The 72,089-nt window shown below is 37.5% G+C and overlaps 2 protein-coding genes, 1 long non-coding RNA gene and 1 other non-coding gene across 5 annotated transcripts; 1 reads left to right on the forward strand and 3 right to left on the reverse strand.

Annotated features, from left to right (window-relative positions):
- Positions 1-1,184: 1,184 nt before the first annotated feature.
- LOC102667461 (uncharacterized) lies at positions 1,185-1,973 on the reverse strand. The gene has a single exon (XM_006606675.1). It carries the CDS (start codon positions 1,971-1,973, stop codon positions 1,185-1,187), a length of 789 nt encoding a protein of 262 aa, XP_006606738.1.
- Positions 1,974-24,226: 22,253 nt separating this feature from the next.
- Positions 24,227-24,333, reverse strand: LOC113000811 (small nucleolar RNA R71). The gene has a single exon (XR_003266132.1). It is a non-coding gene; the product is annotated as a small nucleolar RNA R71 (small nucleolar RNA).
- A 13,041-nt stretch (positions 24,334-37,374) lies between these two features.
- Positions 37,375-51,253, forward strand: LOC100793565 (cyclin-dependent kinase C-2). Of its 2 annotated transcripts, XM_006605558.4 has the most exons (13): positions 37,650-37,758; positions 38,638-38,699; positions 39,618-39,699; positions 40,011-40,101; positions 40,187-40,216; positions 40,377-40,486; positions 40,567-40,639; positions 40,738-40,858; positions 40,968-41,085; positions 41,550-41,689; positions 41,841-41,898; positions 50,035-50,105; positions 50,302-51,253. In XM_006605558.4, exons 3-13 carry the CDS (start codon positions 39,628-39,630, stop codon positions 50,858-50,860), a joined length of 1,443 nt encoding a protein of 480 aa, XP_006605621.1. In that variant the 5' UTR covers positions 37,650-37,758; positions 38,638-38,699; positions 39,618-39,627; the 3' UTR covers positions 50,861-51,253. The 2 variants fall into 2 exon arrangements, with proteins under 2 accessions (XP_003555471.1, XP_006605621.1); XM_003555423.5 differs by lacking the exon at positions 38,638-38,699 and having other exon boundaries at positions 37,375-37,758.
- Positions 51,254-51,402: 149 nt separating this feature from the next.
- On the reverse strand, positions 51,403-53,919 carry LOC102667829 (uncharacterized). Its single transcript, XR_420185.4, has 4 exons — positions 53,626-53,919; positions 53,213-53,517; positions 52,127-53,081; positions 51,403-51,963 (listed from the first exon to the last, which is right to left on the reverse strand). It is a non-coding gene; the product is annotated as an uncharacterized lncRNA (long non-coding RNA).
- Positions 53,920-72,089: the final 18,170 nt, after the last annotated feature.

Here is a 72,089-nt window from a genome sequence, read left to right on the forward strand (position 1 = left end):
CATCATGGAAGCCATTTGATCCTTCAAGGCCTCTATATCGGCCTTCATTCCTATTATGCCCCATGTGTGGTCCGCCAGTGCTACCCAACACCTCTCCTTCTTGTCCCACCGTGTCCGGGATGGGTTGGTTCGCTTGGTTTGTGGTAGAGAGATGGGTAGGATCTGCCTCAGCAGCGGCAACTGCAGCCGCATTGCTTTCCATCATTCTCTTCATGCTTAACATGGCTTCCATCATGGAAGCCATTTGATCCTTCTAGGCCTCCATATCAGCCTTCATTTGTTCCTGCACCTCTTCTATTTCACCCATGACTCTAGTTTTGGAACGAGTTCGATAGAGGTGCCTTAAAGCATGTTTAGTTATGGTGTTTAGTGCTAAAAGTATAGAATGTAATGAGTAATGCGACAAAGAACTAAACATGAATGCATGCTAAAGATAAGTTGTCGAAGTATTGGACTCGCACAAAATTTTGAGCAAAGACATAGGATTGAACCAAACTCATTTTATTAAGGAACAAAAATGTTCATCTCGTCAAAATTAAAACGACAATACAAACGCCTTAGTGGTTCCTAATTATGTGGGCCATCAAATCGATCATGTGCTGACAATAATCGAGGAGGCCATGAACTTCCTCGGGGGCCGAGTATACGTCTGCCATCGCCTTGGCTTTGGCTAGTAGTCTTGGAAGCTCTTGACTCCCATTCAAGGTGAAAGCAAACCTATCCATCCACATCATTGCTTCTCTGTGTAATGAATTGATCACTCTCTCTCTTGCTTCCCTTTCTGCTTACAAGATCGATACCTTCGCATACTTCTCCTCTAGCCTTTGTTCATGGGTTACAGCTAGACTTAGCTGCTCTTTGTATTGGTCAATGATGGCCCACATATTCTCTTTCGTCTTGCTCAATTGTTCGGACAAACTCCTCTTTGACCTTTGGTAAGCCTTCAACTTGTCTTCCAATATCATGCCTTCGACTCTTGACTGGTCTCTCTCGGCCCTTCGAAGCTTAAGCTCGCTGTTGCTGCCCCACAACGCCCCTCGGAACTTGGTTTGGCCCCATTCTTCCTTTCAGGCCCTCTTTGTTTCCCGTTCCAATGCTTCGGCGGTGGCCACATTGACATCTCTCAGTTCGCCACATTCTTTCCAGACCTTGATAGCTGTCATCTTGAACTTTTCCTTGACTGTTTACGCCTTTTCAAGTTTCGCTTTCAAGGCTTGCACCTCCTCACTCTCCTTAGGGGTTTCAGCCTCTTCCTCACTTGATGCCTTTAGCTTCGGGAGCCAAACTAACTCTTGCGTCTGAGCTTTCAGCCACTTGTGATAGCCACCGATGATCCCATTGCTGCTTCCCCTAAGCTCCTTATCTTTTCTTTGCACTGCGCTCCATGCTTTGCGGACTCCTTGAAATATCCTTGCATTAGGGTCACTGAAACCCCATGTGATGAAAGGCATGGTACTTTCTTCCGATGGTGCTCCTCTCATGGGGTAGCCAAGTTGTCTTATGGCAAGGACGGGGTTATAATTGATACAACCCTTCGTTCCCATCAAGGGTACATTTGAGAACCCTTCACATGAGGACAAAACCCCAACTCTTCCTTCTTTCCATCGGGGGAACCAATTAACAGATGCCCCTACCATACTAGCCAAGAGCTGCTCCCAATTTGCCTTCCCTTTCTCGGCGCATATGCGGTGACCTTGCAGGGGACAGACGGGTCTATTTTCAGGACGAAAGAGGTGCGAGACCGGCCATACATAAAGAATGGGTGTGCAACAGACAATCCTTGTGCCGCTCTTCTTGCATTTTCGGTCAAATGTGTCATAGGCATCGGCCAAAACAGCAACGACCGGACTTTCTTTGCTATGGTGATAAGCAAGGAAGGCGTCGATCGCTGCTAAATCAACTAGCCCATCCACATTTGGAAAAAGGACGACTCCAAATACCAATAGCTCCAAGACATCAATGAACGAACCCATTCACCTTGATCTGCCAAAGCCTTCACTTTCTCCTCCAAGTGCTTCCTCGGTATCCCGACCACCCCGTTTCTATTTTGTTTTACTTGGTCCAATTCTTGCATTGAAATTTTGACTACCTTGGCTAATCTCACCATGGAGGGGTAGAACATAGAAAAAAGATATGGCTTTCTTCCTCCTAGCGGGCTCCCCAAGATCTCTTCAAACTCTTCTACGGTCGGTATTAACTGAAAGTCCCCAAATGTGAAGCACCTTAGCGGCTGATCGTAATACTGAGTGAGGGATGCAATGGCTTCAACAGAGACTTCTATCATAGCTATATCCCATATCTTTCCATAGGTCTTGCAAAAAGCTTGACGTTGGAGTTGATCCATCAATTGCCCCAATTCTTGCAAACTGGCAACCTCTAGGCTCTTAATTTTGACATGATAGAACCTTTTCTTAAATAAGGGTGTTTGATTTGATCCCATGTTTTGCTATAATGAAAAATTCAGTTTGATCAATACTTCGACACCCTATCATGGAGGAAATATGATGAATGCTTATGTTATGCATGACACAAATGCATTTTACAGACACAAGAGCCCGAAAGATCACCTCTTCTTACCCATAAGGCATTGAGCATCATGGTTCATTTACAGTCATTACCATGGTGCCACATGCATGCATTTAAGAAGGTGATGCGGACCTTCCAACTTCCCGTGACAAAATGACGAGGCAAATGCAATACATGAGTGACGATGCAATACAAATATACATGCATGAGAGCACGTGGTTGGTAGCATAAAACAGAAACATACTAGACGAACAAGCATGAAAAGAAACATAATAGATGAACAAGCATGGTAACACCATCAAATAATGTTGAAATGACATAACAACACAAGAAAGACGCACACAAACAGGACTGTACAAAGATATGCATGGCAATATCAAGGAAACAACACATAGCATGTTTGCTCCGTGCCCCTATTTCAGGAACCTAATGGGGGGAACTAAAAAAGCTCGCTATTTAGTGATAATTCCCAAGGTGGTTGCATCTAGCTTTCAAAGGTTTCTAGAGATATCATCCCCTTTGATATCAAACATTGGGGTGGTAGGGACTAGCAGCAACAACATATCATCAAAGAGAAAAACTCTAGATGAGGTTTCACTGTCATCAAGCAAGTCGGAGACTTAGCATGACCACAGATTCACTTCCACTTCCTATGTTCCCATGGACCCAGGTATAGGGCCCTTAACAACTCACAGTGTGTGCAAAAAGTGTAGGTGTCGTGCGTGCATCAAATGAACAAATATTTATCAATGCATATATTAAATGAACAACTACACAAAATACAAAATCACCAAAGGAGATATATGCATACAAGAACATAAGAGAAAGAAAGGGAAACAAACAAAAGAATGAGTCATGATAAAGAAAGCACACAAATTAAAGGGCCTAACACTCTAAAAACAATCCCCAGTGGAGTCGCCAACTGTCGCAACCAACCCTTCGGCGGGAGGGTGATGTGAGACTCACGGGTGTGTCTTCCAAGGAAGAAAAAACGTGTGGAGTCGCCACCAACGTTTATTTGAGGAAAATGTTAGAAAAACCAAAAGTGGGTCTACAAATTTTAAGAACAAAGGTTCAGGAGTTGTTTACGTGCGGGGAAGGTATTAGTACCCCACACGTCTATCACAAGGGACGGCAGCCTTTAATCAAATATGCCAAATCATGACTTCAAATTTTATTTTATTTTCCCTTTTTACGTTTTTCATCTTTTTGGGGTCGACAAGAGTAGGGCTCTTGCTCCTACGTATCCTCAATTGCGATGAGGAACTTAGACCTACGTAGTTCTTTAAAAGCAAGAAGTTATGCGGAGTGTTGATTTTAGACTTTTAAATGGTTAGTTTTAACCGATAAAAGTAAAAAAAGACCGTTAACGCATTGGACCTTTGGACAGATTCAAGCGATTTTCTTGTGGACAAAAGCTTGATTATGAGTTGATTTTAGCTTTGGTTTCACTTGGTTATTTTCCAACTCATTAAAAGAGGACTTACGAAGCAAGTGACCGGTTGAAACTTATTTTTTCAATGACTAACCGATGTTACAACACAAATGATCGATTGGAATTCATTTTAATAGTGATTAAACGAGATTATGACACAATTAATTGGTCAAAACTCGCTTTAAACAAAGAAAAAGATCACCGATGGTAGAAGAATGAAGATGAAGACATGTAAAGAAAGGATGGACCCCTAAGGGTGCAAAGAATGAATTCAAAGCCTGAAAAATAGAAACTAACCGGTCGAAGAATGAAGAATGATGAAGAACAGACGAAGAACGATCACAAAATCGATCACGGAAACATTACAGAAACGTTACGAAAGCGCCTCGGCCTTGATTTTCCTTCTTCTTTATCCTTCTTCTCACTAATTTCTCTCAAATCCTCTTGATTTCAGATGCTGAACCCTTCCTTCAGGCCCCCTCACGCCTATTTATAGGAAATGAGGGATGGAGGTTGCACAGCAGTTCGCCCAGGCAAACTGGTTACTTCATCCTTAAGCTTTCTAATGGGCACGAGGGCTGAAAAATATCCCAAAAGTGACTATTTTGCCCTTCTTTTGAATATTTCTCACATTTTCTTCTGAAACGTCACAAAACCCTACGGATTGTGCGACAATTAGTGTTAAGCAGCTCAATTTAGCCGGCAAGAATCCAAATGTTGGCAAACGATCGTCCCCAAACGAAATTAGGGTATGACAAAACTCAAGGAAGATAGCTTAGTACACAAATTTAGAACATGACAAAAAGCACGAAAATTTCAAAATAACATGTTAAAGGAAGTTTAACAATAAGCATATGGTTCAAGAATTAGAGAGATCCCCCTTACCTCTTGATGAACTCACAAAATCTTGAAGGAAGAATGAAGAATGTTCAATTGTCAAGGTTTCCCTTCATAAGTAAAACAAAATGACAATTTCAAGTTATTAGAGAAACTAGAACAAGAGAATAAAGAGGAATCAAGTTTAGGATGAAGAATGGAACTCCTTTACCTAAGCTTGATGGATCAATGGCTTAAGAATACAAGGAACAAACTAGGAAGAATAAGAAACAAAACTGAACTCTCCTACCTCAAGGTAGAACTCGTGCAAAAATGGTGAATGAAGGGTTTAATCTTTTTCTTTCTCACAATGAAGAAGAAGATAAGGCATAGGCTTCAAGGTGACAAGGCTTTTTGACACTTCATGCCACTTTGAACGTGCCACAAATGGGTAGTTTTTCTTTTTGCAAAACTACCAAAAATGGAAGGGATAGAATTTGCCAAAAATGAGTATTTTCGTTTTTTACCAAAACTAATCAGTCTTATCTTAATCGCCTAGATTATTGCGCTAATCTTCCTAGGAATATATGTACTAAGAGTGGGCTTCACACAAAGAACACTCTCACACAGAATTAAATTACATTGGTCGCTCAGTGCACAGTGCAATTTCGCTACAAATGAAATTTTTGTTCAAACAGTTTCCAAATTTCTGCCAACTAAATAAAAAAATTATTTGTGCCAAAAAAAATAAATATAAATAACATTACACTTATACAATTAACATTATATGGAGGATAAATTAAATCAGACAAGCATATAATAAAATTACATAGTGCAAAATTTCCACTACCTAGTCCTTAACAATGTAATTTTACACGTGTAAAAAATAAGTTGAGAAGGAAATTTTAGGGTGTTACATTACCTGCACAAAATTCCATAAAAAATTACCGACAAACAATAAATTATGTTTGAAACTGTTACGTATGAAAACTTTTGCTGACGGGTTTTTGTCCGTTAGAAAAACTTCAAGATTGACACGTTTTGAGCATTACCATAATAATTAAAACCTAAAAAATTGATTTAATAACACTTTATTGATACCAAATTAAAACCTAAAATCATACCATAAAAATAATTTTACTCTAACATAAGATCATTTTCATTAACTTCATCATTTGGATTATCCTCACGTAGCAATTCATCATCTACAACATCCCTTAACAATGATAGTTCATCAATGTCCCTAAAAAATTGTTTGAAGTTTTGATCTGGAAATGATCTTCATAAACTTCAGTATCTCCTTGTTCTCCCATATCATACAAGTCTTTTGGCTTCAAATGGACAACAACATTCCAATCTTTATTCACCTCATCATTCACATAATAGACCATTTCAGTTGGCGAAACTTCAATGTATGGATCATGTTCTTCATGATCACCGACGTGAATCAATCGTGAAAAATTAATTTAAGACAAATGCCATGCATCCTTTGTTAAGCCCCCTAACTCTAGTGGTGTCAGCCCATTTACATTTGAATAGAGTAATCTTAAAAGGACCATAATAGTTAAGCTTAATGGTATCTTCTAAGTTTTCATAATATGACAAATTTGCTTCTTTAATATTTCCATTAACACTAATAGCAACACAAGATGCTACAAAAGTTAGAAAAACTCCACCATCTTGGGTTTTCAATCCATGCTCTTGAGTTACAGTTCAAAATTTGAACCCATTTACATTGAAGGTAGGAAATCTTCTAGCATGTGATGTTGGACCTTAAGCTAGATGCTTAAGATCACTCGACATTGTACTCAAAATGTGATGCAATCCTACCCCCCCCCCCCCCCCCCCCAATGGCATTGGATAGAAGACTCCAAGAAGATTGGGCCAGAGATGCAAGAGAAGGTGCTAGGGTTCTTATGAACCTTAGGGTAGATTTTAGGCCCATGGGCTAAGTATGAGCTCACTTATCTACGTACATATTAGATTAACGTTTCATTATTTTTGGGCCTTGTATTTAGGGCTCCATAATGTAGGTAGGGTACCCTAGAAATGTAGGATTTTTCAGCCCTTGTATTTTAGGGCACATAGACTAGTTTTTGTATTAGTGGTAGTTTTGTAATTTCACATGCGTTAAGTGAATATTTGATGTGGGTGTTGGGAAATAAATTTAATTGACTTGGGAGAAGCCCAATCCAATTAAATTTTAAAGAGAGAGGTGAGCATTTTCTTGCTACACCCCATTGTCACATCATATAGTTATACTTTGTGCATGTCCTTCATACTTTACATGCCTCATGACACCTAAGTACACTTAGTGGAGAATCTTGGACTTGATCTTGGATTAGTGGACTGAACCATAGCTAAAATTCACTAATCATAATTAGTGAAATTTTGGCTCCACAAATTCAATTTCAAATTCAAGTGAAATTTGAATAGAAATTCAAATTTCCCTTCAATTTTGTGTGACGCTTAGGCTATAAATAGAGGCCATGTGTGTGCATTTTTTTCAACTTTGATCATTTGAGAATTACACTTCAAATTTCATACCTCATTTGAGGCACAAAATTTTGTGCTCCTTCTCTACTTCTCCCTCCCCTCATCTTCTCCTCCTTCAAGCTCTTATCCATGACTTCCTACGATTGTGAGCTTGTGCTTGACTCATCTTCTCTTTGAAGTGGCATCTCCAATCATCTTTCTTCCTTCTCCATTCTGCTGCCATTGAACTTCAAGAATCAAAAGACTCCATTGATGAAGAAGATCCCAGGCCTACATCCTCCACATGGGAGCTACATCAAAATGTCTGGGTTCTTATAATCTAAAATAAAAATGAATGACTTAATATATGACCTAGAGTTGGGTGTGTCCCTATTATCAAAGGATGTTGTGTTTTCTGAGGGTGAATTTCCTTATTTGAACATTGAGTTAGGAGTCATATGTCTACACATGATAATTTTGGATTAAGTAATTTGATAGGTTGAAGTGCTATACATGAGGATGAGGTGGATAATGAAAGGCATAATCACCTCCAATCACCAATTGCTTGGGAGTAAGGTATCCTTGGGGGAGATTGAAGTTATTAGTATAAAAGACATTGCACCAAAGGTTATGAGATGTGATGATGCTAACATAAGAAGGTCCATAAAATGTTGTGAATGAGAAACTTTTGCGTTAGGGCATGTAACCAAAATGCCATCCACTCACTTGTGAGGTTTTGTGACAAACATTATCTTTGAGTCCTTCTACGAGTTCATCTACTCCATCCTTAGGTATGCCCTTTCCTATAGCACATTATGTGGATTGTAATAATTTTTCTATACAATATGGATATTTTTTGGCAGCGAATACTGCAATAGTTGAACCTCAAACCTTTGATGAAGGTATGAAGGATGAAAGGTAGAGACATGCATGAAACACTAAATACAGCACATTGGAAAAGAATGGTACTTGGACCATGGAATCACTTCCTCCAATAAAGAAGGCTATTGGGTGCAAGTGGGTCTACAAAATTAAATATCATTCTAATGGTTGTATTGAGCGGTTCAAACCCAGGCCTGTGATTTTTGGAAATAATCACTTTGAAGGAATTGGTTATCATGAAACATTTTCTCCAGTAGTAAAAATGGTGACTTTACGTACTCTGCTTGCTGTTACAACTACTAAAAAATGGGAACTCCATCAAATGAACTTTTATTATGCTTTCTTACACAATGATCTAAAGGAGGAATGCATATAAAGATGCATATGGGATTTCATTCTCCTATTCCTAGTAATGTTTGTCATATCCATAAGTTATCATATGGGTTAAAATAAGCACCATGATTTTGGTTTGCTAAGTTGGTCAATGCTTTGAAATGGTACGGTTTCAATCAAACTTACTTTGATTACTCTTTTTTTACTATCTAACAAGACACTATTCAACTTATTTATTGGTCTATGTAGGGATGGATCCAGAAAATTCGTTTAATGGGGCAAGAAAACAATATCTTTTTATGAGAAGAAAAATTTATAAATTCCTGATAAAAAATCCAAATTACTTACAATCTTTCAAAAATTACAATTAGGTCAAGGTGTGTGTTTCTCACTAACTTCATGTATGTGTTTAGTATTATATATAAGAGCAAACTGTAAAAATTATAAAGTTAAAACGGTAAAATTAGTACCAATTTATTATCTTTTTTATCTCTTAATTATAACTTTCTACATTCATTTTAAAAAAAGATTATTTATGGGGATAATACCTATTTTTGTATGGGGTAAAATCTTTTTTTTATCAAATACATATAAGAAATAAATATCTTGTGGGAGAAATTGCCCCCATAGATCATAACTAGCATCCATTCGTGGGTCTATGTTGATGATCTTATTATTTCGGGTGGTAATGGAGTTGTCATTAAGACCTTTAAAACATATTTGAGTGCATGCTTTCATATGAAAGATCAGGGAGCTCTAAAATATTTTTTGGGGATTGAGATAGCTTGAAGTCCTATTGGCATTTTCTTATGTCAAAGAAAATATGCATTGTACATCATTGATGAAGTGGGTTTGTTGGGAGCCAAACCCTTTGGTTTTCCATTAAATCAGAACCATCACCTTCCCTTAGCTAATGTGAAGCCTCTTCTAGACCCAGGCATTATCGTTGGTTGGTTGGATGACTAATTTATATCTTTGTCATTAGGCCTGGACTTTCCTATTGTGTGCATATGCTTGCACAATTCATCCAAGAACTCTAGCAATGGCATTGGGATGCCAGCCTTCTTGTTGTGTGCTATTTGAGAGGTAATCCAAGGCAAGGAATTTTGTTGTGTACTGACTGTGATTTGTTTTGTCCCTTGGCACAAACATCTCTTACCAATTGGTTTTTTTTTTTGCTAGGTAACTCCTATTTATTGGAAAACTAAGAAACAACATACAATTTCTTGCTTGTTCTTCTACAAAGGCAAAGTATCGATCCATGGCCACAGCTACCTATGGGCTAAAATGGTTAAATGAATTAATATTGTGTTTTGGTGTTCATCATCCTCGACCTGTGAAAATAAGTTGCTTTGCATATAGCTGCCATTCATTTCATGAGCGTACTAAACACATTGAACTTGACTGTAGATATATAAGATTGATTGGATGGTTAAGAAAGAAGAGAAGGGGGGAAGGTCACAGATTTGATCCCCCAACTAATAAAAATTAACAAACTGACTGTTACGAACAACAACCCTGAACCGCAAGCTTCAAGGCCCAATAAAGAAGGAAGCCCGAGAATGGCTTCAAGAAGGCCCAGGAGAGGGAGCAACATCTCTAGTTACTTGAGGGATTACGAGCTTCAAGTCTGAAAAAGCTCTCGCAGGGTTTGCAGAAGCAAGGATGGCGCCTGGGTTATTCTAGAAGCTTAGGGGTACTTGTGTAATAAAGTTGTTAGGCCGTTAGGGTTGTTACACAACTAACTGAATGTATAAAAAGCTAGGAATGAGCTTATGAAAGCAGAATGAATAATACGTATCTTCCTTTCCCTCAATCTCTTCCTCTCTCTCCCTTACTTCTTCTCCTTCGCGTAGCTAGGGCCATTCGTGGAAGTCACCGCTAACATTGGTGCTTTCATTGAATCCTCTCTGCCATGGCTGAAGCTACATGTTCGCAAAGCTCTCTGCGTCCATGACTTCGAAGTTCGATGAACTTCTCAGTCGCATGAACCAGTTAGAAACCTCTCACGCCAACTCCCACGCTCCTCCGTCATTTGTTGCTGCTTCAACGGCGGCCACCTCCAACGCAGCCTATAGATCGAAGCTGGAGGTTCCACGATTTGATGGAACAGATCCTGAAGGATGGATATTCAAGGTGACACAGTTCTTTGAGTTCACGCGACGCCGGAGCATGATCGCCTGACGATAGCATCCTTCTATATGGAGGGCCCGGCTTTGGCATGGTTCCAATGGATGTATCGAAGTGGTCAGCTCTCCTCGTGGTCAGCCTTTCTTCATGCCATCCACGCCAGGTTCTCATCTTCAGCTTATGAAGATCCTACAGGAGTCTTGTGCAAGCTAACACAGAGATCCACGGTATCGGCATACCTCTCGGAATTTGAAGCTCTCGCTAACAGAGTTATCGGACTTCCTGCGCCGTTTGTCTTGAGTTGCTTGATATCTGGACTTAGCCCTGCGATTCGGAGGGACGTACAAGTGATGCAACCGCACTTAGTGACCCAGGCAGTTTCGTTTGCACGTCTCCATGAAGAAAAGCTTCTCGACAGTCACCGTCAGGGGAGTAAACCTTCGCCCTCGACAACTCCAGGGACGAGTACCACGCGCCCTTCACCTTCCTTGAATGGACCTCTACAAGAATCACCACTACTGCCCTCTGCGAGCAGACCTCACGCCGCCACCATCCCTTTCAAAAGATTAACACCATCTGAGCTCGCCCTCCGTCGTGAACAAGGTTTATGTTTCAATTGCGACGAAAAATATTCGAGAGGACATGAATGTGCATCCTCTTTATTCTTGTTTGTCATAGAAGAAGATGATGATAACCGTGATATGGATCCCGGACCATCTCTGTTACCTCCTTCCCCGCAGGAAACATCTCCGGCACAGATTAGTTTACATGCTTTATCAGGTCAAGGAGAACCGGAAACTTTGCGCCTCACCGGTCTGATCCACGATTATCGCGTTCAAATTCTGATAGATGGAGGAAGTACACACCACTTCTTACAACAGGAGTTGGTGTCTTCTCTTCAATTACGGCCACATGAGACCTCCACGCTATGAGTCACAGTTGGTAATGGTGAAGAATTGCAGTGCAACCAGGTATGCACAAATATTTCTGTGAAAATACAGAAGCATGAGTTTCAGGTAGACTTCCATGTCCTGCCAATTCGAGGGGCCGATGTTGTACTGGGAGTCCAATGGCTCAAGGCGTTAGGACCAGTCCTCACGGACTACACTGCGCTTACAATGAAGTTCATCTACAATGGGCAGTTGATTGAACTCGTAGGAGATCGTGACACGTCCCTATATATGATCTCACCCTCTTAGTTACGATGATTGGTTGACATAGGTAACACCAGCACCTTCTTTCTTATTAAGATGGAACCTCTCGCGGAGACGCCACTACCTATTACCCACCCGATACCAGCAATACAAAGACTCCTCACCAAACATTCCTTTCTCTTCCAACCATTATCAACCTTACCCCCGTCGAGACCAACAAACCACGCTATTACCCTTCTTCCTCACTCAGCTCCGGTTAATGTGAAACCCTATCATTACCCACATTTTCAAAAGCAAGAAATAGAAACCCAAGTCGCAGCTATGCTCAGACAAGGCCATATACAACACAGTTCGAGCCCGTTTTCATCCCCAGTACTATTGGTTAAGAAACATGATGGAACTTGGTGTTTCTGTGTGGATTACAAGGCGCTTAATGCGATCACAGTCCGTGATCGTTTCCCCATCCCGACGGTGGATGAGCTTCTAGACGAGCTAGGCGGCGCTGTTTGGTTTTCGAAGCTCGACCTGATGCAAGGATATCATCAGATCCTTATGAGAGAGTCCGATATAAGCAAAACGGCGTTTTGCACACATCATGGGCATTACGAATTCCGCATAATGCTCTTCGGCCTTTGTAATGCACCATCATCATTCCAAGCAACAATGAACAGGATGTTTCAGCCTCATTTATGAAAGTATATCATCGTCTTCTTCGATGATATACTGATCTACAGCCGCAGCTTGGATGAGCATCTAAACCACTTGGAAATCGCGTTTCAGGTATTGAAGAAAGGCAAGTTTACTCTTAAATTCACCAAGTGTTCATTTGCGCAGAAACAAATAGACTACTTGGGTCACGTCGTGTCCGGCGATGGCGTTCAACCTGTGCCTGAGAAGATACAAGTTATTCAAACATGGCCTTAACCACGGACAACGCGAGCTTTGCGTGGCTTCCTGGGGTTAGTAGGATTCTATCGCAGGTTTATAAAGGGGTACGCGACGATAGCTAGCCCACTCTCTCAACTATTAACCAAGGCGGAGCTGGTATGGTCTCCGGAAGTAGAAAACGCGTTTCAGATGCTCAAGAATGCAGTCACGACGGCGCTGGTGCTTGCTCTCCCAGACTTCACTAAGCCCTTTACGATGGAAACAGATGCTTCAGGCTTAGGAATGAGCGATGTGCTCTCGCAGGAAGGGCACCCAATTTCCTTCTTCAGCAAACAATTCTGCCCAAAGTTGCTGAGATCTTCCACCTACGTCTGGGAACTAGCCGCCATCACCACTGCAGTTAAGAAATGGCGGCAGTATCTACTGGGCCATCATTTCGTAATACTAACCGACCATAGGAGCCTGAAGGAACTAATGAATCAAGTCGTTCAGACCCCGGAACAACACAAGTATCTAGCACGACTACTAGGCTTTGATTATGTTATTCAATATAGAGTAGGCAAGAGCAACGTGGTTGCAGACGCGCTATCTCGGTCAGGAGGATCAACATCTGCTTCACTCTTCATTATCTCGGTGCCCCACTTCGTTTTTCTTGAATACTTGCGAAGGGAGTTGCAGACAAACCAAGATTTTATTACATTAAGAGAGAAGATACTCACCGAGGCTCAAGCATATCCTGATCATTCACTAGCTCAGCACCTCATTCTCTATCGTGGTCGCATATGGCTACCACCAAGTTGTTCCTTTATTAAGATCCTACTCTCAGAATTCCATCAATCTCCAACAGGGGGACACATGGGTTTCCGCAAAACCCTAAACCGAGTAGCTGAGAACTTCACGTTGGATACGACGGCAAGTGACACGCGTAACTTCGTTGCCAACTGCTTGGAGTGTCAACTTGTGAAGTACGAGCCAGCGAAACCCAAGGGCCTGCTATGCCCTCTACCAGTGTCGTCGCAGCCATAAGAGGACCTTTCGATGGATTTCATCGTAGGACTCCCTGCGTATCAGGGTAACATATGCATCCTGATTATCGTGGATCGTTTTTCCAAGGGTGTGCATCTGGGCATGCTTCCCCCGCACCACACGTTGCAGACCGTAGCTCAGTTGTTCATGGAGATGGTGGGCAAGTTACATGGCATGCCTCGAAGCATAACGTCTGATCGCGATCCGCTTTTCATGAGCAAATTCTGGCAATCGTTGTTCTCCCTGAGTGGTACAAAACTCAGAATAAGTTCTGCGTATCATCCTCAAACGGATGGGCAGACTGAAGTCGCGAATCGAGTTGTGGAGCAATACTTGCGAGCGTTCGTGCATCGAAGACCTAGTACATGGGGGCACTTCCTGTTGTGGGCTGAGTGGTCGTATAATACGTCGACCCACTCGGCCACGAGACTGACACCCTTCAAGGTTACGTTTGGCCGCAAACCTCCAAACTTTCCACAGTACTTGATGGGCACCTCTACAGTGGCAACAGTGGACGAATTGCTCAGTCAGAGGGAGGACATGTTCACCTACTTCGACGAAAACTGCAGAAAGCTCGGACTCGCATGAAAGAAATCGCAGATGGGCATTGCAGAGACCATGAGTTTCAGGTGAACAAGTGGGTTCTGGTCAAGCTGAGACCATATCGGCAAACCACGGTGGCAGGTGCGGGTCAATCAAAGCTTTTGAGGTGTTTCTATGGACCCTTTAGAATCATCGAGAGGATGGGTCCCGTAGCTTACAAGCTTGAACTCGCGGAGCATTTGCGCATTCATCCCGTGTTTCATTGTTCCCTCCTAAAACCTTTCGTGGGCTCGCCCAATCCAATAGCAGTTGAGAACCTTCCTTCCGGGGCTATGGATAATCAGCCTATCACCACACCATTAGCTATTCTGGGTCAGAAGACAGTTCCGACGGACTAGGGGTCCAAAAAAATGGTTCTGGTGCAGTGGCAGGGCCTGCACCTGGATGAAACGTCGTGGGAAGACTGGGCATGTCTTAAGGAGCTGCATCACCTTGAGGACAAGGTGTTGTTTGAAGACCGCGGGAATGTTACGAACAACAACCCTGAACCGCAAGCTTCAAGGCCCAATGAAGAAGGAAGCCCGAGAATGGCTTCAGGAAGGCCCAGGAGAGGGAGCAACATCCCTAGTTACTTGAGGGATTACGAGCTTCAAGTCTGAAAAAGCTCTCGCAGGGTTTGCAGAAGCAAGGATGGCGCCTAGGTTATTCTAGAAGCTTAGGGGTACTTGTGTAATAAAGCTGTTAGGCCGTTAGGGTTGTTACGCAACCAACTGAATGTATAAAAAGCTAGGAACGAGCTTATGAAAGCAGAATGAATAATACGTATCTTCCTTTCCCTCAATCTCTTCCTCTCTCTCCCTTACTTCTTCTCCTTCGCATAGCTAGGGCCATTCGTGGAAGCCACCGCTAACACTGACAATTAGCATTTACTGATAAATAAAAGGCATTGAAGTTAATTGTCATTTTTTTCTGATGAAATTTTGAAGGGTAATATTAAAACAACTAATGTGCCATCTCATGCTCAACTAGCATATATCTTCACCAAAGCTTTGGGAAAGAGACAGTTTGATTATTTTCATCGCAAGTTGGACATCTGTATGCTCCAACTTGAGGGGATGGTAAGGGGGATAATAGGATATTTTAGGAAATTAAGAAACTATATTTCAGGATTAGGAGATTATTTTGTATTAGATATTACTGTAGATACATAATTAGTTGTATTTATGTAAATTAGGTACCTGTAATCCCGTATATATTTGCATATTTGATAATCAATAGACACATAAATATTTTTTGATTCTGCATTACTTTCTATTACACACTCGAAGTACCAATCTAACGCAAACTGATTTCGGGTATTCAACAGAATGAGCAAAATTAATATAGTTATGAAGCACAATTCATACGACTTTGACGCTGAAAATTAGCCTTGATAACCAAATGATACAAACACCTCCATGGATCACAAATTCAGTATCTCATACTTCAATTTCTATACATAGTTTTTTAAAAAAAAAGTTCAAATAAAAAAGGAAAAGTGGATTGCGGTAAGAAATGATGGAATAACCACACAATTAATGCCTACAGATTAATAAGTTGAGAAAAATTTATCACAATTGAAAAATTTAAATATAAGAACCTAGAGATAATTTTTCTCTCAAAACTTGAAAATTTTATTTCAAAATGAGCTAAAAACTTATTACAAGGTCAACATTTTCCTATTATACTATAGACCTAAAAAGTCAAGCAGACTTATAACTCCAATACAAAATGATAAGACCAACAAAAATCCAAATATAAAATATGTTTATTCTATTGTCTTTCAAGTGAAGTTCCATTGGTAGGTTTTCATTGGCCAGATAAAAATCATTTGACTTTTAAACTATAATTTTAAACATTAGACCAAATTAATGGGTTTATTTAAATTGAGAATCAATCAAATCACTCGTCTAAATAACCTAAGGATATGCTAAAGAAAAAAACTGGCCTAGAATGGCCTAGAATTGAACAAAATCGAATAGAATCCATATAGTGAAATTAATATAGTCTGATTTTTTTATATATCATACAAAAAATAACAATTTTAAAATATATAATATCTCATCTACTATCTACTATATTTACTACATATCTCCTATCTCATATTTTAAAAAATCTATAATTTTTTAGTAAAAAAAATAATTTTGTTCCTGTATTTTTTAAAATTCAAAATTTTATTTTAATCTTTAATTTTGTCTATATTTTTTTATTTCTTACTTAGTAATTAATTAAATCATTTCTTGATGATAACTTAAATGAATATATTAAGTTTAAGGTTAAATTGAATCAAAAGTAAAGAAATAAAAAGTAAACAAAATTGAGAATTTGACAAAAATGGTCAATTTTCTTAAGTAAGAGGAATAAATATCTTTATTTCAAGATGAGAGAATTATAATAATATTTTTTTTAAATAGGAAGATTAAATATGTTAATTTTAAAATAAAATGATCAAAATTTACTAATCAAACAAAATAGAGGACCCAAATTACATTTAAACCTAATTTTTTTAATTTGAGATAAAAACCAATTTACCTTGGAGACTAATCCAGGCTTTAGAGTGTAGATAAGTCTGTTAGTTTTTATTTTCTTTTCTTTTGATAAATAATATACCAAGCAGGTATCGAGTCGATTGTAATAAAAATAAGGAAATAATTAAACAAGCTAGAAATAAAAACAAACAACTAAATAATACAATATAGATCAACAAAGGTGGCAGAGCTTCCTAGTTAGATTATATTAAATTATATCTGAAATAAAAAGGCAATTAAAGAAATACACAATTATAAGAGTAAGCGATAAGCGGAAGGAAAGATCGATTTAGATGGATAGAGGACACTCCTCAAGTGGACACTGTAAGTTATTTCATTTAAGAAAAATCTAGAATATGATGATCCCAAACTCTTTTTTTTTAAAAAAAAAAAAACATAATAGAAAAACCTTTTAGGTTTTATGGATATTAAGCCGAGTACTAAAGATCACTAACAACCCACACTCTTTGGGTCTTATGAAGATCTTATTTTCCTTCAAGCACCAGCCTAACCATAAGGGACTTATATTGTTTTCGAAAACAGATATCAAGGGCACACCTTTGCGGGCTTACAAATCCCAAGTTTTCTTAAAAAAGAAGAAAATAAAGTAAAATGTCTGGGCTCTAAATCATATTCGCATTTTCTAAATGAAGATAACTAAGGCCCTTTGAGGGTGCCTTCAAAAAACTTTAGTCGGTCATAGTAGATAACATACTTACAAATAGAGGGAAAAACAAAGGGGGAGAGGGGCAGATTTGAAGAACACTGGATATTATTACTCGCAAAAAACTATTACAAACATTTTTCTTCTCTTTCTCTCACTATCTTTCTAGTGTATGTGTGTTTTACAACTGAGCTTTGAGGCTCCTTTTATAGAGAAAGATGAAGCACTCAAACAAAAGGCCCCTTCAGTCAAGAATAGTAAAATTACTATTCGTTTACTTTGTCACAGGGCCTATTTTTGCAACAACTGTTTATGGAAAGACTCAATGTCAAAGTCTCAGGAAAAGAAAATATTCCTGCTTCAGACCATAGCTGTATCTTGGCAGGATGTGCCTTTCTTCTGATTAACTCCTTGATGACTTTGTAACAGTAACATTTTTTCCTCTTCTTGGGCATTTTCGGAGCAGAAAATGTCTGATGAATCTTCCATAGATAGATCAGTGGATGGAAATAGGGGAGTTTGCAGTCCATGACAACCACTGGCCTCATAAATTTCTTTATCCTTCTTCTCCTTCTGGAAGAATTGAACCAATTTATTGTTGTGTTCAACCAGGAAGAGTATAAAAAACTTCCCATTGTATGTTGGCTCGAAGAGCTTTGTGTCATGGGTTCCCCTTATCAGGTCAAAATCTCGTTTGTCTGATTCTGAGAAAAACCATTGGTACCCTTGTATTTGTGCCCTCATGAGGCTATATTGGTACTGTATGTTGCCCTGTACATCCCAAGTCTCATACTCGTCATTGAACAAACAGGGAAAATCCCTGTGGTCTTCTGGAAGGAGTTTCATAACGTGACAGGGATCATTTTGAGCAGAAAAATTGCTCGGACAAGTTATAATTTTGATGGAAATATAATGTTACTATTGGTATTCGAGGACCAAGAAGCCTCCAGAATGCAGAGAGAGAGAGGGAGATGGAACTAGTGAACTTTTTCATTGCCTTCAACAAATTATTACAAAGCTTTTATATGAACTGAGAATCAAATCCAACATTCCTAACAGAATTAGTTCTCTTACATCGAATATCCTAACAACATCTAGAATATTCTACAGATCCTAATAGAATTGGTTCAAGCTTTACGCGCCATGCATGACTACTATCCATTTCGTACGTAGTCTTCCAGGTAAATGGGTATCTTCTTCTTCCTCTTGGGCCTAACTTCACTCTCCTCCTGTTGTTCCTTTGCTAATTGCAGACCCCTCGAGTTATTCGTAACACTCTCGTGCCCATCAAACAACACCTTGTCCTCAAGGTGGTGAAGCTCCTTAAAGTCTGACCACTCTTCCCACGATGTTTCTTCAGGTGGCAGGCCTTTCCACTGCACCAACACCATAAGTTTTGGTCTTGACTAAGAGGGAATTAGTTTGGACGCTACTATGGCTAAAGGAGTGACGACAGGGTGATTGTCCAAAGCCATAGGTGGAAGATCAACAGTGCCTCTCGGACATGCAATGGCCACATAGGGTTTAAGGAGAGAAGAATGAAAAACGGAATGAATGCGTGAATGGTCTGGTAATTGTAGCTGGTAAGCTACTTTACCCATGCGTGCTGTAATTTGGAAGGGCTCATAGTACCTCTTGGCCAGCTTAGAATAAACTGAACCTGTGGCTGAGGTTTGCCTATGTGGTCTAAGTTTCACCAAAACCCAGTCCCCTACTTCAAATTCTTGATCACAGCAATGTCTATCTGCCATTTTCTTCATTTGAGTTTGAGCTTTACTTAACTTGCGGCAAAGCAACACGAACATTGCCTCCCTTTGACTAAGGATATCATCAACGACGTCAACCTTGGAAGTGTCTGTGATATAGTGCGGGAAGTTAGGAGGTTTCCGGCCAAAGGTCACTTCAAGCGGGGTGATGCCAGTAGTAGAGTGGCACGAAGTGTTGTAGGACCATTCATCCCATAGCAAATAGTGACCCCATGCTGAAGGTTTTTGGTGAACGAAGGCCCTCAAATATTGTTCAATGATGCGGTTAGCGACTTCGGTTTGCCCAATCGATTATGGGTGGTATGCTGAAATCAGATGAAGCTTAGTACCACTTAAAGAGAAAAGTTCCCTCCAAAACTTACTGATGAATAGCAGATCGTGATCTGAAACAATGCTTCGCGTCATGCCGTGAAGGCGCCCTACCATGTCCATGAACAGGATAGCCACTGTGTGAGCAGTATGATGAGTGGGTAGCATGCCCAAACGTAACCCTTTAGAAAAGCGATCAACCACTACAAAAATGCAGGTGTTTCCCCGATAAGCAGGCAACCCTATGATGAAACCCATTGACAAAACTTCCCATGGTTGCGTCGGCACCAGAAGAGGACAAAGTAGGCCCGTCGGTTTCCGGTTGTCATATTTGGTGTGCTGGCAAGTCAAGCAACTTGCGATAAAAGCGCGGGTGTCCTCTCAAATTAAACTCCAAGTGAAGTTCTCCTGCAAATGATGTAACGTCTTCTGAACCCCCATATGGCCACCTGTAGGTGATTGGTGAAATTCTTCTAGTAGCAACTTGATGATGGACGAGTTAGAAATGAGCCATGTGCGCCCCTTGTGCAAGATGAGGTTCGAAGTCAGTGTACATTCTGGGTAGGCCGTGGGATCAATTTGAATTTGGTCGCACAACTCCACGAATGTCAGTAGAGACGCCAGTTCCTTGCGGAGGTCTTCTAAAAAATCAAACTGAGGCATTGATAACAAGTAAAGAGATGCAGGTGAATCTTCCATCACTCGCGATAATGTATCAGCCACCATGTTGGCTCGACCTGAACGATACTGAATGTAGAAGCAAAGCTTCATGGTGAATCAAAAGTGATTCAAATGTGTTTTGATGATAACAATGATGATAATAAAAGATGATGACAAAGGTAATGAACAAAAAGCTCAAAGATCAAAGAACAACTCAAGTAAATCAAAGAACATCTCAAGTGAATCAAGAACAAGTCAAGAGTTCAAGAATCAAGAAGAATTCAAGACTCAAGAAGAAAGCCTAGAATCAAGAATCAAGATTCAAGATTCAAGATCTCAAGAATATTCAAGACTCAAGATTCAAGAATGAAGAAAAGACTCAATCAAGATAAGTATTAAAAAGTTTTTTCAAAACTATGAATAACACATGAGTTTTTGACAAAACCTTTACCAAAGAGTTTTTACTTTCTGGTAATCGATTACCATATTGTTGTAATCGATTACCAGTAGCAAAATGAGTTTGAAAAAGTTTTCAAACTGAATTTACAACGTTCCAATTATTTTCAAAAGGCTGTAATCGATTGCAATGTTTTGGTAATCGATTACCAGTGCCCTTGAACGTTGAAATTCAAATTTAAATGTGAAGAGTCACATCCTTTCACTCAAAAGCTTTGTGTAATCGATTACACTTATTTGGTAATCGATTACCAGTGACTATTTCTGAAAAAATAAAAAGGTGTAACTCTTCAAAAAGGTTTTGACTTTTTCAAATGGGTTTTATGTTTTTCTAAAAGTTATAACTCTTCTGAATGGTCTTCTTGACCAGACATGGAGAGTCTATAAAAGCAAGGCTTTGTTTTGCATTTCAATAATCTTGAACACTTTACTTTTCCATACAATCCTTTACAAGCCTTGAATCTCTTTGAACTTCTTCTTCTTCTTTGTACCAAAAGCTTTCTGAAGTTTTCTGGTTTTCCAAACCTTGAAAACTTGTGCTATTCATCTTTTTCATTCCCTTCTCCCTTTGCCAAAAAGAATTCGCCAAGGACTAACCGCCTGAATTCTTTTTGTGTCTCTCTTCTCCCTTTTCCAAAAGAACAAAGGACTAACCGCCTGAATTCTTTTGTGTCTCCCTTCTCCCTTGTCAAAGAATTCAAAATGACACAGTCTGAGAATTCTTTTGATTCTTCCCTTTCCCTAATACAAAAGTGTTCAAAGGACTAACCGCCTAAGAATTCTTTTGTATCCCCATTCACAAAGTATCAAAAGTATAACAGCCTGAGATCTTTGTCTTAACACATTGGAGGGTACATCCTTTATGGTACAAGTAGAGGGTACATCTACTTGGGTTTGACTGAGAATAAGAGAGGGTACATCTCTTGTGGATCAGTTCTAGTGGAGGGTACATCCACTAGGTTCAAAGAGAACAAGGGAGGGTACATCCCTTGTGGATCTTTGCTTGTAAATGGATTTTTACAAGGTTGAAAGAAATCTCAAGGACCGCAGATCGTTTGGGGAGTGGATGTAGGCACGGGTTGTTGCCGAACCAGTATAAAAACTCTTGTGTGCTTGTTTCCTTCTTTCGTACTCTTTTACTTCCCGCTGTGCATTTAATTTCCGCTTTTACTTTCTGTTAAGTTTCTCTTCTACTCCTCATTCTCTTAACAATTTAGTAAAATCCTTAAAAAGAGTAATTTTTTAATTAGTAAAGGTTTAGGAATAATTAATTCAACCCCCCTTTTTTAATTATTCTGAGACCACTCGATCCAACAATGAATTGTATAATCAAAACCCAACAATCGAGCTAATTAACAGTGCTTGATGTGTCATTATTTTCTCCTATTTGTTAACCCTTTTTGTCACCATTTTAATCACTGATTAGCCTTAATTGTCAAATTAATTACGCAATTTTATCATTTGGGCCTACTTGACTAATTTTGTGTTTTTAATTTAATTTCAGGAGAATTATAAGCAATTGGGCTTGAATCTGGAATTGGATTTAGACTTGAAGAGAACAAACAATTTTATTTTATCAAATCTTATCTTATCCAGATTTTATTTCATCTAGATTTTATTTCATCCAGATTTTATTTCATCCAATCTTATCTTATCTTGTCCAGATTTTATTTTATTTCGTTTATGGGCTTTGACTTAAAATAGATTTGTAAGCTTTGGGGCTGAGGACCTATATAACAGCACTAGGGTTTTAGTTTAGGGAGTTTTTGAGAGGAGAATAATTCTAGGGTTTTAGAATTCCAGTTTTTACTGTTCATGCACACTGTTCACGTAGAATAAAATTCGTTTTCTGCAATTTCGTTCCTGCTTCAATCTACAATTTCGTTTTCTGCTGATTAATTGTCTCTGCGCTTAATTTAAGTTCATGCTTAATGATCAGTTTCGTTCATGATTAATTGGTGTATGTGTTTCTTAATCACATAATGACAGCCGTATGTTAATTTTCGCTTAGTAATTTAATTTAGGGATGGATTAAGTGGTTGAACTGGTTAGGGATAAATCCTCGTAACCTAGGATAAGAGACTTGCTTGTGAATCAAGGGGAAACAACATGTTTTAATTCTGTTATTTTCTAATTAAAATTTGCTCGCTGTTTAAATTACAAAAACAAACAACCCCCCTCCCCCAATTCGTTACTGTTTTATCACTATCTATTATGAACGTCGGTTGACCATTGCTCATTGGGAGATGACCTAGGATCACTTCCTTGATATTGCATTTTTAATGTTTATTTGATTCGGGTACGGCCTCGATCAAATTTGGCGCCGTTGCCGAGGAGCAGTGGGCCAAAGGTTCATAATAGTGTTTAGTTGTTTTGTTTTGTGTAGCGTTCTGTTTTGCATTTCGGTCGCGTCTCTTGTTTAGTGACTGTTTAGCAACTGATTCAGTTGGTGTTTTGCTGTGAACAGTGATTAGCGATTGGGAATTAGTGACTGATTTTGCAATTTAATTAGCGATTTTTGTTTTGATAGTTAGAATTGTTATTTTTGGCTGATTTTTTGTGTGGTAGTTTCTTTTGATCCATATTTTGTGTGAAAAATACCAGGAGCACTTGGTGTGGTTGAATTTGAGAGAGACAAAAAATTTTGGGAACTTGTTTTTAGCAAAACTTAAAACGACCATAACTTTTGCTCCGGGTATCAGAATGACTATTATTATGTATGCATTTGGAGTAGAAAAAAATTTCCCATATTGTGGCAACCGGTTGGGGTCTCCCAAACTCAAAAAATCAGCTGTTTACTAAGTTTTTTTATTTTTCAAGTATTATTGTCCTATTTTTCTAAACTTTGCTTAAGTAGTTTTCATAGTTAGACTTTGAATTTTTGTTTGAAATTTTTTGTGCTATCTTTTCATGATTTTAGGGTGTTGCTCACAAAATTTCAGCTCATTTGGATATCATTTGACTATAGTTGTAGTTTTAACCCTCCCCTGGTGCTTGTTTGAGAACTCATTATTAGCTGCATATAGTGCATGACTAGGGGCAATCCAGGTGATTTATAACCCTTTGATCCTGAAATAGATAGAACCTTTCATAGATTAGTTAGGCATAGTGTGCATCCTGATCATTCTGTGCATTTTGAGCATTCTGAGTATTCTGTTGCTGGTGATTCTGAATATTCTGATTTTGAGCATTCAACTACTAATTTTCATACTAAGAATATGGCTCAACCTCCACCTTGTGAGAGGACTCTTACGGAGATGGTTGCACCAGATTTCACTTATGAAAGCTTATGCATTCAATATCCTGATGAGGGTGTTCCATATGTTCTCAAGACTGGACTAATACATTTGCTGCCTAAGTTTCATGGTCTTGCAGGTGAAGATCCTCATAAGCATCTTAAGGAGTTCCATATTGTTTGTTCCACCATGAAGCCCCCTGATGTCCAAGAAGATCATATATTCTTAAAGGTTTTTCCTCATTCTCTGGAGGGAGTGGCAAAAGATTGGCTATACTACCTTGCTCCTAGGTCCATTTCCAGCTGGGATGACCTTAAGAGGGTGTTCTTGGAGAAATTATTCCCTACATCTAGGACCACTGCCATCAGAAAAGACATTTCAAGCATCAGACAACTTAGTGGAGAGAGCTTGTATGAGTACTGGGAAAGATTCAAGAAATTGTGTGCAAGTTGTCCTCACCACCAGATTTCTGAGCAACTCCTTCTTCAATATGGAGAGGAGTATGATTGATGCTGCCAGTGGTGGAGCTCTTGGTGATATGACCCCTGTTGAGGCTAGGAATTTGATTGAGAAGATGGCTTCCAACTCCCAACAATTCAGTGCAAGAAATGATGCTATTGTCCTTAGAGGAGTCCATGAGGTGGCCACAGATTCATCTTCATCTATTGAAAATAAAAAGCTTGAGGGAAAACTTGATGCCTTGGTCAACCAAGTAACTCAGCTTGCCATGAATCAGAAATCTGCACCTGTTGCAAGAGTCTGTGGTCTATGTTCTTCTACAGATCACCATACAGATCTTTGTCCTTCTTTGCAGCAATCTGGAGTCAATGAGCAACTTGAAGCTTATGCTGCAAACATTTATAATAGACCCCATCAGCAGCAAAACCAACAACAGCAGAATAATTATGATCTTTCAAGCAACAGATACAATCCATGTTGGACAAATCATCCAAATCTGAGATGAGCAAGTCCTCCATAACAACAACAGCCTGTCCCTCCTTTCCAGAATGCTGCTAGTCCAAGCAAGCCATATGTTCCTCCTCCAATACAGCAATAGTCACAACAAAGACACCAAGCAACTAAGGCTCCTCCTCAACCTTCCTTAGAAGAGTTAGTGAGGCAAATGACCATCCAGAATATGCAATTTCAACAAGAGACAAGAGCCTCCATTCAAAGTCTGACAAATCAGATGGGGCATATGGCTACTCAGTTGAACCAAGCTCAGTCCCAAAATTCTGACAAATTGCCTTCACAAACTATGCAAAATCCAAAAAATGTGAGTGTCATCACCTTGAGGTCTGGCAACCAAATTCAAGTGCCTCCACCAGTAGTAGCACCTGCACCTGAACCTTTCAAGCTTCATTCTACACCAAAAAAAGAGGATGAGATAGTTGCACAAAAAAGAATGCCTCCTAACAAAAATTTTCATGCAGGTGGACCTTCTTCTAGTAATTCTGGCTTACCACAGCCTCCTATCCCTCTTCCATTCCCACCTAGAGCAATTCCAAACAAAAAAATGGAAGAATCAGAAAAGGAGATCTTGGAGACCTTCAAGAAAGTAGAGGTGAACATACCTATGCTAGATGTCATCAAGCAGATTCCAAGATATGCCAAGTTTCTAAAGGAGTTGTGCACCCACAAAAGGAAGCTCAAAGGCAATGAAAGGATTAGCATGGGTAGAAATGTGCCAACATTGATAGGTAAATTTGTTCCTCACATTCCTGAGAAATGTAAGGACCCAAGTACTTTCTATATACCTTGCATTATTAGGAACAATAAATTTGAGAATGTCATGCTAGATCTAGGAGCATCAGTTAGTGTCATGCCTCTGTCCATTTTCAATTCTTTATCTCTTGGACCCTTGCAATCTACAGATGTGGTGATTCATTTGGCAAATAGAAGTGTTGCTTACCCTTGCAATCCTTATTTTTCCTGTTGATTTTTATGTTCTTAATATGGAAGAGGGATTTTCCTATGGTTCAGTTCCAATTATTTTAGGCAGACCATTTATGAAACAGCCCAAACCAAGATAGATGTTTATGCTGGCACATTGTCTATGGAATTTGGTGATATTGTTGTTCATTTTAACATTCTTGATGCCATGAAACATCCATCTGAGGATCATTTTGTTTTTCGTGCTGAGATAATTGATCATATTGTTGATGATTATATGTTTGATTTTGATTTTGTTCTTCATGGTAGGAAACATCCATTTTTATATGATCTGCATACTTGTCATTCCTTATGCATTGAATCTGAATCTGAGTTTGAATTTGATCCTATATCTGATTTTTATGCTGAGAATGAATTTGAATTTGAGTTTGGTTCTGATTTTCTGGGTGTTGTACCTCTTGATGTTGATTTTTTAGAGTCAGAATGCACTAACCATGTGGCAGGAAGTACATATACTTCTGATTTGCTTTATCAGGTACAGGCTGAGGAACCTTCTTCTTCTCCTACCCTGGTTCCTCCCATTGTTCAGCCACCACCCACACCAGAGTTGAAGCCCTTACCAGCAACCCTCAAATATGCTTACTTGGAGGACAAGGAAAAATTTCCAATGATCATCTATGCCTCCCTTGCTGCTGAGCAAGAGGGGAAGTTGTTGCTAGTTCTCAAGAAGCACAAGAAAGCCATTGGGTGGACTTTAGCAGACATTCCTAGTATTAGCCCATCTACCTGCATGCATAGGATACTTTTAGAGGATGGAGCTAAGCCAGTGAGGTAGCCACAACGATGACTCAACCCCGTCATTCTAGATGTGGTGAAAAAGGAAGTGACCAAGCTCTTACAAGCTGCAATCATCTACCCCATTTTTGACAGCCAGTGGGTGAGTCCAGTCCAAGTGGTTCCTAAAAAGACATGCCTAAGAGTTCAAGAATGAGAGGGATGAGCTTATCCCCACAAGAATGCAGAACAACTGGCGAGTCTGCATTGATTATAGGAGGTTGAACCAGGTAACCAGAAAAGATCATTTTCCCCTGTCATTCATTGACTAAATGCTTGAGCGCTTGGCAGGTAAATCTCATTACTGTTTTCTTGATGGTTTTTCTGGTTATTTACAAATTCATATTGCTCCTGAGGATCAAGAAAAGACCACATTCACCTGTCCCTTTGGCACTTTTGCCTATAGGAGGATGCCCTTTGGCCTATGCAACGCCCCTGGTACCTTCCAGCGGTGTATGCTTAGCATTTTCAGTGAATTTTTAGAGAGTTGCATAGAGGTGTTTATGGATGATTTTACTGTTTATGGATCCTCTTTTGATACATGTTTGGATAGTCTGGATAGAGTTCTTAGTAGATGCATTGAAACTAACCTTGTGCTGAATTTTGAAAAATGCCACTTCATGGTAGAACAAGGTATAGTTTTAGGGCATATCATTTCCAGTAGGGGCATAGAGGTAGACCCTGCAAAAAAAGATGTTATTTCACAATTTCCTTACCCCTCTTGCATGCGATAGGTTCGTTCTTTTCTTGGTCATGCAGGGTTTTATAGGCGCTTTATCAAGGATTTTAGCAAAGTGGCCCTTCCACTATCCAATATGCTGCAAAAGCAGGTGGAGTTTGATTTTGATGACTGATGCAAAGAGGATTTTGATTGCCTCAAGCGTGCGGTGACTATCACCCCTATCATTCAGACACCTGATTGGATAGCCCCATTTGAGCTAATGTGTGATGCATCCAATTACGCATTGGGGGTTGTCCTTGCTCAAAAGATTGATAAGCTGCCTCGGGTGATCTACTACACTTCCAAAACTTTGGATGCTGCTCAAGCAAATTACACTACCACAGAGAATGAGCTATTAGCGATAGTTTTTACTCTTGAGAAATTTCATTCATATTTACTTGGTACTCGTGTTATTGTTTATATTGACCATGCAACTCTGAAGTACCTGTTGAAGAAGGCTGAATCAAAGCCTAGATTGATCAGGTGGATACTTTGGCTCCAAGAGTTTAATTTGGAGACCCGTGATCAGAGTGGTGCACAAAACCTCGTGGCTGACCATCTGAGTAGGATTGAGCGTGTGTCTAAGGACTCACCCATTCGGGATGATTTTCTGGATGACCATTTGTACATTCTGTATAGTATTTCTGATTCCTTCCCCACTCCCTGGTTTGCTAATATTGTGAATTATTTGGTTGCTTCTATTTTTCCTCCCTTAGCATCTAAAGCTCAAAATGATAAAATTAAGAGCGATGCTAACCATTATATTTGGGATGACCCCTATTTGTGGAAGTTATGCAGTGACCAAGTTATTAGGAGATGCATTCCAGACCATGAGATTGACTCAGTCCTACAATTCTGTCATTCTTCCACACCAGGTGGCCATCTTGGCATACAGAGGACAGCTCACAAGGTGCTTGATTGCGGTTTTTATTGGCCCACAATCTTCAAGGATGCATGGAGAATCTGTAGCACTTGTGAGCCTTGTCAGAGAGCAGGCGGCTCACTTTCATGGAGACAGCAAATGCCTCAACAACCCATGTTATTCTATGAGGTTTTTGATGTTTGGGGTATAGATTTTATGGGGCCTTTCCTTGTCTCTTTTGTTTTTTTTATATTCTCCTTGTTGTTGATTATGTTTCAAAATGGGTGGAAGCCAAACCCACCAGAACTAACAATGCTAAGGTTGTTGTGGATTTTGTTAGACCTAATCTGTTTTGCAGGTTTGGAGTCCCTAGAGCCATCGTTAGTGATCAAGGTACCCATTTTTGTAACAGATTCATGTATGCCTTGCTCAAAAAGTATGGGGTTGTGCACAGAATTTCCACACCTTACCACCCCCAAACTAATGGGCAGGCTGAGATTTCAAACAGGGAGATAAAAAGGATCTTAGAGAAGATTGTGCAGCCGAACAAAAAGGATTGGAGCACCAGGCTGGATGATACTCTTTGGGCGTATAGGACTGCCTACAAAGCACCCATAGGAATGTTGCCTTATCGGGTTGTCTTTGGCAAGGCATGCCATCTTCCTGTAGAGATAGAGCACAAAGCCTACTTGGCTGTAAAGACTTGCAACTTCTCTATTGATCAAGCTGGAGAGGAAAGGAAGTTGCAACTAAGTGAGCAAGATGAGATCCGTTTAGAAGCCTATGAGAATTCCAAATTCGACAAGGAGAAGACCAAGAAGTTCCATGACAGCTTGATAGCTAAGAAGGACTTCATGGTTGGACAGAAAGTTTTATTGTATAACTCTAGGCTCAGACTCATGAGTGGTAAGTTGAGGTCAAAGTGGATTGGTCCTTTTGTGGTGACTAATGTTTTTCCTTATGTTACAGTTGAGATCAAAAGTGAATCCACAGATAAAAGCTTCAAGGTCAATGGACACCAGCTGAAACCATTCCTCACAAATCCCTCCTTAGTGGATGTAGTGGTGGAGGAGACCTCCTTACTTCACCCTACTTCTCTTTCGCCATGACTTAGGGAGTTTTCTTCTTTTTTTTTGTCTCCTTCTTTACTTTTATTGCAGTTGTCCAATTTTATTGATTGTTTTGATTGCTCTTGATCTTGTGATTGTGCTACATTGAGGATAATGTGTGGTTTAAGTGTGGGGGGCGGGGGAGATTGTTCTTTAATTTTGTTAATTTTGTTGGGTATTCTAGATTAATTTTGTTGGGTTTTCTAGTTCAATTTTTTTAAGTTTCTAGGTTAATTTTGTTATTTTGGTTTTATGTTTTGTGTACAACATTGCATGTTTCTCTTTGAATTATTGGTTATGTACAGGTAATGGGTAATTGTTTTTGAAATAGGAGTTTCTTGGCATTTTGTGAATTGAAATCCTTGTTTTTCTCTGCATGTCAAGTTAGTTTTGAAAGTTCAAATTGTAAGTGATAGATTTACCCTTGGTGAGAATTTGAGCCATCATCATCTATTTTATTCGGTGTGTTTTGCCCCATTGATTGCTTGCGTAATAGCCTTGGCTTGACTCTTGTTGATACTTCTTGCTTCACATGCATGTTGGGAGATGATTTAGGCATTTTGTTCTTATAAGCCTCTAGCCAAATGAGCCTACCTTGAATTAATTCCTTTGATAGCCCCTTTGAGCATATGTTCCCCTTTCTTTGCTTTGAAGCTCATTACAAGTCTTAAGTGAAAAACCATGATCTCACCCTACCCTTAAGGAATTTTGGAGCTTTGAAATTGTTTTGGGAATAAGTGTGGGGGGGTATGTTTCATTGGATGATATGTTTTTGTTGACCATGCTTGATGATGTATTTTGGCTATGCTTGATGTATATACATATATTGCCTAATTGTTGCTTTATTTTTCAATTGCTTTCAATTGTTACTGTTCACGTTAAAAAAAATAGAAAAAGAATGAAGTTGAATACATGAGGTCTTGGTTTGAAGACTTGGACTGGTTTGAGAACTTGGTTGACTTTGTTTTGGGTTTACTTTTTATGCTTAATTTTTAATTTTGGTTTTGGGGTTTACTACTTTTTCTTAGTTCTCACTTATTCCCCATTACTCCTCTATTCCTTTGGGTTTTAGCTACTTATCCCATACTTTCCTCTACCTTGCCCTTGGCCCCATTACAACCTTAAAAGACCTTTTGATTCTCATATGCATGTGTTTGTGGTGTGGTTATCAATTTTAGAGTCTTGCCAAGTCTATGTGGTGTTTGTTTTCATGGGTGCTCTGAGAGTAAACAGTAGTCTAGACACTTGAGAGATAAAGTGCATATCTTATGAGGCTTTATCACTTTTCATTCTTGAGCTGATTGACTATCTTGCCATGTTTGAGATGCTTGGATGATTTTCATGATTGTCTTGATTCTTTAACTCTCTACATGTTGGATATTGCCCATTCCTTTCATTCCTTGAGATTCATTGAGAAATATGTAATTGTTTTTTGTGTTTTTTTTTTCTCTTTAATGTCTATGGATTTGTTCCTTGCTTTGCTTTTTGATTTTTCCCAAGAGTGAAAAAAGGCTAAGAGTGGGGGGATTTGATGTGTCATTATTTTCTCCTATTTCTTAACCTTTTTTGTCACCATTTTAATTACTGATTAGCCTAAATTGTCAAATTAATTATGCAGTTTTATCATTTGGGCCTACTTGACTAATTTTGTGTTTTTAATTTAATTTTAGGAGAATTATAAACAATTGAGCTTGAATCCGGAATTGGGCTTGGACTTGAAGAAAGTAGACAATTTTATTTTATCAAATCTTATCTTATCCAGATTTTATTTCATCTAGATTTTATTTCGTCCAGATTTTATTTCATCCAATCTTATCTTATCTTGTCAAGATTTTATTTTATTTCGTATATGGGCTTTGACTTAAAATAGATTTGTAAGCATTGGGGCTGAGGACCTATATAACAGCACCAGGGTTGTAGTTTAGGGAGTTTTTGAGAGCAGAATAATTCTAGGGTTTTAGAATTCCAGTTTTTACTGTTCATGCACACTGTTCACGTAGAATAAAATTCGTTTTCTGCAATTTCGTTTATGCTTCAATCTACAATTTCGTTTTCTGTTGATTAATGAAAGACTAAGTCTTCAGCGTTGTTTTCTCTTGAGGATCAAGCACAACTCTCTTTGAGGTTTTGTTATTACTATTGAATTCTGATCAGTTTTTCCTCTTCACCAATTACTCTATATTTGTTGCTATTAATCCATGCATGCTTAGTGCTTGATTAATTGTCTCTGCGCTTAATTTACGTTCATGCTTAACGATCAGTTTCGTTCATGATTAATTGGTGTATGTATTTCTTAATCACATAATGACAGCCTTATGTTAATTTTCGCTTAGTAATTTAATTTAGGGTTGGATTAAGTGGTTGAACTGGTTAGGGATAAATCCTCGTAACCTAGGATAAGAGACTTGCTTGTGAATCAAGGGGAAACAACATGTTTTAATTCTGTTATTTTCTAATTAAAATTTGCTCGTTGTTTAAATTACAAAAACAAACAACCCCCCTCAATTTGTTACTATTTTATCACTATCTATTATGAACGTTGGTTGACCATTGCTTGTTGGGAGACGACCTAGGATCACTTCCTAGATACTGCATTTTTAATGTTTATTTGATTCGGGTACGACCTCGATCAGTGTTGTTCCGGTGTCTGCACCGCCTGGTTAATGAGTTCTCTCAAGCTTCGATGATCAGTTAGGATGGTGAAGTGGTGCCCTAGTAGGTACTGCCACCACTTCTTGACGGCGGCGGTGATGGCTGCTAGCTCACAAACATATGTTGACGAATCCATTAACTTGGGGCAAAACTATTTGCTAAAGAAGGAGATGGGGTGGCCTCCCCGCGTCAACACTGCCCCCATGCCGGACCCCGACGCGTTCGTCTCCACAACAAAGGGAACTTTGAAATTAGGTAAGGCGAGAACAGGGGTTGCCGTGATAGCGTCCTTGAGGTTCTGAAAGGCCTCGTTAGCTTTGGGAGACCACTAAAACTGAGCATTGCATAAGAGCTTGGTAAGAGGTGGTGCTAGATCTGCATACCCTCTGATAAACTGCCGGTAAAACCCGGCGAGGCCGAGAAAACCTCTTAGAGCCCGAGGCGAACGCAGAGTTGGCCACGTCTGAATAGCCTGAACCTTTTCTGGTACTGGTCGTACTCCCTCACCCGCCATAACATGACCTAAATATTCCAACTATCGTTGCGCAAACATACATTAAGAAAGCTTTAACAAGAATTGACCTACTACCAGAATCTGGAAAGTGCTTTTTAAGTGAAAGAGATGATCAACTATCATTTTGCTATATATCAGAATATCATCAAAGAAAATGATGATATATTTGCGTAAATGTGGTTGAAATAGTTTATTCATCGTAGCTTGGAAGGAAGAGGGCGCATTGCACAGGCCGAAAGACATTACTCGAAACTCATAATGCCTGTGATGAGTTTGAAACGTAGTCTTACTAATATCAACCCCGCGCATCAATATTTGATGGTATCCCTGCATCAAATCTAGCTTAGAGAACCAACGTGCCCCTCCAAATTCATCTAGCAGCTCAACCATCGTGGGAATCGGAAAGCGGTCTCGCACTGTGATTGCATTAAAAGCCCGATAATCTACACAGAATCTCCATGCTCCATCCTTCTTTTTTACTAACAAAACCGGCGAAGAAAGCAGGTTTGAACTTGGTTGAATGAAACCTTTCACAAGCATGGCAGTCACCTGATCTTCGATCTCTTGTTTCTGATAGTAGGGATACCTATAAGGTTTTACATTCACTGGGGTTGTGTTTGGTAGAAGGGTAATGGAGTGGTCTGTCGGTCGTGATGGTGGTAGGGAAGTGGGTGGTTGGAATAATGAAGAATATTTGGTGATTAAGGAGGTGATTTCTGGTAATACTTGTGTCGTGGGAGACGATTGAGGGCAAGTTTCCATGTGAATATGAAAGAAAGTGCTGGAGGGATTCGTATGAAGCAGACAACGTAATTGGGATGGGGAAACAAGTTCCATGTCTTTCTCACGGTCACCATGCAACTCGACTAGCTTACCCCCTGCAATGAACTTCATGTTCAATGAAGTATAATCCGTGAGTACTGGTCCCAGCGTTTTCAGCCATTGCACCCCTAGCACGACATCAACACCACACAAGGGTAGGATGTGGAAGTCAACAGTGAAGGAGTGCCTTTGAATGTGTACTGCAATGGCCCTACAAAATTGATGACAATGAATCTCGTCTCCGTTACCCACCGTGACTCTAAGCGGAGCTATCTCCTACGGTGAGAGGCCTAACGTTGTTATGACACAGTGATGGAGGAAGTTATGTGTACTACCTCCATCAATCAAGATGCTGACGTGAAGCTCATCAATGAGTCCCTTTATACGTAAAGTTTCAGGTGCTGAGTGGCCAGACAAGGCATGCAAGCTGAGATGTGCCGGAGGAGGTTCAAGGAGTAAATCCAAAGTTGGAGGTGGAGATCATGGTGTGGCCGCCTCTGATGTGAGTTCTTCATCCTCTCCTACCAAAAGAAATAACAAGGGTGAACACTTGTGACCTCGAGAAAACTTCTCATCACAGTGAAAACATAACCTTTTCTCGCGGCGAATCGCAAGCTCTTCCGATGTGAGACACTTAAAAGGAATGGAAGGAGTTGAGGTTCTTTGAGGAGTAGGCAACAATGGTGGTGTGGGGTTGACTGAGGTTGATCACGTGGCCGTGGTTGTAACGGTGGCCGATTGAAAATGCTGCGTGGGTGACCTACGTGCATCGAGGAGTTTCTCCTCCTATAAGCGTGCATACGCCACTGCTTGAGCCAAGAAGACTGGTTGTAGAACTTGCACCTCCTGGCGAATGGCGGGACTCAACCCCAAGATAAAGCAACTCATCATAAACTGAGCTGGTATTCCTACTATGCAATTTGCCAGGGACTCAAATTTTGTTAGATAAGTGCTTATCGACGAACGTTGTTGAAGCTTGCACAACAAACTTGTAGGATCCTCATATGTGGATGAAGCAAAATGAGAGTGCAAAGCATGGAGAAACGGTGACCATGAAGAAAGCTACGCGTTACGGTGCATCCACTAGAACCATGCGAGCGCTAGCCCTTCCATGTAGAACAAAGCAATTGTCAAGCGTTCCTAATCCGGCGTGGAATGATACTCAAAAAATTGCGTGATCTTGAAGGTCCAACCAGTTGGATCGAAGCCGTCGAACCTTGGAACATCGAGTTTCATACGATGCATTGGATTGTACACCGGCGGCGTCTGTCCTACCGAAGAAGATGGTGGCGTTTGCAGTGGTTGTTGGTTTGCTTCAAGTTGCGACATACGCTGAAGAAGATCGTCAATTTTCATATTCATGGCGAGTTGAGACGCTGTAAGTTTCGCGATTGCGTCTTCGAGGCGATCTGCGGACACCTTGGAACGAGTCACGTCCGCCATTGTTGTGCAATGAAAGCACCAATGTTACTCTTGGTATTCGAGGACCAAGAAGCCTCCAGAACGTAGAGAGAGAGAGAGAGAGAGAGAGAGATGAAACTAGTGAACTTTTTCATTGCCTTCAACGAATTATTACAAAGCTTTTATAAGAACTGAGAATCAGATCCAACATTCCTAACAGAATTAGTTCTCTTACATCGAATATCCTAACAGCATCTAGAATATTCTACAGATCCTAACATAATTGGTTCAAGCTTTATGCGCCATGCATGACTACTATCCATTTCGTACGTAGTCTTCCAAGTAAATGGGTATCTTCTTCCTCCTCTTGGGCCTAACTTCACTCTCCTCCTGTTGTTCCTTTGCTAATTGCAGACCCCTCGAGTCATTCGTAACATATAATCCATCATTTATGTATGTATTAGATTTATAGCTTTATTTATAGAAAGGCTAAACCCTTCAAATTTGTCCGAGGGAGGGATCAGGATTGATTCTAGACATTCATAGTCCAGAAGACTTTTTGTGGAGATTGCCAAGTCTTCGTATCTGAGAAACTTGAATTGGTCTAGGTCTAGTCTGGCTTTCCTGAAAATAAATTTTATTTTACACATACAATTTATTTTATCTACACAGAACGGAGTTTTGTTGGTGCATACAATTTTTTTATTAAAATAGGCATGCACACCTATGTATAGGCCAGGAATCTAGGCTTGGTTGTTGTGTACCCTAAACAATAATTTTTGTATTTTCTTAAAATTGTCTAGTTCAAGCTGTTTGTTGGTCTGGGGAGATTTGGGCTGATTCTCTGTAGGTTTTGGGGGAGGTTTTGGATTGGTCAACATTTATGATTATAGTTGTGGTTTCTAGCTCAAGGGCCTTCTTGTGGTATTTAATTCAAAGGCTTTTTCTGCTTCTTCCCTTGAATAAAATCCTTTATAGATTGAGCTTTGAATACCCTCATTTGTCAAGCAAGGGTCTTTGAAATTGGTGTAAACACCTTTATGTGATCCTGATAATAGGACAAAAGCTTTTCCCAGAAGGAGAGACTTTTGTAAGGAAAGGGACTTCTTTGTTATCTATTATACAAAAATTGTATAAGACACAAATTATGTCCTTTTTTACCGAACAAATTATGCCCTTTTTTACCGAACTTGTATAAGACACAAATTATCTATTATACAAAATTTGTATAAGGAGAGGGACTTCTTTTTTTTACAACTACAAAGTCTTTTTTAATAAGAAAATATTGGCTTAATTATTTTTTAGCCCCTGAATTTAGGGAGGATATTTTTTAGTCTTTAAATTTTGATAAATTGTTTTTTTAGTGTTTCACATAATAAATTTTGACAATTTGGTTTCAACGACTCTTGAAATAAGTATGAAAATTGATTCTTGGTATCAAAATTAGTTTAAAATAAGATTTAATTATTGTTTTAGTATTTGAATTGGAGGTGTATGTTTCTTTTTAGTTCCTTTTTTTTTTAATTTTCACAAATTATTTTTGTAGTGTCTAACATGATAAATTGATATTTTATGATATTTTTTAAGTGTCATAAATTGATTTTTATTTTTTAATCATTTAAATTTATATTTTAAAACTATGATAGAACTAAAAAATCATCACAAAATACTAAAAATTGTATTAATTTGTTATCTCAAAAACTTAGGCCTTGAGTCCGGAGTAGTTTTTGTTTTTAGTTTCAAAATATTTGAAAATCAAACCCAGTTTTAGTTTTGAAAGCCTTTTAATTTTGAAATTTCAACTTTGATTTGAGACCTTGTTGCAAACTAGAAAAAGAACTCAAAAATCAAAGTGGTGGAAAGGTAGCCTTTTGTGTTAAAGTGATCGACGAAGGAGATCCATTCCGGCCAAGGGTGGTTGACGGAGGATAGGGTATCTGCAGCGACGGTGGCAAAGATGGAGGAAGAGGAATTGTGACAGAGGAAGCGCGACATCAGAAAAGGAATGGGTTTGAAGAAGAGAAAGGGAGAGTGGGAGTTTCGAGTGCAATTCAACAAGTGCATAATAATGTGGTTTCGATCCCGTACAGTGCTAGGCGTGTCGCATCTTCAATCTCACCCGCACCCGTGAGACCTTCCTCTACAATTCCATGATCGCCACCCACTTTCGCGCTATTTGGGTATGTGAAGGGGTGGCACAATGATGGTTTTCGTGAGTGCGGTGGTGGTTTTTGTGAGCGAATATGGAGAGATTGATGGTGGTGCGATGGTGGTATGGGTGTGAACGGAGGACAAAGCAGCAACACAAAAGAGGGAGAAAGAGCACCGACATGAACAGAGGAGACGGACAAACTAGAACGACACCAAAGAGAGAGAGCAATAACAATACCCGTTAGAGAAATGACCACGTTTGATAGATAGAAGACAATGATAAAAACTAACTCCAAAATTCTAAAACCTATTTTTTTTTGGTCTTTTTATGAAAAAAGAAACAGTTTTAAAATCTAGTAAAAATCAAAATTCACGACAGATCTTGCCAAACACGTTTCTGTTTTAAATTAACATTTCAAAATTATAAACCTCAAACTGATAACCACCTGAACGGCCTTTAAAAAAAACAAATTATCAAAATTTGGGAATTAAAAAAAATATTTTTAAATTTCAGGATTAAAAAATACATACCCAGCGATTTAAAGAGTAACTAAGCCGAAAATATTTGAACATCCATCCTCAAACAAACAAACTACATTTGCAGCCTTTGTCGGCACACTTAGATTTTTCACTCCAATTCCGATTTTCCCACCACCGTTCTCCGACATTTTCCGGGAAAATTCTGTCCCTTTCTCCTCACTCGCTCCAACAGACCCCCTCTTTCGATTCTCTTTCGGTTCTTTCTTTTCTTTTCTTTTCTTTTCTTTTTTTTTTTTTGGCGGGGGGCAGAAGAAGAGCCTCTAGGGTTTTGCGAGGAGTAGTAATGGCTATGGCAGCCCCCGGGCAACTCAACGTGAACGAGTCACCTTCGTGGGGTTCCAGAAGCGTCGATTGCTTTGAGAAGTTGGAGCAAATTGGCGAGGGCACATATGGGTCAGTTTTCTTTTCTCTCATTTCTCACCATACCCACTTCTTTCATTGTTTGTTTCTATTTTATTGTTGTTGTTGTTGTTGTTGTTGTTATTATTATTATTGTTATTATTATTATTTATTTTCTTGCTTTTTTTCTTTGTTTGTGTTGGTGTGATGTGGTTTATGGTTTTGGCATGAACTTATTTTGATCATGTTATCATAGTCTATATTTTTTGGGCGGGGGGTGTTATTGGATTGGCAAACAATTTGAGTATACCAATTAAGTTTTGAGTGAGAGAGAAGTTTATGGAAGGGAGGGAAATTATGTCCTGTTTGGATTAGTTTCTTCATAAGTACTTATAGGACAAGAAAATAAGAAGGGAAAATGAGCTGAGAGTCTCAGATAAGTTAAAATTATCTTATATGCACTTTAAATTTTATAAAAGCTCTTTCATCTAATTTCTTCCAAAGCAGAAGGGCATAACTTGATTTTAATTTACGGGAGAAGTGTATTTCATTTTAACCTTTTAATTTCCTCTCTTATAAGTGTTCATGGATAAGTTTATGAAAATAGGGCCTAAGCTTTTGCCTTTTGGCTTATGGAGAAGCGGCGATTAGATTGTTAGCCAGTGATTGGAACTTCTTGAAACGTGAAACAATGAATTTGATTGGTAGAGTAAAAGAAACTGGCCTTATTTGTAAGCAAAGTGATGTTCAAAAGTTTAACGTCTTATCAGGAACATAAATGACAATATGGTTCCCGTTATCCTTTAACAATCTTGGGGGTTATCTGTTTCTTTTTTTTTTTAATTGCCTGTGGTGTTTACAAGTAATTTACTTTTGAAATGTTTCATATGTTGTACCATCTACATTGTGTTTTGCTTGTAAAATTTCTGGCAGCTTCCATGTAATGAATGGGAGGGGGGATGAGGCCAAGAGAGACAGAATAGTACTTCTTTTGTGTAATATTCCTTCACTTTATAATATTTTCAGAACACATCTATTTATGTTAAAAAGTCTCTTTGTACTGTTCACAATAAAATTGGATGCTTGTTAAAATTGATTATTCTATTGTTCTTGTATTGTGATTTTGTGAGTTTACTTTTGACAAATTGCACAACACTCTTAACATATCTTTCTTTTTCAAGTTGTTTGGAACACATTGCTCGAATCACTTAATATTTTGAAAGGTGTCTTCCCCATCTCTTTTTTTTCAAACACTTCTAGTTAGATCCATTCAGTAACTGCCTAAAATTCAGTGTTTGGAATAGAAAGATGAAGATTGCAGAAGCCAATTTAGTTGTTAGAGATAGAAATCTTGTACTTTTGTGCTATGGAGCACCTGATCACAACAATTTGAGTTTTCTAATTTTATGATGTTGGTAAAATTACATTCAAAGTCCATTTTATTTAGGGCTTCTTTGGTTGCTTGTAAAATCTCCTTGGGCTTTTTTCGTTCGTTAAGCTTTCGAGCAGCTCTTTCAACTGTCACCTAATCTCCTCTCCCAACATAACATGCTCAAGAATCGAGATGTTGTGTTCTCTTCACTCATTTTCTTATTTTGATGCTGTATTTCTTTTCTTCTGCAAATTCTTTTATCTTGTAAACTCTTCCGTCTCATGTCACACACCTACTTTTCTTCTCTGGAGTGACGTTGTTTCCATTTCTATTTTATTCCTAAGTACCAACTTTTTTTTAGCTTATTTGCACCTTTTTGGTTTGGATATTTGTTTATAGGGCATCAGACTTCCATGAAATGATTTAAAATTTTACCTTTGGATTGGAATGCTTTGGCTGCTTTATGTTTCACTAATTGTTTCTACCTCATTGCTGATATTTCCTGAAGGGAAGTAATACTTTTAAATGTTTATGCTTGCAGTCAGGTTTATATGGCTAGAGAGATTAAAACTGGAGAAATTGTTGCTCTGAAGAAAATACGAATGGACAATGAGAGAGAAGGGGTATATCTTTGACCTTGTTGTTGAATGTTTCTTGATATATATATATATATATATATATATATATATATATATATATATATATATACTTATTTATTTATTGATAGATAGATATATTTGTAAGCATAACTCATAAGTTAATGCTCCTGGTTTTATACTTCATCTGTGATATCCTTTGTGTGTCTTCGCTTCATTTTCAAACATTTGATTGTGCATTTCAGTTTATTAAAATCTGAAGTTGCAGTAGCTATATGTTGCTGTGTCTGTGATATGAGTCTCCCTTCTGAATCGTACTGTAAATTTTGTCATTGCAGTTTCCTATAACTGCTATACGTGAAATCAAAATTCTGAAGAAATTGCACCATGAAAATGTAATCAACTTGAAAGAAATTGTGACTTCTCCAGGTATATTTTTCAATGATCTAAATGTGCTGTTACCAATATAATGTAGGCTTCAATTTATGCATTTCTAAAATTTGTTTTTTTACAGGCCCTGAGAAAGATGAACAAGGGAGGCCAGGCAAGTTATTCATTTTCATGATAATAGTCAATCACTTCATTTTCAATTAGACAGTACTGTTTTGACTATATGAACATATCCATAATCTCCCTTTTGATCCTGTTATTTTTTATATTTCCTATTATATCTTCTTTTGTTTTTGTTTTTTGGAACTGAGCAGATGGTAACAAATATAAAGGTGGCATCTATATGGTCTTTGAATACATGGACCATGATTTGACAGGTCTTGCTGACCGACCTGGGATGAGATTCACAGTTCCCCAAATTAAGGTATTTACTGTTAACATTCAGTGTTAATTGGTATATTAATAGTTTTTTAGTCATGCCTGAGTTGTTTTTTCCTTCTAAAGTGTTACATGAGACAGCTTCTGACTGGGCTACATTACTGTCACGTAAATCAAGTACTTCACCGTGATATCAAAGGTGTCCTTTTGCTAATGCCTTCCAAAGATACATGTACAAATTTTGGTTTTAGATCTTGTCAAATCTATTACTCCTATTTGATGTATTTTCTGTTGCAGGTTCGAATCTTCTCATAGACAATGAAGGTAATCTGAAGCTTGCTGATTTTGGACTGGCACGGTCATTTTCTAACGAGCACAATGCAAATCTTACAAATCGTGTCATCACATTATGGTACAGGTAATTTATGTCCATAATAGGTTTTAATTTTGACCTAAGTTCTTTTGGGAGGGTTGCATCATGAACTTATGCCCATACACATTATTGATTTATTTCATTATATTATTAGACCCCCTGAGCTGCTGCTTGGGACAACAAGGTATGGGCCAGCTGTAGATATGTGGTCTGTAGGGTGCATTTTTGCAGAGCTTCTTCATGGGAAGCCTATCTTTCCTGGAAAAGATGAGGTTAGTGATAATATGTATAATTCTTGTCTGAAATTAGGGGTAAAGTAAAAGTGGTTGTGAAATTGTATTGTGGCGAGGCATGCTTTTATCCAGTATGTTATCACTACTCAGTATACAAGATGTCTTAATAGCCAGATGAAGAGATTCTTCATACTTGCCTTTCTGTTCTTGTCATACAGACTTCAAATATTTTCTGCCAATCTAAATAATGATTTTTATCTGAAGATGTTTGCATTATAATGTGGTTTTTATATTACTCATCAGGGCTAAATCGAATGCTAATGGTGGTGTCTGGTTTATTTCTGGATCTAACCATAATATTTTTCAAGAATTTAGTTACCCAATGTTTTTACTTTCATTCCATTTCTTGCTTTTACCATGTGTGGCCTATAGTGTATATACTCATGGTAATTGTTTCTAGTACAGTTTGAAGGTAATGCATGTTTTCTTTGTAATTATTGTAGCCAGAACAATTAAATAAGATTTTTGAGCTGTGTGGAGCACCAGATGAGGTGAACTGGCCCGGTGTTTCTAAGACTCCTTGGTATAATCAATTTAAGCCTACAAGACCAATGAAAAGACGTCTCCGGGAAGTTTTCAGACAGTAAGTGTTGGAGTATGAGTATAAAATCTACATGCTTTTTACCCACCATCGTCAAAAATTGAAAATAAGACAATAATTATATGTTGCATACACATTTAATATTTGCGCCTGTTCCATCTGATTAGCTTTTCTCCCTGTGACTGAATTATAGTTTTGATCGTCATGCCCTGGAATTGTTGGAGAAGATGCTGACTCTTGATCTCGCTCAGGTATTATTTTAATTGCTAAATAAATTTCGAGTTAGTTCATTTTGTGTTTCAACTTTCAAATAACTTGTATTCCTCTTTTTCTTACCCTACCCTGTCTCTTTTAATTTAATATTGTTAATTATATTCTTTATATACTATTTTTATAGCTATCTAACTTATATTGACAAATTGCCTTTTGAGCTTATGACAGAAATGGTATCATCTGTTTTGGTTTTGAGTGGCTTGTGTTTTGTGATCAAAATGGTGAAAATAAAATATAGAAAAAACTACAATGGCATAGTGCTGGTTTGAGACAACTGAAGAAGTAATATACTTATGCATGTTGCTACCTCCGATCCTTTTTATAATAAACAAATGAATGCATTCTATTGGTCCTACAACAACAACAACAACAACAACAACAACAACAACGCCTTATCCCACTAGGTGGGGTCGGCTACATGGATCAACTTCCGCCATAATGTTCTATCAAGTACCATACTTCTATCCAAATCATTAAGTTTGAGATCCTTTTTGATAACCTCTCTTATAGTCTTTTTGGGTCTTCCTCTGCCTCGAATTGTTTGTCTTCTCTCCTCACTACAGAGTCTACTGGTCTTCTCTCTACATGCCCAAACCACCTAAGTCTATTTTCCACCATCTTCTCTACAATAGGCGCTACTCCAACCCTCTCTCTAATAGTTTCGTTTCTAATTTTATCCTGTCGAGTCTTACCACACATCCACCGCAACATCCTCATCTCCGCTACACCTACTTTATTCTCATGTTGGCTCTTGACCGCCCAACATTCTGTTCCGTACAAAATCGCCGGTCTTACCGCAGTCTGATAAAACTTTCCCTTTAGCTTGATCGGTATCTTTGCATCACATAACACCCCCGATGCTTTTCTCCATTTCATCCATCCTGCTTGAATGCGATGATTCACATCCCCTTCAATTTCCCCATCATCCTGTATTACAGACCCAAGATATTTAAACTGTGTGACTTGAGGGATAATATGGTCTCCTATTTTCACCTCTGAGTTAGAAACCCTCCATTTTTGGATTGATTAATTGCTAATTTCATTTATACCTTTAATTTAGTGTGAAGTCTATCAATGAGACACTCATTCTGCATGTAAGTGGATGCAATCATTCGGGTATTAACATTAATTACCACTTAAATTATGAGTAGTGTCATTAACTATAATTACCACTTAAAGCATTTAATTTTATGGGTATTTCAGGAATAAAATTAAAATTTATGACCTTATTAACAATTTTAAATTGATTATTTTGATTAGCCTTGATGAATTAGTTTTTTTTTTTCTCTTATAGAAGGACCAGAGGAAATCTTTTAAAAGATGAAATACGCTATGTTCCCTTTCAATGTAATCCAATGATAATGGGCTGGCTTGTTTAAACTTATTTGTTTTTAAAAAAAACACTTATTTTGATAAAATAAGCAATTTTATGTTTTTTTAAAATGTTTGTCTAAACTGCTTATGCTTAAAAAAAAAAAAACAGTTTTCTGCTTATTTTAAGAAGCAAGTTCTATCGGTTTCTTTTTTTTTTTATCAGCAAAACTAATATATATATAAAGGAGTACCAGAGGTACTGAATTACAGAAATAGGAAAGACCATACGAATGGTGCCTGAAAACAGACTGAACATAGTCTGAGAAGGAACCAAACTATGGCTACAATTTAGAATCTACCCCTACTGCTATTGTATTTGTTCTGTCCTCTGCTGATAAAGAAAACCATATCTAATGTTACTTGACCATTGATTAAAGTGTATTGTGAAATCTTTCTCAAAGCCCCTAAGCCACATCCAAAGTAGGAAAGTTGCATCTTCAAACAATTTGTTGCCATTAAAACTTTCATTTGAGAGCAATATTTTATTTCTAAGCTGCCATATAGCCCAAGTTAAGGCCAGCCACCATAACTGCCATCTTTTGATCGTTATGCCTTCGGACAATACACATGAGTGTTGAAGGAAATGTTGCTGTGGAGTTTGCGGGAAGGCACCTTGAATATTCAGCCATGACATGGATTCCCACCAAATAGGTTGGATTCTACTGCAATGGATGAATAAGTGTGCTGCATCTTCTTCATGACTGCTGCAGAAAGGGCAAGACAAATTATGGATCTGCACCTGTTGCCTCTGTAGGTTCTTTCTTGTAGGCAATATGTCCCGAAGTAACCTCCAAGCAAACACCGCAACTTTGGCTGGTATCTGTATTTTCCACAACTCCTTAAAGCACTCTATCTGGCTTCCCTCTGCTGATTCCTCCCATATCATTTTGTATGCGCTTTGAGTCGAATATTTGCCGGTTGGGTCTCCTTTTCACTCCCAAACATCAGTACCCAGTTGCTGAATCCTTTGTCCTTCCACTACTCTGAGGAAATTGACAGTCGAGTCAATCTCATTGTCAAACAGTGGCCTTCTCCAACTAAAATTCCACTCCCATCCAGTCTCCTTGTGAGTTCCCATTTGTTGTAGGAGCTGATTTTGCTGGCAGGATATCAAGTATAGCCTAGGGAACTTTCTTGTTAATGTTTCTTCTTCATTGATCCATGTGTCCTCCCAAAATTTGATTCTATCTCCGCAACCAACCTTCCATTTCAATCCACTTTGAAGTATCCATCCCTGATGTGAATGAATAACAACTGATTTTAAATCCCTCCACCATATTGATTCATGGGATGCTCTACCTTCTACATCCAAGTTCCGCCACCCTCCGTATTTTGACTCCAAAACTCTAGCCCATAATTCTCCTTGGTGTTGGAGTAAGTTCCACTTCCATTTGCCCAGCAGTGCAAGGTTGAAGGTCTTGATGTCCTTGAGACCCAAACCCTTTTTCTCTTTTGGTAAGCACACTGTCTCCCACCTTATCCATGCGATTTTGTTGTGGTTAGGACCGCCTCCCCATAGGAATCTATGTTGTAATTTCACCAACTTGTCCACCACACCATTAGACACCCTGAAAAATGAAAAGAGATAAATAGGAATTGATGTTAGCACTGACCGTATGAGTGTCACTCTCTCCCTAAAAGGTATATGTCTTTGCCTCCACTTTGTTAGTTTTCTCACACATTTGTGGATAATAGAATCCCACATCTAACTTCGCCTCGGGTTGGCCCCAACAGGTATGCCCAAGTAAACCAAAGGAAAGTCCAGCAATCTACAGTTCAGATAATTCGTTGCAAGTTGTTTCCAATGATCTGATGCTCCAATTGCTCCACAACTACTCTTTGCAAAGTTGATTTGTAGGCCTGATGCTAATTCGAACGTCCTTAGGACAGCTTTGATTACCCTGACGTTCTCCATGTTTGCCTCCCCAAAAAAGATTGTGTCATCCGCATATTGTAAAATACTTATTCTCACATTGTTGGAACCTACTGGAAAACCTGTATACATATTTTTCTTCGTAGCGCTCTTCAACAGCCCATTCAAAGCTTCAACAACTACATTAAATAGGAATGGTGCTAATGGATCCCTTTGCCTAAGTCCCCTTTGAGGAGAGAACTCAGCCGTAGGGCTACCATTTACAAGGACCGATATGGACGCTGATCTTAAACACCCCTCAATCCAATTGATCCATTTGAGGCTGAAACCTATTCTCCTCAGCATGTACAACAGAAAATCCCATGAGACTGAGTCATATGCCTTCTGATAATCTACTTTGAATACAAGACATGATTTCTGACTTCTTTTAGCTTTTTCAATGACCTCATTTGCTATTGATGCATTGTGAAGTAGATGACGACCCTCTATGAATGTTGATTGGGCTTCATCTATGATGAATGACATCATGTTCATTCTTTTAGCCAATAGTTTCGCCCCTATCTTGTACATACATCCTATTAATGAAATAGGTCTGTAATTGTTCAAGAAGGTCAGCTACCTTAGGAATTAGTTCTATGAAGGATGCATTACAACCTTTTGGAAAGGTACCATTTGCATGAAATTCATCTAGGAAGCGGAGAACGTCCGGTTTAAGAATCTGCCAAAATTTCTTGATGAATTTGAAGTTCAGTCCGTTCGGGCCTGGACTTTTGTCGCTCCCACAATCCCAAACAGCTTGTTTTACTTCGTTCGCCTGAAAGCGATCCAGAAGTCTATCATTTTGCAACTGAGAAATAGGCCGAAAGCTTATTCCATCATGCTGGGGTCTGTGATAGTCTGGCTCTTGGAATCTTTGTGAGAAGAATAGTCTGACTTCCTCCTTCACTTTGTGTGGCTCATCAGTCCATATTCCGTCAACCATGACTCCTTTTAGGAAGTTGTTCCTCTGGTTAGCGTTTATCATCAAGTGAAAGTAACGAGAGTTGCAGTCACCTTCCTTGATCCACCTTGATCTCGCCTTCTGCCTCAACAATGATTCATGGGATTGAGCCGTTACCCATAGATCTTCTTGTAATTGTTTCTTTGTTGCCACTTCTTGGGGCGAAAGCTGTCTATGGATTGTGTCCTCCTCCAATTTGTTTAAGTCAGCCTTGATCCTCTTAACCTTCTTAAAAGTGTCTCCAAATTGCTCCCTGATCCATATCTTCAACCTTTGTTTGAGTCTCTTTATTTTTTCTTTGAGTACAAATCCTCCCCACCCCGCTTGCTGATTGGAAGTCCAACAATGATGAACGATTTCTTTGAAGGAATTATCTGAGAACCAACTGTCAAGAATCCTAAAAGGTTTAGGACCCCAGTCTATGTTCTTAGATCGATGTAGGATTGGGCATTGATCTGAAAAATTCCTCTCTAATGTAATTTGAGTGCTTCCAGGCCACACACCGAGCCATTCATGGGATACTAAGACTCTGTCCAGTTTACTTCTAGATGCCCCATTGGGTCTAAACCAAGTGAATCTTCTTCCTAGCCAAGGTACCTCAACCACTTCTAGTTCATCTATCCAATCATTGAACTCTTTGATACTACTGTCCAATAATCCCCTATGGCATGTGCCAAACCTTTCTTTTGGATCTCTAATGCTGTTAAAATCACCTAGAATGCACCATAATCCTCCAAGGAGTGGATCTTTCAACTGCTTTACATTATCCCATAGTATTATTTTGTTTTGGATGTCGCATGGAGAGTAGATTGAAACTATGTTGACTTGTCGAGCCTCCTTGAGCCATTCCCCTGCTAAGAAAATAAATCCATTGCCAATGACTTTCCTCTGCAACTTGAAAGTTTTTTCGCTCCATAGGCATAGAATGCCACCTGCTGTATTGATAGCAGGTTGCATCTCCCAGCTGACCTCTAGATCCCCCCACAAAGCTTGACACATGGACTTATTTATATTTTCTTTCTTTGTCTCCTATAAGCAAATCATGTCTACATGCTCCTTCTTGATCAATCTTCTAACTGCTGCCCACTTAACCCCCCTTCCCAAACCTCTGATGTTGTAGGAGACTATATTCATGGAGTACTCCAAATTTCTGCTACCTTTTTGTCTCTTTCTTCCATGAATTTTATTTTTTCAATGAATTTGTCTTGATCAGACCCTCTTGTAACCTCAACTGCTTAGCCATACTCCAAATTTCAGCTGCCTCTTGAATCTGATGGTTTACATTGTCACCTTCAATCCGTGTTATTGGTTCTGTTGCCGAGCCACTATTTTCATTAAGACCATTCCCAGCTTGTTCCATGTCCCTTGGGTACTGAATATGTGGGCTGCTCGTGTTTGTTGTTGAGGCTGTATCAATCTGAGCAAAGCCTGTTTGTAACTTCTTTTTGCACCTCCAGTTTCTTGAATAGACCTGCCATTTACTATTAGAGCCACTTATATGTTTAGGACTGTGGCCCATGTGATCCATTTGCTTTACTGAGCTGTGGATAGAAAGGCAAGGCCCACCCCTTTATTCAAACATCCTTCCCCCATCCCGTTGACACATTCTGCATTCTCAAGTAAAGTAGTGACATTGCCTCGTCACTACCTACTACCCTTTCTTGGCCCATGTTTTCCATTTGCTTTATTGGGCTTTGGATAGAAAGGCCCACCCCTTTATTCGAGCAACCTTTCCCCATCCCGTTTACACGTTCTGCATTTTCAAATAAAAGTAGTGACATTGCCTCGTCACTACCTACTCCCCTTTCTTGGTTGCCTTTCTCATGAATAAGCTTCTCCTCTGTTGCATAGGTGATTTTCCTGAGGTTTTGAGCTTTGCCTTGTTTGGGCATAACGTCAACTGGGTTGGTAGCCGTTGTCTCATCCCTTTGACGCGCCGGCTGATCACCATTGGTACTGCTCTGTCTTCCATCGTACGGCCGCGGGATAAATCCTTTACCCAATGGGTCATCGCGTTTGGTCTGACCGCAGGGTAAAGCATGGGTCCCAAGGTCGTTGCTGTTGGCGATAGTAGATCCTGTAGTTCCGCGCAGTTTGGTTCGCCGGTCCGGTGCTATCCCTTTGGGTAGGTCCCCTTCGAGCTCCGGCATGTCCATCGACCTCAGGCTAAGGCTTTCGAGGTAGTTGTCCTCGGAATGGACCTCGTCGGACGATCCCATAAAGCTGCGTTGACCTATGTGGTGGTCGTGGATACCACAACCGCATTCCTCCACTACATCCACTTTGAACACTTCACCGCCTATGTGAACGTCCACGAAGTGTTGGATTTTGGGCCTGCATGGAGTCTTAACGAGCACTCTTGCTCTGTCTAGCCTCTGTTTTTCTTCGACATCCTCGTCCACTTCAATCACTTCTCCCATGCCGACCAGAATTTGCTTTATATGTTTTGCATCCCAGGCTTGGAGTGGGATACCCAGCACTGAACCCAGGTTAGTCTGCATCCAGGGCATATACCCGGACTCCATTTCTCCATTGAATAAAACATCGAAGTTCCTCCGTCTTCTTCACCACTCATCAGCTGTTCTGTTCTGGCATCATTGAGGCCAAGTAGCAAGACTAAATCATCTCCAATATATTTGGGTATGATGTCCAGACTTGTCTCCCACAGAAGGTCATCCTCCAATCTTTCGAACATAGCAGGATTTTTCAGACGCCCGACCCACGCCTCATTCAACCATTTCGTGTCTTCTAGTCCTACATCAAGGTAAATTGAGGAGAACAAGGTTTCACGTCCTCGAGGTTGGTTGTTGTGTGCTGGCGTTTGACCTGGATTCCTGGTATTCCTCGTCAAGACCTCCGCATATGAATCTTGAGTTTTTTGGTGATGTGGTGGTCTAGCCCAGCCAGCATTAGTTGCATACCTCTCCTCACGCCCCTGTGGTTTGGTTCCTAACGCTACCTTTCGTTGCGTCTCCCTCCCATACTTTGGAATGTTAACAAACATTTTCAGCCCACCAATGACAATGTTGTCCAGTTGTCTCGCTAGGTAGTGAACATCTTTCACCCCTTTGAATCTAGCGAATCCATACCTTTGTCCATTGTTGTTTCTTCGTTTGGGGATGAAGATCTCCCTCACGTCGCCCCATCTTTTGAAATGATGCCACAACTCTTTCTCGGTGATTTCATCTAAAAACCATGTGAAGTAAAATGATGAAATGTCCTTGTGATCCCTCCAATTCAAATGACCATAGTGTTGCTGGTGTCTTTCCTTGTTTCCGGCATGGTCCCATCGGAAATCCTCCCTGAAGTCACTCTAGCTCTCTCGGATGAATGACATCTAAACCTATCTCTCTCCCCCCTAGTGTTTCTCTCTCTACTCATTCTCTCTCTCTAACATTAAGTATGGGTCACCCACATTTGTGCACACTCCAGATATTCAGTCCTAGGCACGGTTTCTTAAAAAATAACTTATTTTAAAGTTTTTTTTTGAAGTTTAAACAAATTCGCCTAATATTATTCATTACTGGTCCTTTTATGATGAATCATTCTGTTCTTTTATTTCTTTTTTTGGTTATTTTTTTTTTATTTTAGTTGTGGACTTGTGTTGTGGTAATTCGTTGCATTTGGTAACGTTTGTTAATTAACAATTGCATCATTTTTACAGATGTTACCAGATAAATGTTGCGAAATGTGTTATATGTAGTAGTGGAACCAGAGGAAGTCTTTTAAAAGATGAATACAATGTGTTCCTTTTCAATGTAATCCAACAATAATATTACTCACTACTGGGAGATGTCCTTTTATGATGAATCATTCTGTTCTTGATCTGTATTCTAATATTTGTTTGCCAAATTGATTTCTCGACAGAGAATTACTGCCAAGGATGCACTTGATGCTGAGTATTTCTGGACGGATCCATTACCATGTGATCCTAAGAGGTATGACCTCCCAATCCCATGATATTGAATATTTACTAAATATTGATTTTCCTTCGAGGAAATATGTGATCTTCATAGGATTAATTGCTTATCTCATTTGTTCTTTCCCCATATGTTTGTTGTTTCAATCAACTATCATTTACTATTTTTTATTTTTGAACTCACCAAGTCACTATTACTCCTATGTTTGGCTTAGTTTACCCAAATACGAGTCATCGCATGAGTTTCAGACCAAGAAAAAACGTCAGCAGCAACGACAAAATGAAGAAAATGCCAAGCGTCTTAAAATGCAGCATCCTCAGCAGCATACACGTTTGCCCCCCATTCAGCAGGCTGGGCAACAACACCCCCAAATGCGGCAAGGTCCTAACCACCCTATTCATGGGTCTCAACCAGCAGTTGCTGCAGGACCTAGCCATCATTATGGAAAGCCTCGAGGTCCTTCTGGTGGGCCAGGAAGATATCCTTCTGGTGGGAACTCTGGTGGGGGATACAATCACCCGAATCGTGCAGGTCAAGGAGGAGGAAGTGGTTATGGAAGTGGGCCATATCCTCCTCAAGGGCGGGGTGCACCTTATGGGTCAAGTGGTATGCCCGGTGGGCCCAGTGGTGGTCCTCGTGGTGGGGGTGGAAGCGGCTATGGAGTTGGAGCTCCAAATTATCCTCAAGGTGCTCCTTATGGTGGATCGGCAGCTGGGCGTGGATCAAACATGATGGGTGGTAACCGCAACCAACAGTATGGTTGGCAGCAGTAAAACCCTTTTCTTATCATATGAATGGTTGACAGCAGTAAAACCTTTTCTTATCATATGATTTGGTGACGCGCTGATGATATGGGAGTTGATGAACAGTGGTTTAGAAAGATCATTATATATTGATGGATTGAGTTATTGAGAAAAAGATATAACCCCTCTTCATTGATTATTGATATTATATTATGATTAGTTGAACTGCATTGAAGTGTTTGTCAAGCACCTAACATAATGTTTTTGTCCTTGAGTCACTGCAGAGACCACGAAAGTGAAGAGAGAGCCTCTTAATGCCTTTGTAGTTGTTCACTTTTAATATTTTATACCTCTGATTCCTCTGTGGCATGTATTAAAGAAAACAGTATGCTTTAAGATGTATAACAGGTTACTTTTCTAGCTGATCTATTTGTTTTTATGGGAATCTTGTACTGTTTCTGGTAACGTGAAGGTATAAAATATTTACTTGCCTCTGTAAGAGTTAAAAGAGGATTTTTGTTATGAAAAATGATACACTTAGCTGTATATATATATCTAGTGAGAAATAAGAAGAGAAGAGAGAGAAATGATAAATATTATGTGATATGATAGGAAGAGTAAAAATGAGGTTGAAAGAAAGGTGGAAGTGCTGTGCACTGTAAGGACATAAATATCATTAGTGTTGCTATATGAAACCTTTACACATACAGAGACCAATCCAATAATTTACACGTATAGGGACCGATCTAATAATTTTTTACGTTCTACTTGAGGTGAGAAATTCTTTTAATTGTGTTAAAATATTGTTAAATAGAATGTTAATTAATACTAATCTGATTTATAATTAATATAAAAGAAATGAATGGCCAAAATTGAAACCTATTCCACTCTATCATGATGTATATGCTCCAGAGAATAAAACAAAAATTACCATTAATTTCAAGTTCCAACTGTTGGATAGCTACAACAAAGGTAAAAGTCATAAGCAACAAGAGTGCACTTTTACATCTAAATTTTAAATCACAAATCGATTACCATCACCGTTTCAGACGACCAAATGAAGAGATTGACTTGCTCAAAGCTAATGTTGATTTCCCATCAAATGTTCTCCACAATTTTTTTTAAAAGAAAACCTGCTCAACATGCAAGTACAACAAAATGTTATTGCAATATATAGTACTAGGCATATTCAACTAATAATTTCTGTATTTGAAAGACTAAATTCATTAAAGAAAAAAAATAGTAACAGATAAGGAGCCTACAATTATTAATCAAGGGATGGATCAAGTTTCATACCGATGATGTAATCACATTGAGAAGTTGTTCCCATTCATCATCAGAGATTTGAGAAATGGATTCCGATTAAAAAATTTCCTTGCTACTACTACCTAACAACTTCAACCCAGATTCTGAGGCATATACTGGGAAAACCCCACACCCTTCTATGCTCTCTTGAAATAGATAGTTTTTATCTTTGAAATAAAATTGAAGTTTAAATGGTAAGTTGTTCGACATTTTGACATACGAAACCAACACGAGATCTGCAACTGATATAATGTGATAAAAAACGTTGTTGTCATGACCAACCGTTTTACCATCTTGATACACAGAACATGAAACCGATGTTCCTTTAGAAAGAACAACACAACAATAAATGAAACCGCACAAGTCGGATGAAAGTTGGAGATAAGGAATAGTTATTGATGTTAGCAGGCAAGCTCTTGACATTATATAGCTCCAAAAGTTCTAATGATGAAAAGTGTCCAATGTTGTGAATATGTAAGTGCTTGTAAGGATGACAGTTCCGGTGCATTGCGCTGCATGCTCCCATAATGATCTGGTGCTGTTATGGATCCCATTCCCAAATCATTTGATAACTTGTCAACCTTGTTATAACTACTTAAAGAAAGAAAGCTAAGTTTCCTATTAGGCCAAATTGATGATGGAATTGCACTATGGAGGTGGTAGATAAGTTCAAGATTGTCATTTCCTTTGATGCCACTGAGAATTCCTTGACAGATATGAACAACCATTGTCATACAACCTTTGGAGAGATTTTGAATGAACATTAAGGCTTTCAATCCCTCTACATCTAGTTATAGACAAAGTTATAAGGTTGGGGAGAGATGACATGGATGGGTGGAGCTCACGCAAGCTTTCACAATCATCAAACCAAACAAATTCAAGTTTTTCTGCCTTGGATAAGCCTGGGATAGAGCCCCGAAAAACAAAGCTCTTTATTTACAAGATTCTGTAACAAGAAATATGCATAAATAGATCAGATATTGTTAAATTCATAATCATGAGGTTCACATGAGGCAACACAACAGGACTCTCTCTCTTATCTTTATAAATTGAACAAAAAGATGTAGTATGTAATACCTGAATCCCATCCCAAAGCTTTGTAAGCTTGTTGTGAGGCATGTGAAACTCTACAAGTTGTTCAACACAAAAGTTAGACGGCAAAGACTCAAGACATAAATCTTCCCAATGAAGGTACCTCATTTATACGACAGTGACTCAAGACCATTAAGAAAGTACACATTAAATTTGCACTTGCGCCGATACCCTCTATGGATTTTAAGAAATCTCACATGAGTCATCCTTGCTAGGGAATCAGAGCTCAAACTTAGATTCTTAGTTAATGTATCCAAATCTAAAATTATGTCTTCAACAACATGAATTCCCTGACAAACAAAATTTAGAATAATAGTTAGCAAGACTATCATATCATATTAGCTAAATTCTAAAAAGACTCACGTGTTAAAAAATAAACAATTGAACATACCACTTACCCTTTTATATTTCAATATTTCAAGCGCTTCCTTAGGTTTCCATATTCGACTTCGTTTTCCAGGGTCTTTTGTGGATTCTTGAAGAACAATTTCCTGTATCTTCTATCCGATTATAAAGTAAAACTGTTATGAGAGCTTTATCCGAAAGGACTTTTATCCCAGATGTTGCAAAGAAATTTGAAGCTTCCCATTAATTCGAAGCTTTAACCAGGGAGTGGGTGAAATTTCATACCGATGAAGCAATCCCTTGAAGAAGTTGTTCCCCTTAGTTAGAAAATAATGGATTTTTTTTTTTAAAATTATGGTAACTTTTTATTTATTATTATCATGATCGTTCATTAGTTAGAAAATAATTATTCAAATTATAGTTTCACCAGTTAGATAGTTTTTTTTTTGGTGTTTTAATTTTGAAATAACTAATATTATTGAGATAAAAATGTTAACAAAAATTAAATTTGAATTTTTCAATAAATTCATATTGTGTATAATTAAAAAATATTGATATAATACAATAATTTATAATAGTTTTCTATCTTATAAATTTTATTTTAGTTAAATTGTATAAATATGCTCAACTATTGTTCTTCTAAATATAGTGATATACTAAATTGTAAATATTGGACATGATAATAAATGAATAATAAAATTGAATCTTCTTATCGACAATCACAACAATTAAAATGAATATTGAGTGAGAAACATATTTAAAAACGTTACGAAATTGAAGTTATGGAAAAATGAAAATTTATTCTTTGTGCGCTAATTATTTCCTAGATGGTTAAATTTAAATTCTTTTGTAAGTCTAGATGCATTTTAAGTTCATTTATATTTCAGCAACTTTTAATTTATCTTAATCTTTCACAATTTATTTTATTGTATTATATAATATTTTAAGTTCATATATGACCCGATAATTATATCCTATTTAGAATTTGGCTGTTCTTTTCATCCAAACACCAAAAAATTTGGTTGAATCGAACACTTTGCTTGAGATAGAAAAGTCGTCTTTGGGCCATGTACACATGACGAGTTCATTATTTTAGCGTAGGATTTGGGATCTTGTAATTATGCTATAGTATATGATAATAATATATTCTTGTTTTAATAGGCTGTGTCTTTAATCACAACTAATTATATATGTAGAAGGGTCAGATATTTGACATTAAATCTCGCGTGGCAGTGAGATCGAATTGCATATATTAGTATTGAAAGAAAAAAAGTAATTTGCATATATTGATTTTCGAACACATTAGAAATATGTTTTAGTTAACACATAATGATTATTTTTTTATTTATTTATAAGACTTAAATCTATAACTTTTAACTTTACTTAAATAAATCAAGTCCGTCGAACTAAGATTCAAAAAAGTATGCTTTAAGATGTATATAACATATTACTTTTCTAGCTAGCTGATATATATTTTGTTTCTCTAGAATCTTGTACCAAGTTTTGTCCTTATTTTCAAACTACCATATGCTTTGTAATTTACTGTTTGTACTTTCTATGGTTATGTAAAGGCGGAAAGTATTAATTTGCCTTCGTACTACTTTTTGTGATTAAAAATGATACTCATACACTTTTAGATTTATACTCATGGTGAGAGATAAGAGGAAAAAAATAAAAGATGAAATATATTACGTGATGTGACAGGAAAAGCGGAAAAAAATGAGGTTGACGAAAGATGAAATATAATTCCAAGTTCCAACTGTTGAATAGCTAGAAAGCTAAAAGTCATAAGCAACAAGAAGTGCATGCAAGCACTTTTACATCTAAATTTTCAATCATTAATCCATTACCATCACCTTTTCATATCACGAAATGAAGAGATTGACTGACTTCCCACCAGGCTAGTGCTCATTAATTTGCCACCAAATGTTCTCCACAATTTTTTCAAGAGAAAGCCTGCTCAAGATGCACGTACAGCACAATGTTATTGTAATATACTAGTAGGGGTGGAAATAGGCGAGGCCGACCTACAGGTGTTAGGAATTTTATAATTCCTAATTAATTAATATGAGCTATATATTATATTATAACATTTATATTAGTTATTTACATTTAAATGGGTTCAATATAAAGTGATCTATTTGAGTGAGCCCATTAGACTGTCAACAGATAATTGATATGGACTTAATGAACGGAAACCAGATTGGCCCATTAGGGGATAATGGGAACCCTAATAGGTTTAAAACATAAGACATGGTTATGGTCCCCAATACACCAAATCAACAAACAGTTTCTCCTCTCCCCATCTGAAGAGAAAACGAAGGTCCCATAAAGAAGAAGGTGATTTGGTTGAGGAAGGTCATTAAACCAATTGTTCGTGACCACTGTCAGATTCCGCTGCGTGTTAATCAAGTTCTATGGATCCAGGTATTCCTTAAAACCTCTTGGTAATCTGACGTAATGTGTTTTGGTGCTCATTTGGTATTGTATATGGTTTATTGAAAATTCCCAACAAGTGGTATCAGAGCCACCATTACTATTAGATTATTGAGATTTAAAGCTCTATTTGATATGTATTATATCTGGATCATTTTAGTTATATGAACCCTAATTTTATTTTGGAGAGAAACTATTTTGATCAATAAAATTGTAAAACCCCTAAATTCATGTGTTATGGCCATAAAGTTTTTCTACTCTTTAGAATTAATAAAAGGCCTCTACATTTGATTTACGAGATTGTACAATTTTTTGTTTTGTTTGTGTTGCATATGCTGGCATATTATGCTATTTGGGATAAAGGTTCTACGTATCTGGTGTTGGCATTTAGTACGTGACAGAATTTCACACACACACACACACACACACACACACACACATATATATATATATATATATATATATATATATATATATATATATATATTTGGGCCAACTATTTTTTTATGAAACGGTGATAAGCTGATAATTTATGTTATTCACGTGGTTGGTATAAATTTGTGATAGTATCGTGATATGTTTGTTTCAGGTGCGTAATTAGTTTACCATGATGTAGTTTTTCAAACATTTATTGCTATCACAATTGGGTGCAAATTTGTGCAAATTTAATCATTACAGATCTTTTCCATTTGATTGTGTGTTCAGTAATTTTAATTAAATTGATTGAACCATTATGTTGCCAAAGTAACCTCTATTGTGTAAATTGATTTAATTAAATTGCATGGATGTTAGTATGAAATTATTTATGCGAATTGTGTTTGTCCCAAAGGAAGACGCTATTTGACCAAATAATAACATACCTGCGATGATAAATATGTGACAATTATTAAGTTTTTTTTCATGAGATTAATAGTCGATCCAAAGAAAGGCTATTATTTGTCAGAACTAATTGTCAATATTTGATTATTGCGTTGAGAGTACCAATTACAAATTAATTTCTCTGTCCAAAGACTAGAATTAATGTTGTGCTAGGTATCTTGTGATGAATCTGTTATGGGAAATATTTGCATGTCTTGTTATATATACTTTATATGACTTGTTTGATTATTTGTGAACATTTTATTATTTTGTTCTCTCTTTAGTTAATATTACCAGTGCTGCAAATGTTACTGCCCAAGTGCATTCTATCCCAATGCTGAATGGGACAAATTTTAAGGTCTGGAAGGAAGTCGTATAAATTATTCTTGGCTGTAAGGATTTGGACTTGGCAATGAGGACGGAATGACCCATTTCCACTCCATAAACCTCTAATGAGGTAAAAAATTGAGAAGTGGGATCGGTCCAACCGAATGTGCCTTATGATCATGAAGCGCTCTATTCCAGAGGCGTTTTGAGGCTCTATTTCTGAGGGTAAAGTGCAAAGAAATTCCTTGAGGAAATTGAGCAATACTTTGCAAAAAATGAAAAGGCGGAGACGAGTAACCTTTTGGCTAAACTCATCTCCATGAAGTATAAAGGAAAAGGGAACATAAGGGAGTACATTATGGAGATGTCCAATCTCGCATCAAAACTCAAGTCACTTAAGTTAGAGCTTGGTGAAGACCTGCTCGTGCACTTGGTTTTGATCTCGCTTCCTGCACACTTTGGGTAATTCAAAGTGATTTATAACACTCAGAAGGACAAATGGTCCCTCAATGAGTTTATATCTCACTGTGTGCAAGAGGAGGAGAGACTGTAAAGAGATAAGACTGAAAGTGCTCACTTGACTTCGACCTCTCAGAATAAGAGAAGGAAGAAGACTAAGGGTACTGCAGAAGGGACTTCTTAGCAAAAAAATAAAATAAAGATGAGGAATTTACCTATTACTTCTGCAAGAAGTCGGGACACATGAAGAAAGAGTGCCCCAAGTATGCCGCATGGCGTGTGAAGAAAGGTAAATTTCTTATTCTAGTTTGTTCAAAAGTTAATTTGGCTTTTGTACCTAAAGATACTTGGTGGGTAGATTCTGGTGCTACGACTCACATAAGTATGACTATGCAGGGTTGCCTGTGGAGTCGACTACCAAGTGATGATGAAAGATTTATCTTTGTGGGTGATGGCAAGAAGGTTGCAGTGGAACCTATTGGAACTTTTAGATTACATTTAAAAACTGGATTTTATTTGGATTTGTTTGAGACTTTTGTTGTACCGTCTTTTAGACGGAATATGATTTCTATTTCTAGTTTGGACAAATTTGGATTTTCTTGTTCATTTGGAAATAATAAAGTTAGTCTCTACCAAAATTCAAATATGGTTAGTTTTGGTTCTTTAATTGATAATCTTTACATGTTTGATGTTGTTAGTTCCTATAATGAAATACTGCAAATAAGTTCACATGGTACAAAATGAAAAATTGAATGAGAATTCAACCACCTTATGGCATAAGCGTTTGGGTCATATCTCTAAACAAAGAATTCAGAGACTTGTGTTGGATGAAATTCTTGACCCTTTGTATTTATCAGACTTTGAGGTCTGTATTGAATGCATAAAGGGAAAACGAACAAACATAAGAAAATTAGGTGCCGAAAAAGCTAAAGACGTCTTGGAACTAGTGCATATAGACATTTGTGGTCCTTTTCCTACAACTTCTTGGAAAGGCCAAACATTAAACATTTGCACATTTGGGGTTGTCCTACTGAGGCACGACCTTATAGGCCATATGAAAGAAAGTTGGACTCAAGAATAATTAGCTGCTATTTTGTTGGCTATGCTGAACGTTCTCAAGGCTATAAATTTTACAATCCCACCTTAAGATCTTTTTTCGAGATGGGAAATGCGAGATTTCTTGAGGAAGTTGAGTTTGGGAAGGAAGAGAACATAAAGAATGTTGCCTTTGAGGAAGAACCTGTTATTTACAGTGATCAAGTCCTTATACCTATTACTGTTCAAGACACAACTCCAGTAATAGAAGACAATGTTCAAACTATTGACATTGTTCCGGAACAAGACAACAATGAGGTTCCCCCTCAAATACCTTTAGAGCAACCTCAACAACCTCAAGAAGTGCCATTAAGGAGATCAATTAGAGAGAGGAGAAATGCAATCTCAAATGATTATATTATATTTCTCCAAGAACATAAGGATGGTGTTGGTTTAACAGAGTGATGTGCCATCATTTTCTTTTATTTTCTAAACCCTTTTTGCACCATTTTAATTATTGATTGGTCTTAATTGTCAATTAATTAGGCAGTTTTATTATTTGGGCTCATTTAGCTAATTTGATGTTTTTAATCTAATTTCAGGAATTAATGAAACATTGGGCTTAATCCGGATTTTGGTTGTGGACTTGAAGAGGGCAAATAAAGCAGCGCTTACCTTAGTTAATTTCTAATTAGGAAATTTCGCAATTTTATTTTATGTTGTTCAATGTTTATTTCGTTTTGGGCCAGAGTATTGTAATAGGGCCCAGTGACTTTGAGTGACTCTTTTTAAATAGCTGCCTTGGGATTCGTGCAGTGCATTCTATTCTGCTATGCTATTTTCATTATTCAGAGCTTTGGTTTTAGGTTTTCACGTTTTTCTGTTCCCTTGTTACAGTTTTCGTTCTTAATGCAAATTTCCGTTTTCTGCTTCTAATTACGAGTTCATTCTTGCTTCTTCTTCTACTTTCATTTATGTTTCTGTTCATTTACGTTCTTGTTCATTTACGTTTCTGCTTCATGCTTCATTTGCGTTTTCTGTTTGAATCCATGGAAGGCTAGATTTTCTGGTGTTGTTTCCTTTTGAGGACGAAGCCCAACTCTCTTTGAGGTTTCGTTTGTAATGTGGTTTCCTGGCAGTTTTCCCTTCACCAGTTATCCCAATTTCGTGAATATTAATCAGTGCACGCTTCATGTTCGATTAATTGCCTCTGAGCCTAACTTGCGTTCATGCTTAATGGACGAAGGGCTAACTGGTGTATGTGGTGCCTAATCACGTATTGAAAACCCTAAGTTGATTTTCGCTTAGTAAATTGAAATAGGGTTGGATTAAGTGGTTGACTGTTAGGGACGAATTCTCCATAACCCAGGATAAGAGAGTGGCTTCTGAATCAGAGGAAACAACCCATTTTTAATATTAGTAGTTTCGTATTCCATTTTATTTGTTCTGCTCTTTAATTACCAAACAACCAAACCCCCCCCCCCCCCATCGTTACTGTTACTGCAAGTATATTATAAACATTTGGCTTGTCACTGCTCGTTGGGAAACGACCTAGGATCACTTCCTAGTTACTGCATTTTCATGTTTATTTGATTCGGGTACGGCCTCGATCACAGAGGATGATCCAATTAACTTCTGTCAAGCTATGCATAGTTCTAACTCTCAAAATTGGATTGATGCCATGAAGGATGAGATGAAGTCTATGAATGACAATGAATTTTGGAATCCAGTCGAATTGCCTGAAGGTGTGAAACCTATTGGTTGTAAATGGATATTTAAAACCAAGAAGGATTCAAAGGGTAATATCGAGATATATAAGGCTTGTCTAGTTGCTAAAGGCTTTACTAAGAAGGAATGCATTGACTATAAAGAAACCTTTTCTCTAGTATCTTTAAAGGATTCTTTTGGTTAAATTGTGTAATTTTAAGAAAATTTGTGTAATTTTAAGACCTCCCATTTATTGTATTAAATTATCTTGTATTTTTGGTTAAATTGATTGAAACAACATGTTGTCAAAGTAACCTCTGTTGCGTAAATTTATTTGATTGAATTTACATAGATGTTGCATGAAATTATTCATGTGAATTGTGCTCGGCCCAAAGGAAGACACAATTTGACAGAATAATTACATGCTTGCAATGGTAAACATGTGGTGATTATAAATAGTGTGATTTTCCATGTGAATAATGAAATGTTCAAAGACAATCATTATTTGACCCGAATAATCATCATATAAGTTGTCCATGTGAGCAATGGAGTGTCCAAAGACAACCTTTGTTTGACGGGACTTATCACCAATGTTTGATCAATGCATTGAGAGCACCACTTGCAGTTAGTCTTTTTCAATCCAAAGATTGAGGATTAATGGTGCGCTAGATATCTTGTTTGGGTCTTGAAATTTATTATAAAGATTATTTGTGCATTGCATGTTTGTTGTTCTATTTTTTTTATTGTTGTTGTTATTACTACTATGGTTTAAATTACTCATATTATGTGAATCCCAAATCTGCATGTGTAAAATTTAGAGTTTGAAATTATTTTGTGGGAATCCTAAGGTGATATATGAGTAATCTTTGTATGTAACACTAGAAGTAGTAAAGCGCATTATGCGTTAATTGAAGAGAACAAGAAACTACGTGTTTCCATATCGAAAGTCTAGAAGTTTAGAGATCATTGAGTATTATGACTTCGATTATTTCATAATGTTTTAATAGCAATCACTTCACATAAGGATTCACATTTAACTGTTTGTGAAGTTAATATTTTGCTGAGACATTATACTAGAATTTATTATTGCTAAATTATTGTAACTGGCTTACTTGTTGTCGCCAACATTAAGTAGCCATCAGGTATTTATTGAGACAATATCTTAGCAGTCTTATTAAGGATCCAACCAAATAAAAGTTTGTTGACATAAAGTATTTGGTTTTTAAATAAAGAATCCAAAAAATATTAATTTGTATAGAACATATAGGAACTCATTTCATACTAGCTGATCCACTTACTAAAGGTATGATACTAATTTTTTTTTTTACGAGCACATTGCTCATATGGGTGTAATTCCTGATAGTACCTTAGTTTAGTGGGAGTCTTACTCATGTTCTATATATTACGGTTTGCAAACATTTTGTTATTTGGATTTTCTGCAGAAATAAAGTTGAAGTTTATCATTTCATTATAAGTTTGTTTATGTGCAATATTTGTATTGCATTTTGGATTGATCTCTATAAAGAATAAAGTTTGGACTAGTTGGAAATAGACATGATTAAGATCACATTGTATGTAATTTTCATGCCGCTTATCCATATTTGATCTATATCATCGAGTATGAGTAACAGTGGTGATCATTGTGGCTTAGTCAAGCTAAATTATGATGAAAACTGCAGTGGTTTCCTATTGCTATATGAGATGGACCAGATTGTATAAAAGAAGTCTAAAAGTAAATAACATACGGTTGCGCGCCTAAAGAATTTTGTGATATAAATGTCTAAGGTTAATATGAAGCCTAAGTGGAAGATTGTTAGAAATTTTATAATTCCTAATTAATTAATATGGGCTACATATTATATTATAACATTTATATTAGTTATTTACATTTGAATGGGTTCAATATAAAGTGATCTATTTGAGTGAGCCCATTAGACTGTCAACAGATAATTGATATGGGCTTAATGAGCGGAAACCAGTTTGACCCATTAGGGGATAATGAGAACCCTAATAGGTTTAAATCATAAGACATGGTTATGGTCCCCAATACACCAAATCAACAAACAGTTTCTCCTTTCCCCATCTGAAGAGAAAACGAAGGTCCCATAAGGAAGAAGGTGATTTGGTTGAGGAAGGTCATTAAACCAATTGTTCGTGACCACTGTCAGATTCCGCTGCGTGTTAATCAAGTTCTATGGATCCAGGTATTCCTTAAAATCTCTTGATAATCTGACGTAATGTGTTTTGGTGCTCATTTGGTATTGTATATGGTTTATGGAAAATTCCCAACAATAGGGGCCTACGACCTGGCCTACATAAAGCCTGACCTGAACTGACCTATTTAATTAAAAGGTTAGGCTCAGACTTTTTTAAAAGCCTATTAAATTAAATAGATCAGGCTTAGGCTTATTAAAAAGTCTTATAAGCCTGATAGGCCGGCCTATATATATATATATATATATATATATATATATTATTTTTTGGGTATCAATATATAATATTATTTTTTGGATACAATTAATTTTTTTTGAAACTATCAGACTTTGATTACACATTACTGTTCCATAACTTTTATTCCTATAATTAAGGACTTTAATTACAATTTAGGTGTGAATCATGTGTCCTTTTATATTCCTCATTATTTTGATTGACTTTTATTTTTCTTTATCTTTCCTATTACGTTTTTACTTCATAAAATATTAAATATTTATTGTGAAGAAGACTTTTAAAAAAGCTATCAGGCCAGATCAGACTTTTAAAAAGGTCAGGCCGAGCCAAAATAAAAGTCTTTGATAGGCTATAGACCAGGCTCAAGCCTCAAAGATTCATCATAGACTAGGCTTAGGCCTTTCAAAACCTGACCTAGGCTATTCCCACCCCTATATACTAGGCATAATTTTCTAGAACAAACTGATAATTTTTATATTTGAAAGACTTATTTTAAGAAAAAAGTAACAAAAAAATAAGGAGCCTACAATCAGGGAATGGTACGTGAAGTTTCATACCGATGATGCAATCACATGAAAGTTGTTCTATTTTTTTTTTCATTCTGATTATTAACACCAACTCTAGTTTCTGTGTGCTGTGACTCATTATCGGCAATTTGAGTAATGGACTCCAATTCATTTTCATTATTAGAGCGTCCAACTCCAATTTCTATTGGCTGCGACTCATTATTAGAAATTTGAGTAATGGATTCCCATTCAGTTTCATTATTAAAGCCTCAAACTCCAATTCCTCTTAGGTGTGACTCATTATAAGAGATTTAAGTAATGGATTGGGATTCAAAAACTTCCTTGCTACTACTACCAAACAGCTTGGCCCCTGATTCCGAAGCATATACTGGGAAGACACCACACTCTTTTATGCTCCCCTGGTAGCGTTTGTCTGTGACAGACAAACCTTTAAAATAAAATTCTAATCAAATGGTAAGTCATTCCTGAAAATATCCATTCTTCGAATATACGAAAATAACATGTGATTTGAAATGAATTTTTTTATAACCTTAGTGTAGTAGTCCTTGCCAACCATTTTGCTATCTTGATGGATAGAACCAATAAACTGACAGTGATGTTATGGTCCCTTAGAAAGAACGACGCAATAAATGAAACCAAGCGAGTGAGATGATGGTGGGACTGGGAGATAGGGAATAGTTATTGAACTCCCTGCTGGCAGAGATACGAGTTTCCTGCAGCCATCTAATGTAAACGATTTCAACAAAGAAAGGCTTTTGATGTTTGCAAGCAAGTTCTCAGCATTAGATTCACTTATGTCTAAATATCATAAAGCCAAAAAGTGGTCAATGTGGCGAAAAAGTTCTTGTAAGGATGACAATTTCAATGCATTGTGTTGCATATGCACCCATAATGGTATGGTGCTGTAATGGATCCCGCTGCCTAATCATCCGATAATTCGTCAATAAAGTCCCAACCTTGTAGGCAAAGTTCTGAAAGATTCGTACTTCCCCAAATTGATGCCGGCAATGCATATATAGAGGTGTTAGATAAGTTCAAGCTCTCCATTTCTTTTGTTGTCAGTGGCAATTGCTTGAGAGATGAACCACCCTTGAGGTACAGTAAATCGAAAAATTCTGAATGAACATTAAGGCTTTCAATCTCTTTCACAAGGAAATATGCAATTTTAAGAACTATTGTGCAAGACTATATAAAGTTACACAATTATATTTTATACCTAATTTGCCCGGGTCTTTTCACAAACAATTTCCTGACCTATTTGCTACATCAAGTCATGCATTTCGATCATATTGCAATCTGAAATTGTTATGAGAGCTTTATCATATCCAAAATGACTTCTATCCCAGATGCAGCAAAAAAATTCGAAGCTTCCAGTAAATTTGTTATGAAATCTCTTCTCCTTTGAAGAAGCATGCGATGTCAAAAAATATTTCTTTTTCAGATGGTTCTAAGTCATCATAACTTGATTTTAATATGCGATGAATTTTCATATTTTTAGTCTTCTGGAATTTTTCAAATTGATTTTCCCATGCCTCTTTACTTCTAAGTTGAAGACTAGCACCCATAACTTTTAAAGCCAAAGGACTACCTTTGCAATAGAATATTGCACTTCTTGATAGAAATTCGTATCCAAGCATAGGTTGTTCTTTTCCAAAAGCTGTCAAACAGAAAAGCTGAAGAGAGTGATGAAAACCCAATTCCTTGACCTAATATACTTCAACAACTTCGTGAATATTTGTTTATTTCTAGTTGTAACAATAATTCTACTTCGTAGTCCCAAGAAGCCACAATCCTTTAGTTAGAGAATCTAACTGCTCTATGGTATCAACATCATCCAACACAATCAAAACTTTTTTATGTTCAAGACTATGTATGCATGCCAAAACTAGGTACTAAAAAGGGTGCATTTGATGTAAGCTCCATTGGAACTTGTAGGCCTAAGATCTTATTCATCAATGGATTCCTTTGCTTTTTGGAAGATGAATGACAATGAAATGGAGAAGAAAGAGAGAGAGGAGACGCCATTTCAAGGAAAAAATGAGTTTAAAAAAAGCTCACCACCATAGGAGGCCATGGATAAGAGCTTGAAAGAAGAAGGAGATGAATGAAGGGAGAGGAAGAGAAGAGCACGAAATTTTGTGCTCCAAAAGAGCTCTGAAATTTGAAGTTTAATTTTCAAATGATCAAAGTTAAAAAAAATGCACACATGACCTCTATTTATAGTCTAAGTATCACACGAAATTGGAAGGAAATTTGAATATTTATTCAAATTTCACTTGGATTTGAAATTGAATTTGTGGAACCGAATTTTGAAGCCAAAATTTCACTAATTATGATTAGTGAATTTTAGTTATGATTCAACCCACTAATCCAAGATTTTCCACTAAGTGTACTTAGGTGTCATGAGACATGTAAAGCATGAAGGACATTCACAAAGTGACTATATGATGTGGCAATGGGGTGTAGCAGACAAATGTTCACCTCCTCCTCTAAAATTTAATTGGATTGAGCTTCTCCCAATTCAATTAAATTTATTTTCCAACACACATCAAATATTCACTTAATGCACATGAAATTACAAAACTACCCCTAATACAAAAACTAGTCTAGGTGCCCTAAAATACAAGGGCTGAAAAATCCTACATTTCTAGGGTATCCTATCTACATTATGGAGCCCTAAATACAGGGTCCAAAAATAATGAAACCTTAATCTAATATGTACAAAGATAAGTGGACTCATACTTAGCCCATGGACCCAAAATCTACCCTAAGGCTCATGAGAACCCTAGGATCTTCTCTTGCATCTCTGGCCCAATCTACTTGGAGTCTATCCAATGTCCTTGCGGGGCAGGATTGCATCAATCCCTCCCCCTTAAAAAGGATTTGACCTCAAATCCCGAGATTCTTGAAACTCTGGGCTTTTTTCCTCAATACCTGTAAAAAGAACAAAAACATATATATTAGTGGTGTTTGGTATGTTGAAGTAAGGTAAGATCTGAAAATCCATTTCCTAGGCATCTTCCCATGAAGGAACGTGGTTCCTCACCAACTCAATGAGTGGTGCTACAAGTATAGAAAAATATAGGACAAGCCTTTTGTAACAGTTTATTAAGTCATGGAAGACCCAAATTTTCCTTATACTTGGTGGAGTGGGTCACTTAAGAATGACCTTTATTCTCTTAGGTTTCATGGGAACCCCTTGATCACTATTTAAAAAAAAAATAAGAAAAGTAATGCAATAAAACATACCTTTTTCTGTATTTTCATGTTGATTATTCCTACCAAAAAGTATGACAAACCTAAGGTGTCCCATATGAGTACCTAAGTTTGTATTGAAACTAAAAATAAGAACAAACGTACCTAATGAGTCCCTATGTACACAAATCATGAATATGTTGGGTGCACGAGTGATTTTACAAAAGAGGGTTGCACCACTCAAAACATTCATCATACCACCTATTTTAGGGATTTGGTGCCTAATAATACATATTTTGAGCATCAACCAAGCACAAGGATTTAAGTTCTTGCGAACCAAACCCTCATCCAACAACTCCTTTACTTGAGGAATAAACTCAAGCCCAAGAGGTGTGGCAATGCTAACAAGTGTCTTTTTACAAAGGAGAAAATGTGGAGGTTGTCTAAGAGGGGAAATTTCTTTAATATTTGTCTTTATTTCAAAATGTCTTTCCTTCTTAGCTAACCTCTTGGAGGAGACACTTACCTCTTTTACCATTAAAGGTTGTCCTTCTTCTTGGGGGTAGATTTCTTCACTAGATTCTTCCCCTTTTGATTCTTCACTTTCACTAAAGGAAGGTGAAGTAGTAACCTCATCTTAGCTACTATAAATGTCTTGACTCCTCATAATCATAGTTTTCTTGGTGGGGCATTGAGAAGTAATGTGTCCCCTTCCAAGACATTTAAAGCACTTTATAGAGCTAGTCATTTCTTGCATACTAGCCTTAGAGGGTTGCTTTTCTATGGTCTTACCCTTATCTTCCTTGGATTTTGAAGGTGCAGTCCCCAAAATTCCATGGGCTGGGTCCTTCCTTGGATAAGAGTGAAAACCATAAGATTTTGAAAAAGGCTTTCTTTTAAGTTATTGCTCCACTCTTATACAAAGTTGGACTAGCTCATCTAGGTCCTATATGGAAGGAGTTCAACCTTGTCCCTCACTTCTATATTAAGCCCACTAAGGAACCTAGTTATGCTTGTTCTTTCCTCCTCCCTAAGTCCATCTCTTAAAAAGAGTAGTTCCATTTGTTGTCTATATTCTTCAACACTCATACTCCCTTGTCTAAGCCTTTGGAGCTTGTCCATAAGCTCTCTTTCATAGTAGGAGGGAATATGCCTCTTCCTAAGGGCACTCTTAAGATCATTCCAATACTCTACTAGAGGATCCCCATGAGTCATTCGTTCCCTAACAAGGGAAGTCCACCAATAGAGGGCATATCCTTGAAAGCTAAGGGTAGCCAATGGAACTTTTCTCTCTTCGCTAATATGATAGCAAGCAAAGAGTTGTTCAACCTTCATTTCCCAATCTAAGTAGGCCTCAACATTATCTTTTCCATAGAAATATGGAAGGCTAATGTTAACCTTTTGAGGCCTTCTATCCTTTTCTCTTCTTTGGGAGTGATGTTTAGTATGTGAACTATGGCGCCCTCTATAATAGTGTCTAACTTCTTCACTTAAACTCTTGCAAGAGTCATGACTACTATTGGAGACATGTTTTTCTCTTTTCATTTCTTTCATTATTTTTCTTCTTTCTTCCTCTCTTATTTTCTCTCTTTCATCTCGACTTATTTCTTCCACTCTTTTTTTTTTTACCTTTTTCTTTTCTCTCTTGTTTTTCTTTCCACAACTTAAGGGATCTCAACTCATCTAATATCTTATACAAGGAGTCCTTAGGAGTAGAACCCTCACCATTAACACTAGATGAAGAATGAAGACTCCTGTTGGTTTCTATGTTATGATTCTTTCTTGTTGGGGGTTTGAAAACATAAGGTAAAAACTAATTGGTAAAAGGTAAGCTATCTAGGCGGTTTAACAATGGAGGGTAAAAGAAATAAGCTATGAAAGTAAGCAAGAAATTAAAGTGCAAGAAATGCAAACAAGGCGGATCCTAAGAGTGTTTGGATGACCTTATTTAAGGTTCCCAACAAAAAACTCACTATCCTAAGGGAAAATTGCCTAAAATTATTACACACAAATGGAAGTAAGGTGACCTATTGGAGGCTCCCAACTTACTTCCAATGAAAGACCTTTTTGTTACAAAATTTGAAAGCAATGAAAGTAAGTAAATTGTCAATTACAAAATTACAAAAAGGTCCTCAATTTTGGTGGTTGTTCTCTCTTTGGTGATTCACTCAATTTTGAGTGCTGCTTAGTCCAATAGCTCTTAAGGTGGTTTTTTCCTTGCTTCTTGACTCAAATTCTTCAAGGGATGACACCAATCCTCCTTTTCAATTCCCTATACGACAACTTACAAACAAGGAAACAAAGTGGCAAACAATAACCAAAGACAAAAAAAATGAAATGAAAGCTAAACCAATAGAGTTTTAACAAGACAAATTTTCAAGGATTATTCAACAATTAAAGCAATGAAAAGCACATAAAAGCAAGCTAGCACTCAAAGAGAAACATAGAATGACTCTAGAGTAGAGTAAAAAAAACTAAAAAAAAGACTCAAGAAACCTCTAGTTTTGGCACTTGTTTTCACACTAATTTTCAATTGAAATTTCAGAACTAAGATTGATATAAAATAGGCACCAATTATAGAATAAATTTCGAGCCAAAACAACAAGCACACTTCCCTTTCACTTTTTTTTCCTGGACACTGATTTTTCTGCCAACTTGTGTGATTTTTATTATTTTTTCCTTTAATCCAAATCGCTTGGTTCTTTTTTTTATAATTTGGTTCCAAATGTCTAGAAAATTCAGTAAAAATTTCAACTCAAAACACGTAGTGAACAATTCCCAATAATTTATACAAGTTCGTATGTTCAAGCTGCCAGCACCAACGATTTCAACCTAGAAATCAAGGGTAGTGTTTATGTTGCTTAATGCTTGGATAGTTACAATTTATCTTTGCTTATGCTCAATTATCTTGAATAGCACAATTCAAGAGAGCTTAAGACTTATTTGATTCACAAATCCAGCCACAACTCAGCACCACAACTCAACTTCATCATAGGCATTATGTAGGAAACTTAGAAAAAAAAAAAGAGTTCAACAACAAGACTACTTCTAGGAATTGATTTAGAACATGTTATGAACTAAATAACATGCATGAATTAGACTCAAAATTCAAAAGATAGGCTAAGAATGACAAGAATACATGAACAAAAGTATCTAGAATTCAATAAACAAAATAAAAATTCAACACAAACTTAGAACATAATGTGACAATTACTATGACTTAACATGACTCTGAGACAACATGGATTAAGTGATTTACACTTAGATTTTGTGTTTTTTTTTCTAATCAATATTTTGGAAGAAAATTTAGATCTAAAGGTTTAGCACAAGAATATTATGAATGAAAATTGATAGAACCTAAAATCAACACAAAAACAAGATTAGTAGATCTACAAAATTTGAACCATAGAAATGCAAGAACAAATGTGGATCTAAGATTTAATCGGTTTTTTTTAATCTACTCTAAACAGCACCAAACCACAAGACAATGGAAGATATACATGGAGAATAAGATGAAGAACAAGGAATTAAAGAGAATTCACCGAACAAAAAGATAGAGAAAGCAAAAGAACATCGCCTAGATGAAGATGCTCTTGATACCACATGATGTAAGCTCCATTGGAGCTTGTAGGCCTAGGATCTTCTTCATCAATGGATTTCTTTGCTTCTTGGAAGATGAATGGCAGCGGAATGAAGAAGGAAGAGAGAGAGGAGACACCACTTCAAGGAGAAGATGAGTTTAGAAGAAGCTCACCACCACAGGAGGCCATGGATAAGAACTTGAAGGAAGAAGGAGATGAATGAAGGGAGAGGAAGAGAAGAGCACGAAATTTTGTGCTCTAAAAGAGCTCTGAAATCTGAAGTTTAATTTTCAAATGATCAAAGTTAAAAAAAATGCACACACATGACCTCTATTTATAGCCTAAGTGTCAAACAAAATTAGAGGGAAATTTGAATTTCTATTCAAATTTCACTTGGATTTGAACTTGAATTTGTGAAGCCAAATTTTGGAGCCAAAATTTCACTAATTATGATTAGTGAATTTTAGTTATAGTTCAGCCCACTAATCCAAGATCAAGTCCAAGATTCTCCATTAAGTGTGCTTAGGTGTCATGAGGCATGTCAAGCATGAAGGATATGCACAAAGTGTGACTATATGATGTGGCATTGGGGTGTAGCAAGCAAATGCTCACCTCCCCCTCTAAAATTTAATTGGATTGGGCTTCTCCCAATTCAATTAAATTTATTTTCCAACACACACATCAAATATTCACTTAATGCATGTGAAATTACAAAATTACCCCTAATACAAAAACTAGTTTAGGTGCCCTAAAATACAAGGGCTGAAAAATCTTACATTTCTAGGATACCCTACCTACATTATGGAGCCCTAAATACAAGGTCCAAAAATAATGAAACCTTAATCTAATATGTACAAAGATAAGTTGGCTCATACTTAGCCCATGAGTCCAAAATCTATCCTAAGGCTAATGAGAATCCTAGGGCCTTCTCTTGCATCTCTGGCCCAATCTACTTGGATTCTATCCAATGCCCTTACGGGGAAGGATTGCATCAGCATTAAACCCTAAACAGTCATTCTCTAACAAGTTTGAGAAAAGTTTTTTACTATGTAAAGCTTCAAGTCCGCCACACCTACTTGAATTTTCCCTTACATTTTGCAGGAAGCAACTAACATCAAACTCACGAGACAATTATGCATAAAAAGATGAAGCAAGGATAGTCTTTCCTATGCCATCCATCACCCATATTCCAAGTGTTCTAAATTCACTTGACCCAATATTTAGTAATGATTCAATATGTTCATAATTTTCCTCAATTTCAACCATTCCATCAAGTTGGTTTCGGAATCTAGGACTCATTTTTTGTAAAACGTCTCCAACAATGCCCTCAAGGAGTTCAGATTCAATGCTAGCATATGAAAAAGGAAACAAAGAAATAAAATATGTGTTACAACTTACAAGTCTAACAACAAAAGAAAAAAAAGAACATAAAATATGTTTTTGGTGTAAGATAAATTAACCAATTTCGTTTTGGGTTTCTAATATTTTTTTGTGTGGAGTCCCTAATAAAATAATTTTTTGTCTTTTATGTTTGATTTTAGTCCTTTATAAATTAATAAATTTTATTTTCTGTCCCTAATAAATTTTGTGTAGCTATTGGTAGTCCCTATCAAGTTTTTTTTCAAAGGAACTAATACAAAATAAAAAAAATTGTTGGTCACTTACCATAAATGTCTTTCCTCCAACTACAATTTTATAGTTTTGTATCTTTGGTTTAATTTATATATATATATATATATATATATATATATATATATATATATATATATATATATATATATATATATATATATATATATATATATATATATATATATATATATATATATATATATATATATATATATATATATATATTATTTTAGTTGTTGGGTACAAATTAAACAGTCTCACAAGTAAATGTATTTTTAATTTTTAAATGTTTCCGTCTATTGTCTTTCACTT

The sequence above is a fragment of the Glycine max genome, chromosome 20 (genome assembly GCF_000004515.6).
Source record: "Glycine max cultivar Williams 82 chromosome 20, Glycine_max_v4.0, whole genome shotgun sequence".
NCBI classification, from domain to species: Eukaryota; Viridiplantae; Streptophyta; class Magnoliopsida; order Fabales; family Fabaceae; genus Glycine; species Glycine max.

What these genes read in the sequence shown, in the direction of transcription:
- LOC100793565 (XM_003555423.5), top strand. Translation starts at nt 37,649, where the DNA reads ATGGCTATGGCAGCCCCCGGGCAACTCAACGTGAACGAGTCACCTTCG. An exon ending in AGATGAACAAGGGAGGCCAG is followed by an intron (nt 40,217 to 40,376) that starts GCAAGTTATTCA and finishes GGAACTGAGCAG; the next exon opens with ATGGTAACAAATATAAAGGT. An exon ending in ACTTCACCGTGATATCAAAG is followed by an intron (nt 40,640 to 40,737) that starts GTGTCCTTTTGC and finishes TTTCTGTTGCAG; the next exon opens with GTTCGAATCTTCTCATAGAC.
- LOC102667461 (XM_006606675.1), bottom strand. Translation starts at nt 1,973, where the DNA reads ATGGGTTCGTTCATTGATGTCTTGGAGCTATTGGTATTTGGAGTCGTC.